The sequence below is a fragment of the Coregonus clupeaformis genome, unplaced genomic scaffold (assembly GCF_020615455.1).
Source record: "Coregonus clupeaformis isolate EN_2021a unplaced genomic scaffold, ASM2061545v1 scaf0153, whole genome shotgun sequence".
Classification (NCBI taxonomy): Eukaryota; Metazoa; Chordata; class Actinopteri; order Salmoniformes; family Salmonidae; genus Coregonus; species Coregonus clupeaformis.
In genome coordinates this window covers 579-72667 of record NW_025533608.1, presented here as the reverse complement: position 1 = coordinate 72667, position 72089 = coordinate 579, and the positions used below count along the sequence as shown (strand labels likewise).

General features: G+C 47.0%; 2 protein-coding genes and 1 long non-coding RNA gene across 4 annotated transcripts in view; 2 read left to right on the top strand and 1 right to left on the bottom strand.

Moving 5' to 3' along the window:
* Window positions 1-8319, bottom strand: part of LOC121559511 — a 10713-nt gene extending 2394 nt beyond the window's left edge. The window contains exons 1-2 of the long non-coding RNA XR_005998781.2: window positions 8244-8319; window positions 7816-7923 (exon numbers count right to left, since the gene is read on the bottom strand). This is a non-coding gene — a long non-coding RNA (uncharacterized LOC121559511). The remainder of the gene's footprint in view (window positions 1-7815; window positions 7924-8243) is intronic.
* Window positions 8320-20035: 11716 nt separating this feature from the next.
* On the top strand, window positions 20036-27432 carry LOC121559510 (ciliary neurotrophic factor). 2 transcript variants are annotated; one of them, XM_041872745.1, is made up of 3 exons: window positions 20036-20491; window positions 25798-26004; window positions 26209-27432. In XM_041872745.1, the coding sequence occupies exons 1-3, from the start codon at window positions 20360-20362 to the stop codon at window positions 26350-26352; spliced, it is 483 nt and encodes a 160-aa protein (XP_041728679.1). In that variant the 5' UTR covers window positions 20036-20359; the 3' UTR covers window positions 26353-27432. The 2 variants fall into 2 exon arrangements, with proteins under 2 accessions (XP_041728679.1, XP_041728678.1); XM_041872744.1 differs by having other exon boundaries at window positions 20040-20491; window positions 25702-26004.
* Window positions 27433-27661: 229 nt separating this feature from the next.
* Window positions 27662-69349, top strand: LOC121559505. The gene is made up of 8 exons (XM_041872741.2): window positions 27662-27769; window positions 44376-44512; window positions 51704-51788; window positions 52162-52357; window positions 52790-53787; window positions 54772-55586; window positions 66476-66658; window positions 67128-69349. The coding sequence occupies exons 1-8, from the start codon at window positions 27678-27680 to the stop codon at window positions 67373-67375; spliced, it is 2754 nt and encodes a 917-aa protein (XP_041728675.2). The 5' UTR covers window positions 27662-27677; the 3' UTR covers window positions 67376-69349.
* Window positions 69350-72089: the final 2740 nt, after the last annotated feature.

The following is a 72089-nucleotide window of genomic DNA, read 5'->3' as shown; positions in this document are numbered from 1 at the left end:
TACAGTACCAACCAATACTACTCACCTGACAGACCATACAGTACCAACCAATACTACTCACCTGACAGACAGACCATACAGTACCAACCAATACTACTCACCCGACAGACCATACAGTACCAACCAATACTACTCACCTGACAGACCATACAGTACCAACCAATACTACTCACCTGACAGACCATACAGTACCAACCAATACTACTCACCTGACACACCATACAGTACCAACCAATACTACTCACCTGACAGACCATACAGTACCAACCAATACTACTCACCTGACAGACAGACCATACAGTACCAACCAATACTACTCACCTGACAGACCATACAGTACCAACCAATACTACTCACCTGACAGACCATACAGTACCAACCAATACTACTCACCTGACAGACCATACAGTACCAACCAATACTACTCACCTGACAGACCATACAGTACCAACCAATACTACTCACCTGACAGACCATACAGTACCAACCAATACTACTCACCTGACAGACCATACAGTACCAACCAATACTACTCACCTGACAGACCATACAGTACCAACCAATACTACTCACCTGACAGACCATACAGTACCAACCAATACTACTCACCTGACAGACCATACAGTACCAACCAATACTACTCACCTGACAGACCATACAGTACCAACCAATAATACTCACCTGACAGACCATACAGGACCAACCAATACTACTCACCTGACAGACCATACAGTACCAACCAATACTACTCACCTGACAGACCATACAGTACCAACCAATACTACTCACCTGACAGACAGACCATACAGTACCAACCAATACTACTCACCCGACAGACCATACAGTACCAACCAATACTACTCACCTGACAGACCATACAGTACCAACCAATACTACTCACCTGACAGACCATACAGTACCAACCAATACTACTCACCTGACAGACCATACAGTACCAACAAATACTACTCACCTGACAGACCATACAGTACCAACCAATACTACTCACCTGACAGACAGCCCATACAGTACCAACCAATACTACTCACCTGACAGACCATACAGGACCAACCAATACTACTCACCTGACAGACCATACAGTACCAACCAATACTACTCACCTGACAGACCATACAGTACCAACCAATACTACTCACCTGACAGACCATACAGTACCAACCAATACTACTCACCCGACAGACCATACAGTACCAACCAATACTACTCACCTGACAGACCATACAGTACCAACCAATACTACTCACCCGACAGACCATACAGTACCAACCAATACTACTCACCTGACAGACCATACAGTACCAACCAATACTACTCACCCGACAGACCATACAGTACCAACCAATACTACTCACCTGACAGACCATACAGTACCAACCAATACTACTCACCTGACAGACCATACAGTACCAACCAATACTACTCACCTGACAGACCATACAGTACCAACCAATACTACTCACCTGACAGACCATACAGTACCAACCAATACTACTCACCTGACAGACCATACAGTACCAACCAATACTACTCACCTGACAGACCATACAGTACCAACCAATACTACTCACCTGACAGACAGACCATACAGTACCAACCAATACTACTCACCTGACAGACCATACAGTACCAACCAATACTACTCACCTGACAGACCATACAGTACCAACCAATACTACTCACCTGACAGACCATACAGTACCAACCAATACTACTCACCTGACAGACCATACAGTACCAACCAATACTACTCACCCGACAGACCATACAGTACCAACCAATACTACTCACCTGACAGACCATACAGTACCAACCAATACTACTCACCTGACAGACCATACAGTACCAACCAATACTACTCACCTGACAGACAGACCATATAGTACCAACCAATACTACTCACCTGACAGACCATACAGTACCAACCAATACTACTCACCTGACAGACCATACAGTACCAACCAATACTACTCACCTGACAGACCATACAGTACCAACCAATACTACTCACCTGACAGACCATATAGTACCAACCAATACTACTCACCTGACAGACCATACAGTACCAACCAATACTACTCACCTGACAGACCATACAGTACCAACCAATACTACTCACCTGACAAACCATACAGTACCAACCAATACTACTCAACTGACAGACCATACAGTACCAACCAATACTACTCACCCGACAGACCATACAGTACCAACCAATACTACTCACCTGACAGACCATACAGGACCAACCAATACTACTCACCTGACAGACCATACAGTACCAACCAATACTACTTACCTGACAGACAGACCATACAGTACCAACCAATACTACTCACCTGACAGACCATACAGTACCAACCAATACTACTCACCCGACTGACCATACAGTACCAACCAATACTACTCACCCGACAGACCATACAGTACCAACCAATACTACTCACCCGACAGACCATACAGTACCAACCAATACTACTCACCTGACAGACCATACAGTACCAACCAATACTACTCACCTGACAGACCATACAGTACCAACCAATACTACTCACCTGACAGACCATACAGTACCAACCAATACTACTCACCTGACAGACCATACAGTACCAACCAATACTACTCACCTGACAGACCATACAGTACCAACCAATACTACTCACCTGACAGACCATACAGTACCAACCAATACTACTCACCTGACAGACCATACAGTACCAACCAATACTACTCACCTGACAGACCATACAGTACCAACCAATACTACTCACCTGACAGACCATACAGTACCAACCAATACTACTCACCTGACAGACCATACAGTACCAACCAATACTACTCACCTGACAGACCATACAGTACCAACCAATACTACTCACCTGACAGACAGACCATACAGTACCAACCAATACTACTCACCTGACAGACAGACCATACAGTACCAACCAATACTACTCACCTGACAGCCCATACAGTACCAACCAATACTACTCACCTGACAGACAGACCATACAGTACCAACCAATACTACTCACCTGACAGACAGACCATACAGTACCAACCAATACTACTCACCTGACAGACCATACAGTACCAACCAATACTACTCACCTGACAGACCATACAGTACCAACCAATACTACTCACCTGACAGACCATACAGTACCAACCAATACTACTCACCTGACAGACCATACAGTACCAACCAATACTACTCACCTGACAGACCATACAGTACCAACCAATACTACTCACCTGACAGACCATACAGTACCAACCAATACTACTCACCTGACAGACCATACAGTACCAACCAATACTACTCACCTGACAGACCATATAGTACCAACCAATACTACTCACCCGACAGACCATAGAGTACCAACCAATACTACTCACCTGACAGACCATACAGTACCAACCAATACTACTCACCTGACAGATCATACAGTACCAACCAATACTACTCACCTGACAGACCATACAGTACCAACCAATACTACTCACCTGACAGACCATACAGTACCAACCAATACTACTCACCTGACAGACCATACAGTACCAACCAATACTACTCACCTGACAGACAGACCATACAGTACCAACCAATACTACTCACCTGACAGACCATACAGTACCAACCAATACTACTCACCTGACAGACCATACAGTACCAACCAATACTACTCACCTGACAGACCATACAGTACCAACCAATACTACTCACCTGACAGACCATACAGTACCAACCAATACTACTCACCCGACAGACCATACAGTACCAACCAATACTACTCACCCGACAGACCATACAGTACCAACCAATACTACTCACCTGACAGACCATACAGTACCAACCAATACTACTCACCTGACAGACAGACCATATAGTACCAACCAATACTACTCACCCGACAGACCATACAGTACCAACCAATACTACTCACCTGACAGACCATACAGTACCAACCAATACTACTCACCTGACAGACCATACAGGACCAACCAATACTACTCACCTGACAGACAGACCATATAGTACCAACCAATACTACTCACCTGACAGACCATATAGTACCAACCAATACTACTCACCTGACAGACCATACAGTACCAACCAATACTACTCACCTGACAAACCATACAGTACCAACCAATACTACTCAACTGACAGACCATACAGGACCAACCAATACTACTCACCTGACAGACCATACAGTACCAACCAATACTACTCACCCGACAGACCATACAGTACCAACCAATACTACTCACCTGACAGACCATATAGTACCAACCAATACTACTCACCTGACAGACCATACAGTACCAACCAATACTACTCACCTGACAAACCATACAGTACCAACCAATACTACTCAACTGACAGACCATACAGGACCAACCAATACTACTCACCTGACAGACCATACAGTACCAACCAATACTACTCACCCGACAGACCATACAGTACCAACCAATACTACTTACCTGACAGACAGACCATACAGTACCAACCAATACTACTCACCTGACAGACCATACAGTACCAACCAATACTACTCACCCGACAGACCATACAGTACCAACCAATACTACTCACCCGACAGACCATACAGTACCAACCAATACTACTCACCTGACAGACCATACAGTACCAACCAATACTACTCACCTGACAGACCATACAGTACCAACCAATACTACTCACCTGACAGACCATACAGTACCAACCAATACTACTCACCTGACAGACCATACAGTACCAACCAATACTACTCACCTGACAGACAGACATACAGTACCAACCAATACTACTCACCTGACAGACCATACAGTACCAACCAATACTACTCACCTGATAGACCATACAGTACCAACCAATACTACTCACCTGACAGACCATACAGTACCAACCAACACTACTCACCTGACAGACAGACCATACAGTACCAACCAATACTACTCACCTGACAGACCATACAGTACCAACCAATACTACTCACCTGACAGACCATACAGTACCAACCAATACTACTCACCTGACAGACCCATACAGTACCAACCAATACTACTCACCTGACAGACAGACCATACAGTACCAACCAATACTACTCACCTGACAGACAGACCATACAGTACCAACCAATACTACTCACCTGACAGACAGACCATACAGTACCAACCAATACTACTCACCTGACAGACAGACCATACAGTACCAACCAATACTACTCACCTGACAGACAGACCATACAGTACCAACCAATACTACTCACCTGACAGACCATACAGTACCAACCAATGCTACTCACCTGACAGACCATACAGTACCAACCAATACTACTCACCTGACAGACCATACAGTACCAACCAATACTACTCACCTGACAGACCATACAGTACCAACCAATACTACTCACCTGACAGACCATACAGTACCAACCAATACTACTCACCTGACAGACAGACCATACAGTACCAACCAATACTACTCACCTGACAGACCATACAGTACCAACCAATGCTACTCACCTGACAGACAGACCATACAGTACCAACCAATACTACTCACCTGACAGACCATACAGTACCAACCAATGCTACTCACCTGACAGACCATACAGTACCAACCAATACTACTCACCTGACAGACCATACAGTACCAACCAATACTACTCACCTGACAGACCATACAGTACCAACCAATACTACTCACCAGACAGACCATATAGTACCAACCAATACTACTCACCTGACAGACAGACCATACAGTACCAACCAATACTACTCACCTGACAGACCATACAGTACCAACCAATACTACTCACCTGACAGACACATACAGTACCAACCAATACTACTCACCTGACAGACCATACAGTACCAACCAATACTACTCACCTGACAGACCATACAGTACCAACCAATACTACTCACCTGACAGACACATACAGTACCAACCAATACTACTCACCCGACAGACCATACAGTACCAACCAATACTACTCACCTGACAGACCATACAGTACCAACCAATACTACTCACCTGACAGACCATACAGTACCAACCAATACTACTCACCCGACAGACCATACAGTACCAACCAATACTACTCACCTGACAGACCATACAGTACCAACCAATACTACTCACCCGACAGACCATACAGTACCAACCAATACTACTCACCTGACAGACCATACAGTACCAACCAATACTACTCACCTGACAGACCATACAGTACCAACCAATACTACTCACCTGACAGACCATACAGTACCAACCAATACTACTCACCTGACAGACCATACAGTACCAACCAATACTACTCACCTGACAGACCATACAGTACCAACCAATACTACTCACCTGACAGACCATACAGTACCAACCAATACTACTCACCCGACAGACCATACAGTACCAACCAATACTACTCACCTGACAGACAGACCATACAGTACCAACCAATACTACTCACCTGACAGACCATACAGTACCAACCAATACTACTCACCTGATAGACCATACAATACCAACCAATACTACTCACCTGACAGACCATACAGTACCAACCAATACTACTCACCTGACAGACAGACCATACAGTACCAACCAATACTACTCACCTGACAGACAGACCATACAGTATCAACCAATACTACTCACCTGACAGACCATACAGTACCAACCAATACTACTCACCTGACAGACCATACAGTACCAACCAATACTACTCACCTGACAGACAGACCATACAGTACCAACCAATACTACTCACCTGACAGACAGACCATACAGTACCAACCAATACTACTCACCTGACAGACAGACCATACAGTACCAACCAATACTACTCACCTGACAGACAGACCATACAGTACCAACCAATACTACTCACCTGACAGACAGACCATACAGTACCAACCAATACTACTCACCTGACAGACCATACAGTACCAACCAATGCTACTCACCTGACAGACCATACAGTACCAACCAATACTACTCACCTGACAGACCATACAGTACCAACCAATACTACTCACCTGACAGACCATACAGTACCAACCAATACTACTCACCTGACAGACCATACAGTACCAACCAATACTACTCACCTGACAGACAGACCATACAGTACCAACCAATACTACTCACCTGACAGACCATACAGTACCAACCAATGCTACTCACCTGACAGACAGACCATACAGTACCAACCAATACTACTCACCTGACAGACCATACAGTACCAACCAATGCTACTCACCTGACAGACCATACAGTACCAACCAATACTACTCACCTGACAGACCATACAGTACCAACCAATACTACTCACCTGACAGACCATACAGTACCAACCAATACTACTCACCTGACAGACCATACAGTACCAACCAATACTACTCACCTGACAGACAGACCATACAGTACCAACCAATACTACTCACCTGACAGACCATACAGTACCAACCAATACTACTCACCTGACAGACAGACCATACAGTACCAACCAATACTACTCACCTGACAGACCATACAGTACCAACCAATACTACTCACCTGACAGACCATACAGTACCAACCAATACTACTCACCTGACAGACAGACCATACAGTACCAACCAATACTACTCACCTGACAGACCATACAGTACCAACCAATACTACTCACCTGACAGACCATACAGTACCAGCCAATACTACTCACCTGACAGACCATACAGTACCAACCAATACTACTCACCTGACAGACAGACCATACAGTACCAACCAATACTACTCACCTGACAGACAGGGCAGGTGTGGACCAGTGCTGCCTTGGCTGCAGTCTTCTGGTCCCCAGCTGCTCCCTTCTTAGCAGCCGCCTCCTTGGCATCAGTCAACAAGTTCAACTTCAATTTGAGAGTGGAGCATGTATTATATATCAATACTATCGAAATGACCCCTAACCCCCACCCCGCCCCCAACCCATAGTACAGAATAATGACATATGGGTGGACAGCGCCAGATCTGAATGACAGGAGTGTGTATAAGCTTTTGTTCCAGCCCAGCTCATACCCGTTTACAAATAATAGCCTGTTGCTGTGATACGTTGAAACAGCTGACCTAGTTGAGAGGTGATGAGACTCAGAATAGTGTTCCAGGTTGAAACAGCTGACCTAGTTGAGAGGTGATGAGACTCAGAATAGTGTTCCAGGTTGAAACCGCTTACCTCGTTGAGAGGTGCGGAGACTCAGAATAGTGTTCCAGGTTGAAACAGCTGACCTAGTTGAGAGGTGATGAGACTCAGAATAGTGTTCCAGGTTGAAACGGCTGACCTAGTTGAGAGGTGATGAGACTCAGAATAGTGTTCCAGGTTGAAACGGCTGACCTAGTGGAGAGGTGATGAGACTCAGAATAGTGTTCCAGGTTGAAACGGCTGACCTAGTGGAGAGGTGATGAGACTCAGAATAGTGTTCCAGGTTGAAACAGCTGACCTAGTTGAGAGGTGATGAGACTCAGAATAGTGTTCCAGGTTGAAACCGCTTACCTCGTTGAGAGGTGAGAAGACTCAGGCACATCCACATTGGTTCTGGAATACAGAAGGTGAAAATAAGGTTAGCAGTTTGGAATCAATAACATGACAGTAAATCTACCTAGAAAACAAATGTGTGAATACCAATTAATTTCAAACCCACCATAGCAAGTAGACTAAATAAGGTTACATAACCTTGCCTACTATCTATACTAATGATCTGCTGTCCAGAGGGTAACAGCAAACAGATCAATGTCTTCCCGCAGTAAAGTAAGCGCTCTGAAACCTCTCAAAAAGCCAGACCAAAATAATACAGCTAGCTGATATCAGCTTGACCACGTAGCAGGAACGTAATACAGCTAGCTGATATCAGCTTGACCACGTAGCAGGAACGTAATACAGCTAGCTGATATCAGCTTGACCACGTAGCAGGAGCGTAATACAGCTAGCTGATATCAGCTTGACCACGTAGCAGGAACGTAATACAGCTAGCTGATATCAGCTTGACCACGTAGCAGGAACGTAATACAGCTAGCTGATATCAGCTTGACCACGTAGCAGGAACGTAATACAGCTAGCTGATATCAGCTAGACCACGTAGCAGGAACGTATTACAGCTAGCTGATATCAGCTGAACCACGTAGCAGGAACGTATTACAGCTAGCTGATATCAGCTAGACCACGTAGCAGGAACGTAATACAGCTAGCTGATATCAGCTAGACCACGTAGCAGGAACGTAATACAGCTAGCTGATATCAGCTAGACCACGTAGCGGGACGTAATACAGCCAGCTGATATCAGCTAGACCACGCGTAAGAACGTATACAGCTAGCTGATATCAGCTTGACCACGTGGCAGGACGTAATACAGCTAGCTGATATCAGCTAGAACCGCGTAGCAGGGAACGTAATACAGCTAGCTGATATCAGCTAGACCACGTAGCAGGAACGTAATACAGCTAGCTGATATCAGCTAGACCACGTAGCAGGAACGTAATACAGCTAGCTGATATCAGCTAGACCACGTAGCAGGAACGTAATACAGCTAGCTGATATCAGCTAGACCACGTAGCAGGACGTAATACAGCTGGCTGATATCAGCTAGACCACGTAGCAGGAACGTAATACAGCTAGCTGATATCAGCTAGACCACGTAGCAGGAACGTAATACAGCTAGCTGATATCAGCTAGACCACGTAGCAGGAACGTAATACAGCTAGCTGATATCAGCTTGACCACGTAGCAGGAACGTAATACAGCTAGCTGATATCAGCTAGACCACGTAGCAGGAACGTATACAGCTAGCTGATATCAGCTGAACCACGTAGCAGGAGCGTAATACAGCTAGCTGATATCAGCTAGACCCGCGTGGCAGGAACGTAATACAGCTAGCTGATATCAGCTAGACCACGTAGCAGGAACGTAATACAGCTAGCTGATATCAGCTAGACCACGTAGCAGGAACGTAATACAGCTAGCTGATATCAGCTAGACCACGTAGCAGGAACGTAATACAGCTAGCTGATATCAGCTTGACCACGTAGCAGGAACGTAATACAGCTAGCTGATATCAGCTGAACCACGTAGCAGGAACGTAATACAGCTAGCTGATATCAGCTAGACCACGTAGCAGGAACGTAATACAGCTAGCTGATATCAGCTTGACCACGTAGCAGGAACGTAATACAGCTAGCTGATATCAGCTTGACCACGTAGCAGGAACGTAATACAGCTAGCTGATATCAGCTTGACCCGCGTAGCAGGAACGTAATACAGCTAGCTGATATCAGCTTGACCACGTAGCAGGAACGTAATACAGCTAGCTGATATCAGCTTGACCCGCGTAGCAGGAACGTAATACAGCTAGCTGATATCAGCTTGACCACGTGGCAGGAACGTAATACAGCTAGCTGATATCAGCTTGACCACGTAGCAGGAACGTAATACAGCTAGCTGATATCAGCTTGACCACGTAGCAGGAACGTAATACAGCTAGCTGATATCAGCTTGACCACGTAGCAGGAACGTAATACAGCTAGCTGATATCAGCTAGACCACGTAGCAGGAACGTAATACAGCTAGCTGATATCAGCTTGACCACGTAGCAGGAACGTAATACAGCTAGCTGATATCAGCTTGACCACGTAGCAGGAACGTAATACAGCTAGCTGATATCAGCTAGACCACGTAGCAGGAACGTAATACAGATAGCTGATATCAGCTTGACCACGTAGCAGGAACGTAATACAGCTAGCTGATATCAGCTAGACCACGTAGCAGGAACGTAATACAGCTAGCTGATATCAGCTAGACCACGTAGCAGGAACGTAATACAGCTAGCTGATATCAGCTAGACCACGTAGCAGGAACGTAATACAGCTAGCTGATATCAGCTAGACCACGTAGCAGGAACGTAATACAGCTAGCTGGTATCAGCTAGACCACGTAGCAGGAACGTTCCCTTTTATCCTCCTCTTCCGGTAAGGACAATATTATCATGTTGTTTCATCTCATTCGGTTTTCTTGGCTTGTCCAATTCATCTTCTAAAGTTTGCAACTTTGTTTCCAGAAGGCTAATTTTGTTGTCTTGTTCGTTCATGTGCACGCCTTTCATGTGCACGTCTGACACGATACTCTACTTTCTATTAGAGCTAATCTACTTTTTTTAACAACAGATTGTAGCAGTTTGTTTGTTTTGGTGTGCATTGAGAGCATCTCTAAGTTTCCCCTTGACTTTTCCTCTGGGGGAAGCCATGGCTTGTTGGATTCGGGTCTCCGCGCCGCATTAACAAATGATTGGTTTGCTTTTGTACATAACTGACCACTCATTCTCTCCCAGTTGCTTGGGGGATATATTGATCTATCGATTTTAGAGGCTTAATTTCGACTTTGTGTATGGCTTCTACATATAACCACAGTTTTTGTCGGTACAAAATGGAGCTACTCACCCCCCATGCGTCCTATCGGTCCACGCATGCGCTAAGAAGTCCAACCTTACTGAAGCACTAATTGGTATCACTCTATATTGGCCTGCTACTCACCCTTGACCCATCATCCTCTACTCTCTTCACTGCCTCAGCATATGCCGCCACCTCTGACCCTGGAAACCTGACCTCTGACCTGTCTCTCTCGCATCAGGCACTTCTGAGCCCCAGCAACATGGGCACCCCCACAATTGACACGCCACTGTTTTTTTCCACCAATACTACACATTCCTTTGTCCCATGCCCTCCAGCAAACTTCTCACATCTCGGAATCTCCCACCTACAACACTGCTTGGCATCTAAAACACCTTACTGGGTTTGGCACAAAAGCTTTCCCGGGATAACTGACATATCCTAACATGACTTTGTCAGGCAAAGACTCTGCTTCAAAACTCAAAAGGATAGACAGTTTCTTCTCTGTTTCACCACGCTCGCCACCGGATCTGTGTCATACCAAACTGCGGGCGTCATATATACAGGGAATCTTCCATTTCAGTAGCTCCACCTCAACACTTAACGCCACCCCTGCTGCGGAGAGCAAACGCCACCCCAAAGGTGCCCTGCTGCGGAGAGCAAAGCATGTCACAGGTCTTGTCCCGAGGCGTGTGACGCGAAGCTTCCGCTCCCTCGGGCGGAAGAAACACAGAAAATCATCACAATTCCACTTCGAGCTACCTTCACCGATTTTTAACAACACATAATTTATTTTCTACCCAGCCTGAGACTACATATGGGTCAGCCAAAAGGCAGGGATCCACTTTCTCCAAAAAATGTGACTCCCACTGAGCCTTTGCATGACCCTCGGGGCAAGGCTCGGACTCGGGAGGTCTTCACCACACATGCCACTGAAGTTAATTCATTCTCACTCTAGTCAGGTTACATTTCTGAGCCATCAGAGACAGCTGAGTACGGTTTGTAGTACTTGGCGCCATTCTTCCTCAACACACATCTTCCCTCTGCACTCGGCTCTTCTCCTTCTTCCTCGCTGTCCATAACCACGACTCTCCATTCACCAAGCTCATGCCGAGCCTTCATCCGCTGTATCGTTTGCAGAACACACACTGATGGCCTTTTCTCCAATACCCAACTGCTGTTCCTTAGCCCAATTTATTTGTCACAATCATCAGCCAGGTCTCTTCACCATCATGCATTTTCCCCCCAGCGCTCGTGCTCAGTTGAGTCAGCTGTCATTCACCGGCATCATTGGCATATGGTTAGCTGGACCAAAGGCCATTTCTACCAGCATGTCAGCTGTGCAACTAGAGGGGAAAAAAACACTCTAGATCACCTTTACTCCACACACAGAGACGCATAAAAAAGCTCTCCCTTGCCCTCCATTTCGCAAAATCTGATCATAACTCTGTCCTCCTGATTCCTGCTTACAAGCAAAAAACTCAAACAGTAAGTAATAGGAAATTGGTCCGATACAGTACTGTTTCGCTAGCACAGACTGGAACATGTTCCAGGATTCACCCGACGGCATTGAGGAGTTTCCCACATCAGTCACCGGCTTCATTAATAAGTGCATTGACGATGTTGTCCCCACAGTGACCGTACGTACATATTACAACCAGAAGCCATGGATTTCAGGCAACATCCACACTGAGTTAAAGTCTCGAGCTGCAACTTTCAAGGAGCGGGACACTAATCCTGACGTTTATAAGAGATCCCGCTACGACCTCCGATGAACCATCAAACAGGCAAAGCTTCAATACAGGACTAAGATCGAATCACCGGCTCTGACGCTCGTCGGATGTGGCAGGGTTTGCAAACTATCATGGATTACAAAGGGAAACCTTGCCACGAGCTGCCCAGTGACGTGAGCATACCAGACAAGCAAAATACTTTCTATGCACGCTTCGAGGCTAGCAACATGGAACTATGCATGAGAGCACCAGCTGTTCCAGATGACCGTGTGGTCACACTATCTGTAGCCGATGTGAGTAAGACCTTTAAACAGGTTAACATTCACAAGGCCGCAGGGCCAGATGGATTACCAGGACGCGTACTCAGAGCATGCGCTGACCATGTTAAGTGGCGCCGGAGAAGATGGCTGCCGTTTTACAGCCCTCTAACCAATTGTACTATTATGTGTGTTTTTTCACGCTATTTGTAATTTATTCTGTACATAATGTTTCTGCCATCGTCTCTTATAACCAAAAAGAGCTTCTGGATATCAGGACAGCGATTACTCAACAATTTGTAAGTCGCTCTGGATAAGAGCATCTGCTAAATGACGTAAATGTAAATGTATTGGACAAAGATTTTTTCTTCAATGAGTCGGACGCGAAGAATATCCTACAGACACCCGACAAGGCCCAAATCCCAGTCATTCGCAGGAGAAAGAGACAGAGATATCGTGGACTTTTTCATAGCTGTCTATTTACCACCACAAACCAATGCTGGCATTAAGATTGCACTCAATGAGCTGTATAAGGCCATAACTAAACAGGAAAACGCTCATCCAGAGGCAGCGCTCCTAGTGGCCGGGGACTTTAATGCAGGGAAACTTAAATCCGTCCTACCTAATTTCTACCAGTATGTTAAATGTGCAAACAGAGGAAAAAAAACTCTAGACCACTTCCACACATAGAGACGCATACAAAGCTCTCCCTCGCCCTCCATTTGGCAAATCTGACCAGAACTCTATCCTCCTGATTCCTGCTTATAAGCAAAAACTAAAGCAGGAAGCACCAGTGACTCGGTTAATAAAAAAGTCATCAGATGACGCAGATGCTAAGCTACAGGACTGTTTTGCTAGCACAGACTGGAACATGTTCCGGGATTCTTCAGATAGCATTGAGGAGTACACCACATCAGTCACCGGCTTCATCAATAAGTGCATCGATGACATCGTCCCCACAGTGACCATACGTACATAACCCAACCAGAAGCCATGGATTACAGGCAACATCTGCACTGAGCTAAAGGGTAGAGTTGAATCGTACTACACCGGCTCTGACGCTCGTCGGATGTGGCAGGGCTTGAAAACTATTACAGACTACAAAGGGAAGCACAGCCGCGAGCTGCCCAGTAACACAAGCCTACCAGACGAGCTAAACCACTTCTATGCTCGCTTCGAGGCAAGCAACACTGAAGCATGCATGAGAGCACCAGCTGTTCCGGATGACTATGTGATCATGCTCTCCGTAGCCGATGTGAGTAAGACTTTTAAGCAGGTCAACATTCACAAGGCCGCAGGGCCAGATGGATTACCAGGACGTGTACTCCGAGCATGTGCTGACCAACTGGCAAGTGTCTTCTCCGACATATTCAACATGTCCCTGACTGAGTCTGTAATACCAACATGTTTCAAGCAGACCACCATAGTCCCCGTGCCAAAGGACACTAAGATAACCTGCCTAAATGACTACCGACCCGTAGCACTCAAGTCTGTAGCCATGAAGTGCTTTGAAAGGCTGGTCATGGCTCACATCAACACCATTATCCCAGAAACCCTAGACCCACTCCAATTTGCATACCGCCCCAACAGATCCACAGATGATGCAATCTCTATTGCACTCCACACTGCCCTTTCCCACCTGGACAAGAGGAACACCTACGTGAGAATGCTATACATTGACTACAGCTCAGCGTTCAACACCATAGTGCCCTCAAAGCTCATCACTAAGCTAAGGATCCTGGGACTAAACACCTCCCTCTGCAACTGGATCCTGGACTTCCTGACTGGCCGCCCCCAGGTGGTAAGGGTAGGTAACAACACATCTGCCATGCTGATCCTCAACACAGGGGCCCCTCAGGGGTGCGTGCTCAGTCCCCTCCTGTACTCCCTGTTCACCCATGACTGCATGGCCAGGCACGACTCCAACACCATCATTAAGTTTGCCGAAGACACAACAGTGGTAGGCCTGATCACTGACAACGATGAGACAGCCTATAGGGAGGAGGTCAGAGACCTGGCCGTGTGGTGCCAGGATAACAACCTCTCCCTCAACGTGACCAAGACAAAGGAGATGATTGTGGACTACAGGAAAAAAAAGAGGACTGAGCACGCCCCCATTGTCATCGATGGGGCTGTAGTGGAACAGGTTGAGAGCTTCAAGTTCCTTGGTGTCCACATCACCAATAAACTATCATGGTCCAAACACACGAAGACAGTCGTGAAGAGGGGACGACAAAGCCTATTCCTCCTCAGGAGACTGAAAAGATTTGGCATGGGTCCTCAGATCCTCAAAAGGTTCTACAGCTGCACCATCGAGAGCATCCTGACTGGTTGCATCACCGCCTAGTATGGCAGCTGCTCGGCCTCCTACCGCAAGGCACTACAGAGGGTAGTGCGTACGGCCCAGTACATCACTGGGGCCAAGCTTCCTGCCATCCAGGACCTCTATACCAGGCGGTGTCAGAGGAAGGCCCTCAAAATTGTCAAAGACTCCAGCCACCCTAGTCATAGACTGTTCTCTCTGCTACCGCACGGCAAGCGGTACCGGAGTGCCAAGTATAGGTCCAAAAGGCTTCTCAACAACTTCTACCCCCAAGCCATAAGACTCCTGAACAGCTAATCATGGCTACCCGGACTACTACCCGGATCTTTTTACGCTGCTGCTACTCTGTTAATTATTTATGCATAGTCACTTTAACTCTACCCACATGTACATATTACCTAAACTAGCCGGTGCCCCCGCACATTGACTCTGCACCGGTACCCCCCTGTATACAGTGGGGAAAAAAAGTATTTAGTCAGCCACCAATTGTGCAAGTTCTCCCACTTAAAAAGATGAGAGAGGCCTGTAATTTTCATCATAGGTACACGTCAACTATGACAGACAAATTGAGAGAAAAAAAATCCAGAAAATAACATTGTAGGATTTTTTTATGAATTTATTTACAAATTCTGGTGGAAAATAAGTATTTGGTCACCTACAAACAAGCAAAATTTCTGGCTCTCACAGACCTGTAACTTCTTCTTTAAGAGGCTTTTCTGTCCTCCACTCGTTACCTGTATTAATGGCACCTGTTTGAACTTGTTATCAGTATAAAAGACACCTGTCCACAACCTCAAACAGTCACACTCCAAACTCCACTATGGCCAAGACCAAAGAGCTGTCAAAGGACACCAGAAACAAAATTGTAGACCTGCACCAGGCTGGGAAGACTGAATCTGCAATAGGTAAGCAGCTTGGTTTGAAGAAATCAACTGTGGGAGCAATTATTAGGAAATGGAAGACATACAAGACCACTGATAATCTCCCTCGATCTGGGGCTCCACGCAAGATCTCACCCCGTGGGGTCAAAATTATCACAAGAACGGTGAGCAAAAATCCCAGAACCACACGGGGGGACCTAGAGAATGACCTGCAGAGAGCTGGGACCAAAGTAACAAAGCCTACCATCAGTAACACACTACGCCGCCAGGGACTCAAATCCTGCATTGCCAGACGTGTCCCCCTGCTTAAGCCAGTACATGTCCAGGCCCGTCTGAAGTTTGCTAGAGTGCATTTGGATGATCCAGAAGAGGATTGGGAGAATGTCATATGGTCAGATGAAACTAAAATATAACTTTTTGGTAAAAACTCAACTCGTCGTGTTTGGAGGACAAAGAATGTTGAGTTGCATCCAAAGAACACCATACCTACTGTGAAGCATGGGGGTGGAAACATCATGCTTTGGGGCTGTTTTTCTGCAAAGGGACCAGGACGACTGATCCGTGTAAAGGAAAGAATGAATGGGGCCATGTATCGTGAGATTTTGAGTGAAAACCTCCTTCCATCAGCAAGGGCATTGAAGATAAAACGTTGCTGGGTCTTTCAGCATGACAATGATCCCAAACACACCACCCGGGCAACGAAGGAGTGGCTTCGTAAGAAGCATTTCAAGGTCCTGGAGTGGCCTAGCCAGTCTCCAGATCTCAACCCCATAGAAAATCTTTGGAGGGAGTTGAAAGTCCGTGTTGCCCAGCGACAGCCCCAAAACATCACTGCTCTAGAGGAGATCTGCATGGAGGAATGGGCCAAAATACCAGCAACAGTGTGTGAAAACCTTGTGAAGACTTACAGAAAACGTTTGACCTGTGTCATTGCCAACAAAGGGTATATAACAAAGTATTGAGAAACTTTTGTTATTGACCAAATACTTATTTTCCACCATAATTTGCAAATAAATTCATAAAAAATCCTACAATGTGATTTTCTGGAAAAAAAATTCTCATTTTGTCTGTCATAGTTGACATGTACCTATGATGAAGATTACAGGCCTCTCTCGTCTTTTTAAGTGGGAGAACTTGCACAATTGGTGGCTGACTAAATACTTTTTTCCCCCACTGTATATAGCCTCCCTACTGTTATTTTATTTTACTTCTGCTCTTTTTTTCTCAACACTTTTTTGTTGTTGTTGTTTTATTGTACTTTTTTATTTAAAAATAAATGCGTTGTTGGTTAAGGGCTGTAAGTAACGGTAATGCCTACACCTGTTGTATTTGGCGCATGTGGCAAATAACATTTGATTTGATTTGATTTGAGTCTGATTTAATTTGTTGGGGCAGAGAGGAGGAAGTGCAACCCTTCAGATATTTGACAATTTTCCAGAATTTAGCCGGATTCCCCTTACAATCTTAAAGGGTGGTTACGTAATAATCAGATTTAGCCTTTCTGATTAGTCTTACACATTGATTCCTCAGTTGCCTAAAAGATTGCCTACATGTTTCAAGCAGACCACCATAGTCCCTGTGCCCCAAAACGCCACTTCTGTAGCCATGAAATGCTTTAAAGGATTCTCTGGTCTGATGAAACCAAGATTGAACTATTTGGGCCTGAATGCCAAGTGTCACATCTGGAGGAAACCTGGCACCATCCCTACGGTGCAGCATGGTGGAGGCAGCATCATGCTGTGGGGATGTTTTTCAGCTGCAGGGACTGGGAGACTAGTCGCTAAGCACACAGCCAAGACAATGCAGGAGTGGCTTCAGGAAAAGTCTCTGAATGTCCTTGAGTGGCCCAGCCAGAGCCCGGACTTGAACCCCATCGAACATCTCTGGAGAGACCTGAAAATAGCTGTGCACGCTGTGCAGCTCTCCTCCCCATCCAACCTGACAGAACTTGAGAGGATCTGCAGAGAAGAATGGGAGAAACTCCCCAAATACAGGTGTGCCAAGCTTGTAGCGTCATGCCCAAGAAGACTCTAGTCTGTAATTGCTGCCAAAGGTGCTTCAACAAAGTACTGAGTAAAGGGTCTGAATACTTATGTAAATGTAATATTACCGTTATTTTTTTGTTAATACATTTCTAAACATTTCTAAAAACCTGTTTTTGCTTTGTCATTATGGGGTATTGTGTGTAGATTGATGAGGGGGAAAAAAACAATTTAATCAATTTTAGAATAAGGCTGTAACGTAACAAAATTTAGAAAAGTCAAGGGGTCTGAATACTTTCCGAATGCACTGTATGTACACAGTCTTGTAACCTTAACCTTTTTAAAAACGGACTATCATACGTTTTGATTAAATCTGACTATTAATATAATGAGTAATCCAGGAATGTCACGAGTGAATTACACAAAAAAATATAGAGAAAATAGCAACTCTACAGAGCGCAATGACTATAATGAATGGTTAAATTACTCCAGGACACGAAGGGTCCGCGGAACTCCTTTTCCTCCTCATTCTCATCAGGGTGACTGACTGAACCTACACCTCAGTGGACTGAACCTACACCTCAGTGGACTGAACCAATGGCCGTGTTGGAGAGCACCAAAACCGTTATATATCATGGGTAAATTGTGAGTCACTGACTCATCTACAAATAATACAACTAATAATGGGTCGTTATTTATGATGCAAGGTGATTTGTCGATCAGTCAGTCGGGCAGTCGCCTGTCCTGTCGGCTGTCATCAACAATTTATATATACACTAGATGAATTTTAGGGGGCTCTGTGTTTAAGCGACCACGCCTCCATCTTGGCACTGCCTCACCGGTGTAATTTTTTTTTTGGAAGCTATAGAAATGCATGTATTAATGTCTACATCCGTTTCTGCCACGTTTATTATATTACAGACATCTTAATGCATTTTTATTATTATTATTATTATTATTATTATTATTTGTGAGCTAGACAAAAATGAAAAAAATATATAAAAACATTTTTCCTAAAGTATCATTTTTAGAGGCTGCTCATACTGGGGAGTGCCAATATTGCCGACTGTGGCTTCAAAGCCTCTCAATGGCCAATCCAGGGTTTATATACATGATTGTCTGTACCAATTTGTAAGTCGCTCTGGATAAGAGCGTCTGCTAAATGACGTAAATGTAACGTCTGCAATGTCGAACAAGCCTACAGACTGTGGGGCGCAGACTTAATATGTTGTGAAATCTGTTATGAATGTATTGTAATGTTTTTAAAATGTATAACAGCCTTAATTTTGCTAGACCCCAGGAAGAGGCGGCAGCAGCTACTGGGGATCCATAATAAATACAAAAATACAAATACTGTGGACTGAGCTGAACCGAATCAGTTCGTCTGCGCGAACGTCAACAATTTGGACACCAAGCGTGTCCGTACCTCTCCCGGTTTGGGTGGAAACCTCTGTGCGTCCCTGAAAAAAACGCCCCTCTTGCTTACGGAAGCAATTACATTCCATTACCCCCGTGCGTCGCGTTCATGTGAACAACTAAATAAAACAAATTATCAAATGACGACGACGAAATGGACCTCTAGCTCAATCTGTACGTTTTAAAAAAATATCGAGGTTGGTAGCTTTAGCTAACTTATTTATCTACGTCTCCATTTCTGTAGTAGGAGAAAAACACTCCGGCTGCTCTCTGCCCGTTACCACCATTGGTTACCACCGACTCACCGCAAACCGCCTCGAGTAAATGGCTGATCAGGAACAGATTGACATAGACACGCTACTGGACATGCCTGCGCCGGAGCGATCGAGAACCGGGAGAGCATCGGCTCTGGCTCGGCTACTGCACCAGGATTGCACTCATCTTCTGGAGCTATATGTGAGTAGTTGCTGAGTGAAATTGAGCGAATTTGTAGCTATTTGTGTTATTCTATTAGGGCAGCTTGCTAGGTATAAACAGCGCCACATAGCTAACCTATCACGTCATCCACGTCCCGTTAGAACTCAGGCCTATTTCGCTGCACCTGTACGGCACCATTTTAAGATAATTGTAACTTTATTATTCTCGTTTCCCTAGATTAGACTCATTAGATAAAATATATTTTTAAGAGTTGGTTTTCTAGAGAGATCTGTAGCCAGGTGGTAAATTACAACGTTGGTATTTAGCGATAATTAACTGTCTCCTGTACTGTAACTGTGCACTTACCTTTCACAATATGTAATGCCGCTCCAGTTCCTAATTGAATCATCCTTTAAAAACCAGCTCTCCCTCTCCTCCATGTTCCCCTACCCAATCCATTAAACTGTGACCCAGGGGAACCCACCCTAATGGATTAGGCACTCGAATTTGGCAGCTGGCTCCCGTAGAAGGAAAAAAAAAAACACATCTACGAAAATGACTAATATACAGTGGCGGCTGGTGAAAAATATTCTCGGTGGGGCTGTGCCATACTTTTTTTTTCCTGTAACCATCGCGATATATTTTAACACAAACTGCAGGACAGCAGTGCTCAGTGAAACATTCAGTAATTATTTAATGCCAATATTAAAAAGTTGAGGCATTCTTACACAAAAACATATTACACAAACCCAAGCCTTTCATTTCCATTTAAAGTGAACTTTTTACCATTGGTAGTAAACAGGCAACGCAACAGGCATGCTGTCAGAACAGAGTGGAAAGTGGACAATAACATGAAATTATTATAAAGTTTATAGGAAATCTTACACTGTATAAAAAGGATGTATAATATAGAAATGGATATCAAGTGGATGAACTCAAACCTTTGACTGGAAGAATAGCATACAGTATTTTATGATCATACTAAATGTGACTAATTGTTAATGTGCTCCAGAACTGCAACAATTAATTGATACAAAACAACATATATACAGTAATATTAGCAAAGACACTATTAAGACTTTCTAGAGTACCATATATAACTGGATTTTTTATGCTAAGGTCAACTATATACAAAGAAACATGCGGCCAGAGCTGCTCTGTGTGTGTGTGTCTGTCATCTTATTTGTACAGGAATTTTGCCCGTCTGTCCTTCTGGTGGCAAAACCTCTCAATGACCCTTTGATTAAAGTCAGGAATGTCCCTGACAAGTTTCTTCTCCATGGAGAGCATGGCCAGAGCGTTCAGGCGATCCTGTGTCATGCTGTTTCTCAGGAAGGTCTTGATCCTTTTCAGTGTAGAGAAGCACCTTTCTGACTCAGCAGTTGTCATGGGTGTGGTGATGAGGATCTTGAGGAGGCTGGCAGTCTCTGTGAAAGTGCTCTGAAGGTTGTTCTCCATGAAGAACTGGTACAGGGGCACTGCACCACTACAAGCCTTGAACTCACTGTTCTCATAGATGAGGGACAGTTCGGTTTTGAGCTTGGCCTTGTTCAACATGGGGTACGCCTCCACGGTTGTTTCCAAGCGCTGTATCGGGGAACTTCACACTGTGTTGTGGGAACAACTCTCCGTGCAATAGTGTTGCGCTGATGAGGTGCTGGGTGAAGGAGAACCTCTCTTTGGCATGACTCAGGATGGTATCACATACCTGTAAAAGATACATCATCAGCTTTAATTTGCAATTAAGCTATTTTGATGCAAGTGATCCTGACTGACACATGCCTATGTCCAACTCAAGTATATGATTACCAAGGTGCTGATTGTTCAGGGTTTTGGCTACATACTACCAGGCCTGAAAAAACTTCTATGGGGGAAACACTGACAATTACATCACAACTTACCTCTATAGCCAACCTCTGTTGTTCTCCTGGTCCCAGCATCCTCCGTCGCTTGATGGGCTGTTGCTGCTCGTCAGATGCGCTGTCCCCACACAAAGAGGGAATTGAGGCCCTGGGTCCAAAAATAAAGTTTAATTTGATAACTTGCAATCAGACTTCTTAGCTCACTGTAATTCCCCCTCAACACACAACCAGTGACTTTTATATATATATATATATATATATATATATATAGACAGACAGACAGACAGACAGACAGATAGTGTGTATATACACACAAACTATGTCTAGTAACTGCTTTTAACCTGTGATGTACATAATTAACTGATGTTATTACGTTTTAAAAGCCTTTTTCTATTACATTTGTGAGAGGGATGCAACATAATTTTGTTCTGCTGTGCACTTAGCAATAAAGTTAATCTTCAATAACAACTAGGCCTCTTCTAGAAATTGACCTGGTGGACACCTGAATAATTATTACAAACTGTGTAGTACTTTCCTGCATTATTATCAACGTCTGATTGTGTCTTTTGGACAAACACTTGTTCTCGTGGTCGAGTAACAACAACTGCGCTCCTTGAGTGACGGGGTGGTACTTGGTGAGAGAGGGAGAGAGACGACCCAAATTGCGGAGTAAACTAGAAAAACGGACGTTACACATGGCGGAGTGGCATTACCACATTTAACAAACCAAACATTGAAATACCGTTATAGAAGGTAAAGTAAAAACCCAAACTGGTCTGTGCATCAATACCGGTATATAGTAATATATAGGCAACATACCGTAAATCTGTATCAATTATGTATCAGTTTTACATGTGACCCATATCAAATTTGCGCATTCACACTGAAGGAGCACACAAATGCAATGCTCATTTGGCGTGATTGTCGTGGTAACACAGGTGAAAAAAAATCCTGAATGGTATCCTAATGGCAGCCATTTTGGTTAGGGAGAAATACAAACAACTCTACTGCCATACATTCCAATTAGACTGAAGGCATACAGTTGTGTCCAAATATATTGGCACCCTTGGGCTTTTCTTAAATAATTCCCTATTTCTTCTAAAATCAGTTGAAATTTGAGAGGAAAAAATGGGTCTCCACACCTTTAATTATATTTCTGTAAACTTAAGTTTACAATTGTAATTTAGAAAATATAGACAAATGTCATGGACTAAATTATTGGCACCCTGGAGCTAGTACTTGGTTGCACAGCTTTTGGCCAAGATAGCTGCCAACATATGCTTATTGTAGACATCAATGAGCTTGCTGCACCTTTTCTGCTGGCAATTTGGCCCATTCTTCAGCAGCAAACTGCTGTAATTCTTCAATGTTTGAGGGTTGCACTCCACCAACTTCTTTTTCAGATCTTGCCAAAACTAATGTGGTCCCGTGTAGCTCAGTTGGTAGAGCATGGCGCTTGCAACGCCAGGGTTGTGGGTTCGTTTCCCCACGGGGGCCAGTATGAAAAAAATGTATGCACTCTTAACTGTAAGTCGCTCTGGATAAGAGCGTCTGCTAAATGACTAAAATGTAATGTAAATGTCTTCTCTTTCCTTTTAAAATACTAAAACAAATATAATTGTGACGGCTCTATGATAATCACTCACTTTGATGACCAGACACATTTAGGCTTTTAAACTGTTGTAAGTGAACTATTCATCTTTCTAACAGCATCTTTATCAGCCAATAGTAAATATAGTTATTTACCTGATTGTTAGCATGCTTTCTGTGAACCTCTGGACAAGTGCTTTAATGAAGACAGGGTCGATGTTCCTCTTCTGCAGCTGGCTGAAAAGCATGTCCACATTTGGCATGATCTTGTGGAACAGTGCCAGGAAAAAACAGAAAGCCTCGTCTTCGAGCATCCTCACAAAGCCCCCCGCCTCTCTGACAGTCGGGCATCAAAGTTCCCAGAGTCTCTGATGGTCTGGAAACACGTTAGGAGGTCATCCCTGTACTCGTACACAGTGTTTACAGCGCGACTGTGGAAGTTCCACCGTGTTGTAGAGGCTCTGGGGAGTCTCCTCGTGCCCACGCAAGGCCAACTCAAAAGCCCCACAGAACTTCACACAATCGATAATTTTGGATAGAATGTGCCTGTTTTTATCCACCTCCTCATTGTGTTTCCTCACCGCAATCCTGTGGCCGTCATCCAGCTGCGTAGCAATGTTCACCCTTCCTAATACAGCTAGCTTTACAGAGTTGTCCATGTGTGCCCTGGTGTTCTCATGTTTCTTTACCTTCTCTGACAGGTGCTTCATATCCCCTCACTCCGGTACCTGTCCATGCTGAATCTGACCCCGTCGTTTTAAAAAGCAAGCACGGAAAGCAAAATAAAGCATTAGCATCAGTGCACCCAGCTAGCCAAGCCTTCCTGGTGTACCAGCTACGGGGAGAAGCCGCGCATATACTGCTTCCCTTTCTCGCTAGCCTGCTGTCTGATTGAGAGGTCAGGTTGATCTGGGCCCAGCTCTTTCACCCGAACTTTCTCTGACAAAGTTCTCCTCTCAAACGGATCTTGGAGGAGAGATTTCACCCGAGTTAGGGTTGGGTCTTGGAGGAGTAACGTTTGCGTTTCGCCATTGTCGTCTAGTAAAAATGGCGCCACTGGAGCCCGGTCCTTATTTTATCAGGGGCGAGCTTGGGCGATAAAATAATCGCCCTCCTTGGATTCGAATTAAAATCGCTGATTAGCTACATTTTATGTCATACATTCATATCTTAAATTAGCAATTGGCTTAACTGCTCGTAGACCCGCCTCCTCGGGGCACTTTCTGTCATCGCCCAGAGCTGACGAGGCGTTTGACAGGCAGAGGAAAGGTTGCGAATATGATTTTCTATCATATCTTACACATATTACTGTGTGCATTCCATATTTCAAACACACAAATATTGACATACTGATGTTTTTATTATTATTATTATTATTTTATTTTTTTATTTTTTTTAAAAAATAATTTTATTTAAGGGCCCTAGCGCCCCTCTATCGGCCAGCCGCCACTGCTAATATATGCTATTGGAGTAACATTAATTAAAGTGGAAAAAAATTGTATAGATATTAGAAATAGATAATTGTTTTGATTTGTTTAAATATGATAATTTATTGGGTATGAATAAAGCCAATGCTTTTCACAGACAACGTTTTTATTTTTCTGTTTTCTCAAAAATCAGGTGGTTTACTGTTGGTGCACACCTTTGTTTTGTAGCAGCGTATTTTACTCATTAGTAGTACTGTTACTCATTAGTACTTTTCATTTTTTTCCATTCAGAGTTTTCATGCTTATATTATCTAGCTTTCATTTCCCCCCCACCCCCCTGGCTCTCCTCTTCCTCCTCTTATCCTCCCAGAGGGAGAGGGAGAGTCTCTTGTCAGACCACACCCCAGCGGGGGACCGCATCGTGCCCCTCTCTCTGTCCTCGCCTGACCTCAGCTCTGACGAGCAGGTTCGGCTCCTACACTCAGCCCTGCGCAAATGCTCGGGCCTACTGGAGTGTCTCATCCTACGAGAGGAAGAGGAGATGGGCGAGCTAGAGGGCGAGTACGAGACGGCGAGAAAGAGCGTCCGGGATCGACTGGGACATCTGCTTCACAGCACCAAGGTCCTACTGGAGACCGACGAGGACGTCACCCCAGACCACCAGTGCGATGAGGTAAAAAAATGTCAATTCTTAATTACTATTATCATGGGCTATCTTACATCTTCCATTTAGTGAGGTCATAATAAATAAATAAAACAATGGCCTAATCAGTCTAAAGCACCAACTGATATGTTACTTGTTCTTCTTCTTGTGTTGAGGGCTTGTGAGAAAGCCATGATGTTTTTTGTAACCACCGACTTTTTCTTTCTCTTTTAGGAGGTTGATGGAGTTGTGGGTACTTTTGGGGCGAAAATGTGGACCTATCGGGTACTGCTAGAGCTGACCCATTGGGCCGACTCTGCCTCGCAGACCCTTCATGTCCTCCACTCCGAGAGGGAAGGGAAAGAAGAAGAAATCTAGTTCCAACAGCTCTGAACTGTCTCAAAATCTAACATCAGTCAGGTTTCAATAGCAGACAATATTACCAATGACATCCTAAGGTATTATGATATATACTCCCCAATGCTGGGAAGCTTTACTAAAATCACAACTAAACTCCTTTTTATGAAATGCTAAAAATGACTTTCACCAAATTATTCTATATACACTGTGTTGAGGTGCACCAGCAAGACTTGTTGCAGTAGCATTCCTTTGTCAGAAAGGATGGTTCGTGCCATGGATGACGCGTTCAGTTCCGGGACAGTTTTGTTGCTGTTGTTGTTGTATAGTCTATTTATTGAAGCTGAACAACTTACTGATGAGAAATTCAATTATTATTCCTACTATTGTTCGAGGTAGAATTGAAGGGGCTTTAGTTGAAACATTCTAACACTGTTAGAAATCGTGCCGTGACTAACACTTCAGACTAACATTAACTATTAGAATGTAGGTAAAACATTTTACTGAGAAACTGTTACTGTGAAAATGCAGCTTGCTGACCAATGAAGATAGCTTGTGGTTCACACGCACCACATGATGCCAACATATCTCCAGATTCTATTCGTTTACCATAGGAGAAAAGCAATTCCAACAAACATCAGGATATGATCATGTAACTGACATACCGATGTTGCGCTCATCTTTTTTTTTTTTTTTTGGGTCAGGCAAGTTTAGAAAATAAACTGTGATGGATCACGTAGCTGCATGTTGTTATTGTACTGTCAAGGTGGCTATAGTCACTCACAGTAGGCTAATTGTATATTCTACATACTTGAAAATGCTGCTAAATCGTTTTAACTTGTTGACGTTTACCTTTTAGCTAATATTGCTCAGTAGCAAACTGAATGTGTGTGTGTAGCCAAAACTATCACACCCTCTTCACCCTCCTTCACAGTTGAATGTCTGACACAGACTCCAAACACTGACTGAATATTAAGATAATGGAAATAACCTCTGTGCTGACATTTTTGGATTTTGTTATTGTGAGCTTTTCTATTTAGTCAAACATTATCTGTAAATTATTTGGATTTGCACTGAATATTAAACTGAAGTGTATCTAGAGTGTTTTGTTGTCGTTATTCCATGAATAGTATTCAGTGCATTTTATATAAATGTAATAAAACATGTTATAGACTACTTCATTCTAATTCCAAGGCAATAATAATGAAAAGGAAGGTGTGTAAGAGCCAGATATATCTCTTTATGGCCTCCTTGTCCTGCTAGTCTACCCCCCATTTTACCATAGAAATCTCTGCATACTCGCACATGCGCAATCTACCGGAGCGCGGGGTAGGGGAGCTGTACTAATGGCGGAGAACGTACGGTCGCCTTTTGAGTACCGGGAACCACCGACCCTCGACAGCGACGGGGATGGGAGCAAGCCGCCGCCGCCCCGGGGGTGAGATAAATAGCTTATTGGGGTTATATCGGATCACTTGCCAGCTACTTTGTTTAAAAGTGAAGTCGGATTGCGAGCCCTGTCTGAGCGGGTGTGTTTAGTTCCAGGTGTCCATCCCTGCGATGATTCTGCTGAGAAAAAATGAAACGCTTCGGGATCACTAGCTACCTAGTTTCGTAATTGTCCAAGCTTGCACAGCCTGCCTGTTGATTATCCGTATACTTTTGAGCTTTCGTTTGGGAGTTAGCCAGCTGTAATGTCCTGTCCTGTTATTTAATTAGCCAGCTAGATAACTACTAGCCATCTCTTTAGTTAGCTAGCTGGCCAGTTACATCTGCACACAGTAGTCATAGCTAGCTAGCTAAACAGATTAAATTGAATTTAGGCTAGACTTGCTTGATCTGATAGCTAGCTAGAAAGCGATATACATTATTCCTAAAATGGCTCGTTATTTGGGCATTTAATCATTAAAACCACATGTTTGCCGGATTTTTTTGGTACTGTAGTTAGCTGTGTGCGAGTATCATCTTCATTCAAACTGATGTTGTTGGGGAAATCACATTAGGCATCACTCTCACTGTGTAGATAGATCTGACTTACTTGTGGTCTACTGTATAACATAGCGAATGAGGGATGCAAAGGTGTACTGTATCTCAGGTGTGTGGGGGCATTTTATATAGGCCTGGGTATTGGGGTTTGTCAAATAGCTACAATTATTGAACATTAAATTATTTCACGAGCTATTATAAGTCATAATTTCCCCCCAATATATTATTTGATTGTCTTTGATACTTTATGGATTTGAGTCAATTTGTTTTTACAACTGTATTCAATAAATATAAGGGCCCAGTTTCCCAAGAGTATATTCATTGTTAGAATCATCATTAAATCTCCAAGCTGTTTCCAAAAAAAAAACATCATTATTAAAGTTGCACTTGAAAACAAATAATCTAATCAAATGTTATTTGTCACATGCGCTAAATACAACAGGTGTAGACTTGACCATAAAATGCTTAGTTACGAACCCTTTCCCAACAATGCAGAGTTAAAAAGTAAGAACATTTAGCAAAAAAAATGAAATAAGTAACACAATAAAATAAAAATACTATATATACAAGGAGGAGCAGCGTATGTGAAGAGTGTGTCTGTGTGTGGCGTCTGTGTGTGTGTGTGTGTGTGTGTGTGTGTGTGTGAGAACATAAATTATGTAGTGTGTGTGTCTGTGTAGTATGTGTGTGTGGGTAGAATCCAGTGAGTGTGCATGGAGCCAGAGCAACAACAACAAAAAAAGGGGGTCAATGCAAATTGTCCAGGTAGCCATTTTATTAACTGTTCAGCGGTATTATGGCTTGGGGGTAGAAGCTGTTCAGGAGCCTTTTGGTCCCAGACTTGGCGCTCCGGTACCGCTTGCCGTGCGGTAGCAGATAGAACAGTCTATGACTTGGGCGGCTGGAGTCTTTTGACAATGTTTAGGGCCTTCCTCTAAAAACTACCTGGTGTAGAGGTCCTGGATGGCAGGGAGCTCGGCCCCAGTGATGTACTGGGCCATACGGTCTACCCTCTGTAGTGCCTTGTGGTCGGATGCCAAGCATTTGTCATACCAGGCAGTGATGCAACCAGTCAGGATGCCCTCGATGGTGCAGCTGTAGAACCTTTTGAGGATCTGAGGACCCCATGCCAAATATTTCCAGCCTCCTGAAGGGGGAAGAGGCGTTGCCGTGCCGACTGTGTTGGTGTGTTTTGACCATGATAGGTCCTTAGTGATGTGGACACCGAGGAACTTGAAGCTCTCAATCTGCCCCCATTACAGGCCCATCTATATGAATGGGGGTGTGCTCGGCCATCCGTTTCCTTTTAGTCCACAATTAGCTCCTTTGTCTTGCTGATGTTGAGGGAGAGATTGTTCGCCTGGCACCACACTTCCAGATCTTCGTCGGTGATCAGGCCTACCACCGTCGTGTCTTCGGCAAACGTAATGATGGTGTTGGAGTCGTGCGCGGCCACACAATTGTGGGTAAACACAGAGTACAGGAGGGGTCTAAGCACGCGCCCCTGAGGGGGGCCCCCCGTGTTGAGGATCAGCGTGGTGGATGTGTTTTTACCTAACCTTTCCACCTGGGGGGCAGCCAGTCAGGAAGTCCAGGATCCAGTTGCAGAGGGAGCTGTTCAGTACCAGGGTCCTTAGCTTAGTGGTGAGCTTGGAGGGCACTATGGTGTTGAACGCTGAGCTGTAATCAATGAACAGCATTCTCACGTAGGAGTTCCTTTTGTCCAGGTTGGGAAAGAGCTTGTATCGTCTGTGGATCTGTTGGGTATGCGAATTGAATGTTAATCTGCAGTACATTTCATGTTCAATCAATTTTCTATTTTGCTACTTGTAGGTCATTTGTCTCAACATATTTCATGATGTGTAGCCTAACGTGCTCAATGATGTGCCAAATCGGTGATTTAGTGCATTTTTATAGGGTGAGCATTAGAAAAAGCCGTCTCAATATTTGCAGCCTTAGCTGGTAATGTTTCTTTAGGAGCTGATCCGTCCTCAGCATTGTGAAATAATTCGAATGTTAAAGGTGTGATATGCAGAAATTGCTCTGCCGTTACCTGGTTGCAAAAATTCTAATAGTTCGCCTAATTTCAGTTTGTGACAAAACAAGCAAGTATAGTGTAGAGAATCATTGTACCATCTACACCGCTGTGAAATATATTTTTCATAACCAAAAATATTGTATTTTCAGCTGTTTTGAAGCAGGTGTACAAACCCAAAAAGTAAAAGACAAAACGAAGCGCATGTTACGTCTTCGGCCGTTGTAAGAAAGATGCATGTTAAAACACCCATAAGCCTAAATTCCATTGGGGAGGTGGGGCACAACATTATCAATTATCGCATTTAGGCCGAACTGTCTATGCAAACTGTCTTGCTCATATAAAGCATTCCATGCATCACATTTGCAGACTTATGTAAGACAACCAACTATTCCTAATGTGATGAGTAAATTTGATATTCATAATTTAGGCTAATATAACTAAAACAAGACGGTTCAATGCAGCGCCTGGTGGAGGTTCTTCTCCTTTCTTTGCACGGGAAAAATTTGGCCTTTTTTTATGAAAAGATTTCAGGCAATTCTACTACACTTTATATGACTGGAGACAGTGGAGAGATTAGCAGAATCTTAAAAAATATATATATATACATTCGTCTTTTCATTGTCATCTCTTTACAGCGATCGCCAATCGCTTTCCAAACTATGTTTTCACGCAATTGTATTTTTCAATATTGCGATATGCCTGGCTGGGCATCTCTTTCACTGGGTCTCTCATCTGTTCGGTAGCCTAGTTACCGCACCCGCTGCCTTCCGACAGGCAATGCAAATGTTGTTGTTTTTATGAAGAAGCTAATGATCCTCCTATCATATTTTTTTTTGTTGCACATTTTAGTCATTTAGCAGACGCTCTTATCCAGAGCAACTTACAGTTAGTGCATTCATCTTAAGATAGCTAGGTGGGACAACCACATATCACAGGCATAGAAACTGCATTTTTCCTCAATAACGTAGCTATCAGTATTTCAGGTTTGATTTCATACAACACAATGCTGCAAACAGTTGAACAAGGATTATTGTACTAGTTGGACAGACATCTGTCACTACAAATACAGTGTTCTGCACTGACTGTAGCCATGTAGCCAATCACTGAAGGCTTGTTATTGTTGGAGCCGCCTGCAAAAGTCAAAATCGTTAATAGGCCTTATTCCTCTACATGTATTCGGTAGGTAAAATGGACCATGGTAGACACTGTACTTCCTGCCTACTTAGATAGACGTTACTTTTGAGAGAGAGAGAGAGAGAGAGAGAGAGAGAGAGAGAGAGAGAGAGAGAGAGAGAGAGAGAGAGAGAGAGAGAGAGAGAGAGAGAGAGAGAGAGAGAGAGAGAGAGAGAGAGAGAGAGGGGGGGGGGGGGGGGGGGGGGGGGGGGGGGGGGGGGGGGGGGGGGGGGGGGAGAGAGAGAGAGAGAGAGAGAGAGAGAGAGAGGAGGGGGAGAGAGAGAGAGAGAGAGAGAGGAGAGAGAGAGAGAGAGAGAGAGAGAGAGAGAGAGAGAGAGAGAGCTCTCATTAGGTTTGAGTGATAGAGGAAGCGAAGCACAAGCAGGATTCAGAGTTACACCCTTTCAGAACCAATTATCATATTCTGGTCCTGGTGTTGAAATGGATATCCTTAGAGGATGATTTGAGAAATATCAGAGTGCTGAGGTCATCTGGATAGTCGGGGAGGTGTGTGTGTGTGTACATGCCTGTATCCCTTAAGTTTTGGCCTTTGATCTATCCAGACATAGCAGAGAGATAGAGAGGTTTGAAACCACAAGGCCTTCAAGGGGTCTGGAAGATATCAGTGATTCTGCACTGAACTCCATAGGTTAAAACCAACTTTGTAACAATCTGTGATTAAACACATATTTAGCTTGTCTAGTCATACCACTGGTGTGTGTGTGTGTGGTAGTAGCTCATTGTCTGTCTGGATTATGTTTCAGAATAGTTACCAGTGTAGTTAGTGTGTAATTACATACAACTAAACCAAAACATTTCAATCCCATGTAGCGGGTGACAGAGATAAAGGACTGGAACTGGACAGTGGCAGATGATATCAAAGGGTTTTATCTACCAGCCAGACTCTCAGTTGGAGATACAGAGAGATAGGAAGAAGACAGAACGGAAACTGCAGACCATTATTTTCTGTCTGGAAGATAATCAAGTGAACTCAGACAACTGTGACATGGAAGAATGAATGCTATATGATATAATTTATCCGCCTTTCCGACCTGAATATCACTGACGTCATGATCCTCTTCACCACGAGTGTTGTTGCATGCTGTATGCGTAGCAGACAACTTTCACGCTTTCCGTAAACAAACGATAAGGTAGTTTCATGCAATAACACGCCAACATATTTAGAATTTTTTTTAAGAGTAGCCTGTCTAGTCACTTCTTTTACTTTCCCTAGTCGAACCTACATTGATTGGCTGGTTGCCATGATTACATACTGTAGCCACCACCACGCGACGGAGGATACAATTTACATTATTTGCGGTTAACACATTGTTGCACCACGTTGCATAGGCATCTTCAAATGCATGCCATGGATTGCGAGATAATAGGCTGCTACTGTCTGACGTGCGGATAACGTTAATCAAAATCACACCCACAGGTTAACATTCTTACTAGATGTAAACGAATATGCTACGACTATGAATATACATAACTGAGTTAACATTTCAAAGTGCATTTACCTGATAAACTCGTGCAAGCTGGATAAAATCATGCTTTCTGTTGTAGTATACAGTGCATTCACTTTGTTATTCTGGGGTATTGTGTGTAGATTGATACAAAAATTATAATATTTAATCAATTTTAGAATAAGGTAACATAACAAAATGTGGAAAAGTAAAGGGGTCTGAATACTTTCCGAATGCACTGAACACAACATAGGATTCCCGGAATTTGTTCTATATGATCATTATAATGAAATTATTATCATTGGTTTAACTACAGTATTATTGGCAAAATAAAACCTACCAAACAGGCTAATTTCATTGTGAAAATACAATGGGCCTATGGTAATGCAACATTGAATGATTCAAGGAAATTAGCCTATTTTTGTTTGTTTTTATTTGCTAGGGCATCTGAATAACAACATTATATTACACATGAACAATACTTTTTGCATTGCTTTGTCTTTTAACATCGAATAGGCTATAAATATATTATTATTATTATTATTATTATTATTATTATAGCTGATCAAACTTAATTTCTCACCAGAATGAGGCTGTGATTTGGGAGGTTCAGCTCCGTATGGACATTTCACTAGGTCCATAGTCCTAGACCCCGGCCTGTGCGTGTGCTCTCGCTGTTCACGCCGTTGGTGACGGCGAGATAGAGACTGTGGCCAAAGCAGTTTAGCCAAGGCCAGTTGGGTTGCCTCGCTGCAGCCACAACGTTGGCCCCGTTGGCGTGTGGCGAATACGGGACACTTTATTTACGTCAAGGGGCCCGGTCAAGCAATCCCCCAACGCAGGGCTTCGGCCAGGTTGTCAGCTGTGTGGGATTATGGCATGTAGGTTGTTTCCAAACAGCGGGATTTCAGTGTCCAGTCTTTCCAGAGAGTCCACTGTCAGGCTCATGTAAGGAGTTCATATTTACACTTTAGTGCAAATAAATAATAAAACGTTACTTTTTTTTTGTTGCTACGAGAGCCATCTTTTTCACCTCACTCCTCCGATCTACTGTAACAGTGAAAAAGGCCAGAGGTGGAAGGGCAGAGGCTACCAACCCACGCCCAGCCTGTAGGCTATAGGATCTATAGTTACCCCCAGCCTGTAGGCTATAGGATCTATAGTTACCCCCAGCCTGTAGGCTATAGGACCTCTAGTTACCCCCAGCCTGTAGGCTATAGGATCTATAGTTACCCCCGGCCTGTAGGCTATAGGATCTATAGTTACCCCCAGCCTGTAGGCTATAGGATCTATAGTTACCCCCAGCCTGTAGGCTATAGGATCTATAGTTACCCCCAGCCAGCCTGTAGGCTATAGGATCTATAGTTTTTTTTTTTATTTTTTTTATTTCACCTTTATTTAACCAGGTAAACCAGTTGAGAACAAGTTCTCATTTACAACTGCGACCTGGCCAAGATAAAGCATAGCAGTGCGATAAAAACAACAACACAGAGTTACATATGGTTACATTCTATAGTTACCCCCAGCCTGTAGACTATAGGATCTATAGTTACCCCCAGCCTGTAGGCTATAGGATCTATAGTTACCCCCAGCCTGTAGGCTATAGGATCTATAGTTACCCCCAGCCTGTAGGCTATAGGATCTATAGTTACCCCCAGCCTGTAGGCTATAGGATCTATAGTTACCCCCAGCCTGTAGGCTATAGGATCTATAGTTACCCCCCAGCCTGTAGGCTATAGGATCTATAGTTACCCCCAGCCAGCCTGTAGGCTATAGGATCTATAGTTACCCCCAGCCTGTAGGCTATAGGATCTATAGTTACCCCCAGCCTGTAGGCTATAGGATCTATAGTTACCCCCCAGCCAGCCTGTAGGCTATAGGATCTATAGTTTTTTTTTTTTATTTCACCTATTTAACCAGTAAACCAGGAGACAAGTTCTCATTTACAATGCCCTGGCCAGATGCATAGCAGTGCACTATGGTTCATTCTATAGTTACCCCCAGCCTGTAGACTATAGGATCTATAGTTACCCCAGCCTGTAGGCTATAGGATCTATAGTTACCCCCAGCCTGTAGGCTATAGGATCTATAGTTACCCCCAGCCTGTAGGCTATAGGATCTATAGTTACCCCCAGCCTGTAGGCTATAGGATCTATAGATTACCCCCAGCCTGTAGGCTATAGGATCTATAGTTACCCCCAGCCTGTAGGCTATAGGATCTATAGTTACCCCCAGCCAGCCTGTAGGCTATAGGATCTATAGTTACCCCCAGCCTGTAGGCTATAGGATCTATAGTTACCCCCAGCCTGTAGGCTATAGGATCTATAGTTACCCCCCAGCCTGTAGGCTATAGGATCTATAGTTACCCCCCAGCCTGTAGGCTATAGGATCTATAGTTACCCCCCAGCCAGCCTGTAGGCTATAGGATCTATAGTTACCCCCAGCCAGCCTGTAGGCTATAGGATCTATAGTTACCCCCAGCCTGTAGGCTATAGGATCTATAGTTACCCCCAGCCTGTAGACTATAGGATCTATAGTTACCCCCAGCCTGTAGGCTATAGGATCTATAGTTACCCCCAGCCTGTAGGCTATAGGATCTATAGTTACCCCAGCCAGCCTGTAGGCTATAGGATCTATAGTTACCCCCAGCCTGTAGGCTATAGGATCTATAGTTACCCCCAGCCTGTAGGCTATAGGATCTATAGTTACCCCCAGCCTGTAGGCTATAGGATCTATAGTTACCCCCAGCCTGTAGGCTATAGGATCTATAGTTACCCCCCAGCCTGTAGGCTATAGGATCTATAGTTACCCCCCAGCCAGCCTGTAGGCTATAGGATCTATAGTTACCCCCAGCAGCCTGTAGGCTATAGGATCTATAGTTACCCCCAGCCTGTAGGCTATAGGATCTATAGTTACCCCCAGCCTGTAGGCTATAGGATCTATAGTTACCCCCAGCCTGTAGGCTATAGGATCTATAGTTACCCCCAGCCTGTAGGCTATAGGATCTATAGTTACCCCCAGCCTGTAGGCTATAGGATCTATAGTTACCCCCGGCCTGTAGGCTATAGGATCTATAGTTACCCCACAGCCTGTAGGCTATAGGATCTATAGTTACCCCCAGCCTGTAGGCTATAGGATCTATAGTTACCCCCAGCCTGTAGGCTATAGGATCTATAGTTACCCCCCAGCCTGTAGGCTATAGGATCTATAGTTACCCCCAGCCGCCTGTAGGCTATAGGATCTATAGTTACCCCCAGCCGATCCAGCCTGTAGGCTATAGGATCTATAGTTACCCCCAGCCTGTAGGCTATAGGATCTATAGTTACCCCCAGCCTGTAGGCTATAGGATCTATAGTTACCCCCAGCCTGTAGGCTATAGGATCTATAGTTACCCCCAGCCTGTAGGCTATAGGATCTATAGTTACCCCCCAGCCTGTAGGCTATAGGATCTATAGTTACCCCCAGCCTGTAGGCTATAGGATCTATAGTTACCCCCACAGCCTGTAGGCTATAGGATCTATAGTTACCCCCCAGCCTGTAGGCTATAGGATCTATAGTTACCCCCAGCCTGTAGGCTATAGGATCTATAGTTACCCCCAGCCTGTAGGCTATAGGATCTATAGTTACCCCCAGCCTGTAGGCTATAGGATCTATAGTTACCCCCAGCCTGTAGGCTATAGGATCTATAGTTACCCCCAGCCTGTAGGCTATAGGATCTATAGTTACCCCCAGCCTGTAGGCTATAGGATCTATAGTTACCCCCAGCCTGTAGGCTATAGGATCTATAGTTACCCCCAGCCTGTAGGCTATAGGATCTATAGTTACCCCCAGCCTGTAGGCTATAGGATCTATAGTTACCCCCAGCCAGCCTGTAGGCTATAGGATCTATAGTTACCCCCAGCCTGTAGGCTATAGGATCTATAGTTACCCCCAGCCTGTAGGCTATAGGATCTATAGTTACCCCCCAGCCTGTAGGCTATAGGATCTATAGTTACCCCCAGCCTGTAGGCTATAGGATCTATAGTTACCCCCCCAGCCTGTAGGCTATAGGATCTATAGTTACCCCCAGCCTGTAGGCTATAGGATCTATAGTTACCCCCAGCCTGTAGGCTATAGGATCTATAGTTACCCCCAGCCTGTAGGCTATAGGATCTATAGTTACCCCCAGCCTGTAGGCTATAGGATCTATAGTTACCCCCAGCCTGTAGGCTATAGGATCTATAGTTACCCCCAGCCTGTAGGCTATAGGATCTATAGTTACCCCCCAGCCTGTAGGCTATAGGATCTATAGTTACCCCCCAGCCTGTAGGCTATAGGATCTATAGTTACCCCCAGCCTGTAGGCTATAGGATCTATAGTTACCCCCAGCCTGTAGGCTATAGGATCTATAGTTACCCCACAGCCTGTAGGCTATAGGATCTATAGTTACCCCCCAGCCTGTAGGCTATAGGATCTATAGTTACCCCCAGCCTGTAGGCTATAGGATCTATAGTTACCCCCCGCCAGCCTGTAGGCTATAGGATCTATAGTTACCCCCCAGCCTGTAGGCTATAGGATCTATAGTTACCCCCAGCCTGTAGGCTATAGGATCTATAGTTACCCCCAGCCTGTAGGCTATAGGATCTATAGTTACCCCCAGCCTGTAGGCTATAGGATCTATAGTTACCCCAGCCAGCCTGTAGGCTATAGGATCTATAGTTACCCCCAGCCTGTAGGCTATAGGATCTATAGTTACCCCCCAGCCTGTAGGCTATAGGATCTATAGTTACCCCCAGCCTGTAGGCTATAGGATCTATAGTTACCCCCAGCCTGTAGGCTATAGGATCTAACCCCGATCTATAGTTACCCCCAGCCTGTAGGCTATAGGATCTATAGTTACCCCCCAGCCTGTAGGCTATAGGATCTATAGTTACCCCCAGCCTGTAGGCTATAGGATCTATAGTTACCCCCAGCCTGTAGGCTATAGGATCTATAGTTACCCCAGCCTGTAGGCTATAGGATCTATAGTTACCCCCGCAGCCTGTAGGCTATAGGATCTATAGTTACCCCCGCCAGCCTGTAGGCTATAGGATCTATAGTTACCCCCCAGCCTGTAGGCTATAGGATCTATAGTTACCCCCAGCCTGTAGGCTATAGGATCTATAGTTACCCCCCAGCCTGTAGGCTATAGGATCTATAGTTACCCCCAGCCTGTAGGCTATAGGATCTATAGTTACCCCCAGCCTGTAGGCTATAGGATCTATAGTTACCCCCAGAGCCTGTAGGCTATAGGATCTATAGTTACCCCCAGCCTGTAGGCTATAGGATCTATAGTTACCCCCAGCCTGTAGGCTATAGGATCTATAGTTACCCCACAGCCTGTAGGCTATAGGATCTATAGTTACCCCCAGCCTGTAGGCTATAGGATCTATAGTTACCCCCCATCCTGTAGGCTATAGGATCTATAGTTACCCCCAGCCTGTAGGCTATAGGATCTATAGTTACCCCCCAGCCTGTAGGCTATAGGATCTATAGTTACCCCCAGCCTGTAGGCTATAGGATCTATAGTTACCCCCAGCCAGCCTGTAGGCTATAGGATCTATAGTTACCCCCAGCCTGTAGGCTATAGGATCTATAGTTACCCCCAGCCTGTAGGCTATAGGATCTATAGTTACCCCCAGCCTGTAGGCTATAGGATCTATAGTTACCCCCAGCCTGTAGGCTATAGGATCTATAGTTACCCCCAGCCTGTAGGCTATAGGATCTATAGTTACCCCCCAGCCTGTAGGCTATAGGATCTATAGTTACCCCAGCCAGCCTGTAGGCTATAGGATCTATAGTTACCCCCGCCAGCCTGTAGGCTATAGGATCTATAGTTACCCCCAGCCTGTAGGCTATAGGATCTATAGTTACCCCCCAGCCTGTAGGCTATAGGATCTATAGTTACCCCAGCCTGTAGGCTATAGGATCTATAGTTACCCCACCCAGCCTGTAGGCTATAGGATCTATAGTTACCCCTAGCCTGTAGGCTATAGGATCTATAGTTACCCCCAGCCTGTAGGCTATAGGATCTATAGTTACCCCCGCCAGCCTGTAGGCTATAGGATCTATAGTTACCCCCCAGCCTGTAGGCTATAGGATCTATAGTTACCCCCAGCCTGTAGGCTATAGGATCTATAGTTACCCCCAGCCTGTAGGCTATAGGATCTATAGTTACCCCCAGCCTGTAGGCTATAGGATCTATAGTTACCCCCCAGCCTGTAGGCTATAGGATCTATAGTTACCCCCAGCCTGTAGGCTATAGGATCTATAGTTACCCCACCAGCCTGTAGGCTATAGGATCTATAGTTACCCCCAGCCTGTAGGCTATAGGATCTATAGTTACCCCCCAGCCTGTAGGCTATAGGATCTATAGTTACCCCCAGCCTGTAGGCTATAGGATCTATAGTTACCCCCAGCCTGTAGGCTATAGGATCTATAGTTACCCCCCAGCCTGTAGGCTATAGGATCTATAGTTACCCCCAGCCTGTAGGCTATAGGATCTATAGTTACCCCCCAGCCTGTAGGCTATAGGATCTATAGTTACCCCCCAGCCTGTAGGCTATAGGATCTATAGTTACCCCCAGCCTGTAGGCTATAGGATCTATAGTTACCCCCAGCCTGTAGGCTATAGGATCTATAGTTACCCCCCAGCCTGTAGGCTATAGGATCTATAGTTACCCCCAGCCTGTAGGCTATAGGATCTATAGTTACCCCCAGCCTGTAGGCTATAGGATCTATAGTTACCCCCAGCCTGTAGGCTATAGGATCTATAGTTACCCCAGCAGCCTGTAGGCTATAGGATCTATAGTTACCCCCAGCCAGCCTGTAGGCTATAGGATCTATAGTTACCCCCCAGCCTGTAGGCTATAGGATCTATAGTTACCCCCAGCCTGTAGGCTATAGGATCTATAGTTACCCCCAGCCTGTAGGCTATAGGATCTATAGTTACCCCCCAGCCTGTAGGCTATAGGATCTATAGTTACCCCCAGCCTGTAGGCTATAGGATCTATAGTTACCCCCAGCCAGCCTGTAGGCTATAGGATCTATAGTTACCCCCAGCCTGTAGGCTATAGGATCTATAGTTACCCCACAGCCTGTAGGCTATAGGATCTATAGTTACCCCCAGCCTGTAGGCTATAGGATCTATAGTTACCCCCAGCCTGTAGGCTATAGGATCTATAGTTACCCCCAGCCTGTAGGCTATAGGATCTATAGTTACCCCCAGCCTGTAGGCTATAGGATCTATAGTTACCCCCAGCCCCTGTAGGCTATAGGATCTATAGTTACCCCCAGCCTGTAGGCTATAGGATCTATAGTTACCCCCAGCCTGTAGGCTATAGGATCTATAGTTACCCCCAGCCTGTAGGCTATAGGATCTATAGTTACCCCCCAGCCTGTAGGCTATAGGATCTATAGTTACCCCCAGCCTGTAGGCTATAGGATCTATAGTTACCCCCAGCCTGTAGGCTATAGGATCTATAGTTACCCCCGGCCTGTAGGCTATAGGATCTATAGTTACCCCCAGCCAGCCTGTAGGCTATAGGATCTATAGTTACCCCCAGCCTGTAGGCTATAGGATCTATAGTTACCCCCAGCCTGTAGGCTATAGGATCTATAGTTACCCCCAGCCTGTAGGCTATAGGATCTATAGTTACCCCCAGCCTGTAGGCTATAGGATCTATAGTTACCCCCGGCCTGTAGGCTATAGGATCTATAGTTACCCCCAGCCTGTAGGCTATAGGATCTATAGTTACCCCCCAGCCTGTAGGCTATAGGATCTATAGTTACCCCCAGCCTGTAGGCTATAGGATCTATAGTTACCCCCAGCCTGTAGGCTATAGGATCTATAGTTACCCCCCAGCCTGTAGGCTATAGGATCTATAGTTACCCCCCAGCCTGTAGGCTATAGGATCTATAGTTACCCCAGCCAGCCTGTAGGCTATAGGATCTATAGTTACCCCCAGCCTGTAGGCTATAGGATCTATAGTTACCCCCAGCCTGTAGGCTATAGGATCTATAGTTACCCCCCAGCCTGTAGGCTATAGGATCTATAGTTACCCCCAGCCACTGTAGGCTATAGGATCTATAGTTACCCCCAGCCCTGTAGGCTATAGGATCTATAGTTACCCCCCAGCCTGTAGGCTATAGGATCTATAGTTACCCCCCAGCCTGTAGGCTATAGGATCTATAGTTACCCCCCAGCCTGTAGGCTATAGGATCTATAGTTACCCCCAGCCTGTAGGCTATAGGATCTATAGTTACCCCCAGCCAGCCTGTAGGCTATAGGATCTATAGTTACCCCCAGCCTGTAGGCTATAGGATCTATAGTTACCCCCAGCCTGTAGGCTATAGGATCTATAGTTACCCCCAGCCTGTAGGCTATAGGATCTATAGTTACCCCACAGCCTGTAGGCTATAGGATCTATAGTTACCCCCAGCCTGTAGGCTATAGGATCTATAGTTACCCCCAGCCTGTAGGCTATAGGATCTATAGTTACCCCCAGCCGCTGTAGGCTATAGGATCTATAGTTACCCCAGCCAGCCTGTAGGCTATAGGATCTATAGTTACCCCCAGCCTGTAGGCTATAGGATCTATAGTTACCCCCAGCCTGTAGGCTATAGGATCTATAGTTACCCCCAGCCAGCCTGTAGGCTATAGGATCTATAGTTACCCCCAGCCTGTAGGCTATAGGATCTATAGTTACCCCCAGCCTGTAGGCTATAGGATCTATAGTTACCCCCAGCCAGCCTGTAGGCTATAGGGATCTATAGTTACCCCAGCCAGCCTGTAGGCTATAGGATCTATAGTTACCCCGCCAGCATGTAGGCTATAGGATCTATAGTTACCCCCAGCCTGTAGGCTATAGGATCTATAGTTACCCCCCAGCCTGTAGGCTATAGGATCTATAGTTACCCCCAGCCTGTAGGCTATAGGATCTATAGTTACCCCCCAGCCTGTAGGCTATAGGATCTATAGTTACCCCCAGCCTGTAGGCTATAGGATCTATAGTTACCCCAGCCAGCCTGTAGGCTATAGGATCTATAGTTACCCCCCCCAGCCTGTAGGCTATAGGATCTATAGTTACCCCCAGCCTGTAGGCTATAGGATCTATAGTTACCCCCAGCCTGTAGGCTATAGGATCTATAGTTACCCCCAGCCTGTAGGCTATAGGATCTATAGTTACCCCCAGCCTGTAGGCTATAGGATCTATAGTTACCCCCAGCCTGTAGGCTATAGGATCTATAGTTACCCCGAGCCTGTAGGCTATAGGATCTATAGTTACCCCAGCCTGTAGGCTATAGGATCTATAGTTACCCCCAGCCTGTAGGCTATAGGATCTATAGTTACCCCCCCAGCCTGTAGGCTATAGGATCTATAGTTACCCCCAGCCTGTAGGCTATAGGATCTATAGTTACCCCCAGCCTGTAGGCTATAGGATCTATAGTTACCCCCAGCCTGTAGGCTATAGGATCTATAGTATACCCCCCAGCCTGTAGGCTATAGGATCTATAGTTACCCCCAGCCTGTAGGCTATAGGATCTATAGTTACCCCCAGCCTGTAGGCTATAGGATCTATAGTTACCCCCAGCCTGTAGGCTATAGGATCTATAGTTACCCCCAGCCTGTAGGCTATAGGATCTATAGTTACCCCCCAGCCTGTAGGCTATAGGATCTATAGTTACCCCCAGCCTGTAGGCTATAGGATCTATAGTTACCCCCCCAGCCTGTAGGCTATAGGATCTATAGTTACCCCCAGCCTGTAGGCTATAGGATCTATAGTTACCCCCCAGCCTGTAGGCTATAGGATCTATAGTTACCCCCAGCCTGTAGGCTATAGGATCTATAGTTACCCCCAGCCTGTAGGCTATAGGATCTATAGTTACCCCCAGCCTGTAGGCTATAGGATCTATAGTTACCCCCCAGCCTGTACTAGCTATAGATCTATAGTTACCCCAGCCTGTAGGCTATAGGATCTATAGTTACCCCCAGCCTGTAGGCTATAGGATCTATAGTTACCCCCCAGCCTGTAGGCTATAGGATCTATAGTTACCCCCAGCCTGTAGGCTAAGGATCTATAGTTACCCCCCAGCCTGTAGGCTATAGGATCTATAGTTACCCCGGCAGCCTGTAGGCTATAGGATCTATAGTTACCCCCAGCCTGTAGGCTATAGGATCTATAGTTACCCCCAGCCTGTAGGCTATAGGATCTATAGTTACCCCCAGCCTGTAGGCTATAGGATCTATAGTTACCCCCAGCCTGTAGGCTATAGGATCTATAGTTTACCCCCAGCCTGTAGGCTATAGGATCTATAGTTACCCCCAGCCTGTAGGCTATAGGATCTATAGTTACCCCCCAGCCTGTAGGCTATAGGATCTATAGTTACCCCAGCCTGTAGGCTATAGGATCTATAGTTACCCCCAGCCTGTAGGCTATAGGATCTATAGTTACCCCCAGCCTGTAGGCTATAGGATCTATAGTTACCCCCAGCCAGCCTGTAGGCTATAGGATCTATAGTTACCCCCAGCCTGTAGGCTATAGGATCTATAGTTACCCCCAGCCTGTAGGCTATAGGATCTATAGTTACCCCCCAGCCTGTAGGCTATAGGATCTATAGTTACCCCCAGCCAGCCTGTAGGCTATAGGATCTATAGTTACCCCCAGCCAGCCTGTAGGCTATAGGATCTATAGTTACCCCCAGCCTGTAGGCTATAGGATCTATAGTTACCCCCAGCCTGTAGGCTATAGGATCTATAGTTACCCCCAGCCTGTAGGCTATAGGATCTATAGTTACCCCCAGCCTGTAGACTATAGGATCTATAGTTACCCCCAGCCTGTAGGCTATAGGATCTATAGTTACCCCCAGCCTGTAGGCTATAGGATCTATAGTTACCTCCGGTCCCCTCTTGAATTGACTGAATTGACCTTCAAAGATTCTCTCCTATCCGTGATATTTGCGGATTTGCTGATTGCGGCACATCAAAAGGCTGAGGAGGAGACATATACAGTTTAATAGACGGGCTAAGTCAGCATATAATCAATAGTTAAGACGCCCGCTGTGGGGAAAGTAGATCTACATTAAAATAAAGTTGATGAAACCATTTTATGAAAAAGATGGTTGACGGCTATTTTATTTTCATATTGGTCTTCATCCAAAACCATCAGTGTCATGCCCCCAAGCTATAGGTCTACTTGTTTTGATGGTGAGAAATGTCCTATTCATAATGTGGTAGATGTAAATGCAATTTATGTAGAAATGTCGTGCACAAAATAAATCTGTCGGCTCTATGCAGTAAAACATTATTTTTTTAAATCCTGAAATGTTCTAAATCTGAAAGAACCCCTGGTGTGTTTTTGTAGGAGGGTGTGCACAAGGAAAAGGAAAGGTACCCCTGTGAAGGTGTGTGACCGGGCCTACGTGACGGAGGAGGAGGAAGAGGAGGAGGAAGAGGAGGAAGAGGAAGAGGAGAGTCTGTCTGGACACAGCTACAGTCCGGGTAAACACACACACACACTAGTGTTGCCTGGTATACCGGTACCACGATAATATAATGGTACCATGGTACTAATTTTTTTTTTTTAAACTGTAGTACCGATCTAAAGAACCAGCTGACGCCTAATTTAATACATTTATAAAATTACATTTCTGTTAAAAAAATTTCAGCAACAGCAGCTAGTCTCTTGTATGCGCCGGTACAATTATGTCCACTTTCATGTGCACACCCTGGTGATTATTCTGCTATTACATTTGCGTTTCACCATTGAGCTATAAAAGGTGAGCGGGGACAGATCTTGTCCCTGTGTGATCACTACCTTTTACATTTTCAGTCATTTAGCAGACGCTCTTATCCAGAGCGACTTACAGTTAAGTGAGTGCATTAATTTTTCATACTGGTCCCCCGTGGGAATCGAACCCACAACCCTGGCGTTGCAAGCGCCGTGCTCTACCAACTGAGTTACCTTCTTTCTTGAAATGAATGACTGAGGACAGAACGCATCCTACAAATATATCTTTGTATTTTTTTTGTATCATACAGTGGGGGAAAACAAGTATTTAGTCAGCCACCAATTGTGTAAGTTCTCCCACTTAAAAAGATGAGAGAGGCCTGTCATTTTCATCATAGGTACACGTCAACTATGACAGACAAAATGAGAATTTTCTGGATCCTAGTTTTTTGTACTTTGTTATATACCCTTTGTTGGCAATGACACAGGTCAAACGTTTTCTGTAAGTCTTCACAAGGTTTTCACACACTGTTGCTGGTATTTTGGCCCATTCCTCCATGCAGATCTCCTCTAGAGCAGTGATGTTTTGGGGCTGTCGCTGGGCAACACGGACTTTCAACTCCCTCCAAAGATTTTCTATGGGGTTGAGATCTGGAGACTGGCTAGGCCACTCCAGGACCTTGAAATGCTTCTTACAAAGCCACTCCTTCGTTGCCCGGGGCGGTGTGTTTGGGATCATTGTCATGCTGAAAGACCCAGCCACGTTTCATCTTCAATGCCCTTGCTGATGGAAGGAGGTTTTCACTCAAAATCTCACGATACATTGCCCCATTCATTCTTTCCTTTACACGGATCAGTCGTCCTGGTCCTTTGCAGAAAAACAGCCCCAAAGCATGATGTTTCCACCCCCATGCTTCACAGTAGGTATGGTGTTCTTTGGATGCAACTCAGCATTCTTTGTCCTCCAAACACGACGAGTTGAGTTTTTACCAAAAAGTTATATTTTGGTTTCATCTGACCATATGACATTCTCCCAATCCTCTTCTGGATCATCCAAATGCACTCTAGCAAACTTCAGACGGGCCTGGACATGTACTGGCTTAACCAGGGGGACACGTCTTGCACTGCAGGATTTGAGTCCCTGGCGGCGTAGTGTGTTACTGATGGTAGGCTTTGTTACTTTGGTCCCAGCTCTCTGCAGGTCATTCACTAGGTCCCCCCGTGTGGTTCTGGGATTTTTGCTCACCGTTCTTGTGATCATTTTGACCCCACGGGGTGAGATCTTGCGTGGAGCCCCAGATCGAGAGAGATTATCAGTTGTCTTGTATGTCTTCCATTTCCTAATAATTGCTCCCACAGTTGATTTCTTCAAACCAAGCTGCTTACCTATTGCATATTCAGTCTTCCCAGCCTGGTGCAGGTCTACAATTTTGTTTCTGGTGTCCTTTGACAGCTCTTTGGTCTTGGCCATAGTGGAGTTTGGAGTGTGACTGTTTGAGGTTGTGGACAGGTGTCTTTTATACTGATAACAAGTTCAAACAGGTGCCATTAATACAGGTAACGAGTGGAGGACAGAGGAGCCTCTTAAAGAAGAAGTTACAGGTCTGTGAGAGCCAGAAATCTTGCTTGTTTGTAGGTGACCATATACTTATTTTCCACCATAATTTGCAAATAAATTCATAAAAAATCCTACAATGTGATTTTCTGGATTTTTTTTCTTCTCAATTTGTCTGTCATAGTTGACGTGTACCTATGATGAAAATTACAGGCCTCTCTCATCTTTTTAAGTGGGAGAACTTGCACAATTGGTGGCTGACTAAATACTTTTTTTCCCCTCTGTATATATATCGTGGATTAGCACACATTTTATAGAATTTCATAAATCTTATCGCAGGCCATTTTAAATGAATCCCGGGCTGCTAATTATTGGTTTGAAAGCTAACAACTGTGTTCAGTCATGTTACCTAGCAAGCTAACAACCTGGTTACTTGACCACTAGGTCTAGCCTATTGAGTACCACAGTATGAGTCATAATACCCATAAAACCTAGCGGTAAAACCCGGAAATGGTTCCAATCGTTTTTCCACCAGTCATTTTTTCATAGGGGATTTTAGAACTACTTCATAAAAGGTCTGTGTTTTGTGTAGGTTTACTCTGGCATAAGTTTTGATAACTGTGTAAATCTCTCTAGGACAAGGTGACTTTTTTAAATCAATATATTCGCCTGTAATTACCCCCCAAAAAAAAGTAAATGCTAATTAGCTGCCAATGTGGCTATCATACAGAACTACACATCCTGTCACAAGCTTTGATGTAATCACTCAAGGTGCAGGGTGGGAAAAACCTCCAAATTTCTCCAAACTCTCATCGACAAGTAATCTAGCAAGTAGATATTGTGTATTTCTCGTGTGTATTCTTGTTTATAATTTTTCAAGTTACCTAGCTAGCTACCTTTTTTTTAGCATTTTTTTATTACTAGAATTTGTTAATTTACCATGGCTTTTGTAGATAACTAGCTAACCTTAGGTCTCTCCGTCGAGCAGAAGCAAGGACGGTTCTGTGCTATGTACCGGATTGTAACCACAACTCCGACAGGCACACATGCATTTAATCTTTTTCCAACCTCTGTAAGCGAGAGGCATCGCTGGAGCTGTGTTGCAAGGTAAGCCCTGTTTGCTAGATGCTATCAAGCTATTTTGGTTAGGTGAAAGGTCTGTGGTTAGCTAGACACTTTTTTGAAAATTAGCTAGATAACCACTGACTGTAGTTACGTGTGCAACGCACATTACCTTCCTTACAAGTAAAAAGGAAACCAGCATAGGCTAGTATAATGATATAGCCAGCTAAATATCGCCTGGTGGGCTAGCTAGTTAGGCACCTTGCTTGGCTAGTTGGCTACATTATCTAACGTTAGCTAGCTAACGTTGCACAGGATCTCACCATGGTGTAGTCAGACGTTCCCGACAGGCGGTGACATGCTAGCGAATGTGCCTAACGTTAAATATCCCTGCCCTGGTGGACTAGCTAGTATGTCACCACCCGTGGGGTCTGGGGAGAAAGTCTGACTACACAAATGATGAGCTAACGTAACCAGCTAGCTAAATGTTAGCAAAAGATCACTGTCCTGGTGTGCTAACATTAGCTAGCGTGTCACCACGTGGAAAAGTGTGACTACACGAACAGTGAGCTAACGTTAACTAGCTGGCTAGCTAGCTCACAAAGGACTTGTGGGTTCAATGTTTTTCCTATATAAAACACAAAAACGTTTTTGTTCCACGAGTGCATCTGTTGTACGTGACTAATCAAATGACCTGTGAAGTCAGTTAAACATGTACTTTTCGGACTGGGCAATGTGCCAAACTAGCCTGACACAGCAGTGAAATTCTGCCCTTTACAAACATTGTACGCGACAGATTTAGGACCTGAATGTTACCCGGGCTAGTAGATATCGTGGTCTGCTGGCCAGTGCCAGAAATCCTCATGTTCCATCCCTGCATGTCAGTCCCTTTCAGACGATCCCCCTTATCACTGTTGGTGCTCCTCAGTGACCTCACGGCTGAGGGGTTTTAACTTTTCTCTTGAGAATTAGAATCAGAAGTACAGTCCTATAACTCATCGCAATACTTCACCTCTTCGGGCAAATAGTACGCTAGACTGTCCTGATCATCTAGTTGAGCGTTCCAGATAATTCCTCCATCCCAGCAGAAATGTCCCCTCCACATAGTAGGACTTTACATTTGCAGATAGACTAAAGGCCAATCTATTTTACTGTTACTATAGTAAGTCTGTGGGTTATGGGATTTTAATATATATATATATATACCATTTTACTAATCAACTTAGCTAGATAATAAAATGTAACTTTAATTTTTTGTCTTTCAGACTGGGCGGTCCAGAAACCCAGTGACTGCACTCGGGACTGCAGCTGCCATTTTCCGGTGGGAAAGAGAAACGGCCCTGTATTTACCACAAAAGGGTAGCTCATCCACCATGGCAGGAGAGGAAGATCCAGACTGTTGATTGGGGAACCAGAACAAACAGTGAGGCATGAGGATTGGCTGTTGAGGGACCACTTTGTCACATTGTCCAAAGTGGGTTTGTGTCCAGATAAAGATGGCGATACAGCATTGAAAAAGACCCACCAGTCACCACGCCTCTTTGTTTTTTCCAGTCCAACAGGAGTGCATCCTTCAGAGCGTCCGGTGCGTGGACATCCTGTGCCAGTGTGATCCGAGCGCGAGTGTCCCATTTGGGGAGGCTGCATCACATAGAGCCTGTGGACGGACAGGTCAGTAACTCATCAAATATGATACGTTATTGTGTAAAACATTTGAGTTTGTAGATGCATCAACATGTAGAGTCACTCACCACCTTCCGGAGACATTTGAAACCCCACCTCTTTAAGGAATACCTGGGATAGGATAAAGTAATCGTTTGTATTTTCGGACCATTTGGCTTCCCTGAAAACAGGTACTGACAGGAGGAGCAATATGAGTCGGTCAGAGGTCAGAGGTCGTCACGCTGGATGGTGATGGAAGCTTTGGTGGTCCATGACAACGAAGAAGCAGGTGTCCCTTCCAGTGATGTGCAGCTGACCTTTGACCTGGTGCCAGTAAGGATGGTCTTCACGGAAGGTGGTAAGACCCTCCCTCCTTGATATAGAAATCCTTTGACTTCACTGCCTCTTCAAATGGTAAGGTCCCTTGCACCATAGGGACACTTTGACCTCCACCACTGCTGTGGTGCCCAATTCCTTGATGGTCCTCCTCTTCATTATCTGTGGCCCCACTTTACAGACAACACCCCATCCAATGACTGATCTGAGGACCCTTTATAGCGCTTGGCCCTAACCACTGCTCCCTAACGGCTGGCGCCGTCAACCTCCCTCTCCTCATGGCCCAGTTGGGGTTGGTACGCTGTCCCAACTGTTTTATAGCCCCCTGCTGCTCCACCGACAGCGCCATGCCAACCAGGATGCCTGCTTGCCCCAGGTATCCTTGTTTTTTTTAAACAATGTCCGGTACTGACAGGGAGGGTAGCGGTTGTTTTGGATCAGGTTCAAGGAGACATGCCATTCCACTGAACCTGCCCTGGAGACGGTTCCTTAGCTACTGAAGATCCTCCTCTGTGTGCTCTCTGGACAGAGGGTTGTAGTCTTCAGCCGGGTACAGCTTGCTTCCTCCACTCGCATTCCACGTCCGTACGGACGATATTGTGATCCGCCAAAACAGGCTGAATGGCTACACTTATGAGCGCCACGGAGGCGTTCGCATGTGGTAAAGAGAATCCCCTGGTCACCTATAGAGACCTGCCAAGAGGAAGGATGTTAAGTGCCACATGCCTTTTCAATGAATGACTTTGAACACCTTGAAATGCATTTTGTTGTAAGAAATGTGCTGTATAAATAAAGTTTGATTTGGTGATGACATTACAGCTTCAGAATATGCAGTTTTTCCATAAACCTTTTTTAAAATTGATAACTTGGGATTTTATCACTTGACATATCAATCATACTGTGTGAAGGATTCTATAAATCCAGACTGTGAATGCATGTACCACTGAATAAATAAATACTGTGCCTTTTTGAAGACGTGGTCTCTGGTCATGAAACTACAATCCGGACTGGATGTCTGAACAAAGTCAATTGTGAAAGTCAATAGATTTTAGATTCATTCTCATCAATGACAACATTCTAGAACTTGAGTTATCACTCCTCTAAGTCTGGTATCCCGGGGTGATCTGGTGAATGATTGATTAAGTGGCTCTTTCCTTGTAGAATGCTGACAGCTGCCAAGATGCTCAAACTTAACCTAATAGCTACACTCACCGACACAGGATGAACTTTATCGCCTCACGCTGGCCCTGACCAAACCGGTAAGTTGCCCCTCACTGTAGCTGCACTTCTCCACATGGCCAGACTTATAGTGGGCGTCTCCCCTTTTTAATGCTCTGATGCTTCTCCTTGAAAAATGCCATAAAGTCTGAAATAGACAGCAAAGTCGACATACTGTACAAACAGTTATCTAGGCTAAGTAATACAGAAATATTTGTTGATATACTGCTCTGTTAACTAGCTAGCTAAAGTTTTGTCAATGGCTAAGAAATGGGACAGAAGAAGTTCAACACTTCATTCAATTCATTTCAATACATCACATGGATTCATCATGGATTGGGCACAGGTCTCTGATGGCGCAGGTGAAGGGTGCAGAAGCTTCCTGCAGGAATTTGCAGTCTTGCTGAGGTCTTGTCTGTTGCTAATTAGCATTTAAAATATGAGCACAAATGGAGGGGAATAAATGGATCTTAGCTTATCGGAGAGAATTACCCGGTAATGAAAACGTCACGCCAAGGTAAGCCTACACCGAACACATACTAATTTGAAGTGTTGTAAAATTCACTGTGAAAAAATGAACGGTAGAAAAACGATTGGAACCATTTCCGTGTTTGACCGCAAGGTTTTATGGGTATTATGAAGCGTCCACTGTGGCGGACTATATAGGCACACGTCTGATTGGCCCAGGAAGACAGGGAAATGGTCTGCTACTCAAGAGATGGGATTCATATAGGCCTGATGGAAGACTAAGCTTTATTCAAAATCTATCTCTTTTTCTGGTGCTCCTTTAAATGCTGTTTGGTGCTGAACTTTGTTTTTTAAAGTTGGGAGCAGTGTGTGTGTGTGTGTGTGTGGGGGGGAGAGAGATACTGGTGTGTGTGTGGGAGAGAGAGTGGTGTGTGTGTGTGTGTGTGTGGGAGAGAGAGTGGTGTGTGTGTGTGTGTGTGTGGGAGAGAGAGTGGTGTGTGTGTGTGTGTGTGTGTGGGAGAGAGAGTGGTGTGTGTGTGAGTAAAGATGACATGCAGATCATTATGCATTTCTCTATTCCTTCCTCCAGCCCTATCATGTGTAGAGTATTCATTTGTGTTGAATGTGTGCTGATGTTCTTACTTGTTTCTAACTCTCCCAGGGGATGGGCAGTACCCAGCAGGAGCGGAGGACAGACTGCCTCCGCCCGGAAGCCCGTACTACCTCGCTGACCCCTCCCAGATCTGGTGAGCGAAACAGTAGGATCATTGAATTAAATCTTTATTTTAAAAATTTTTTATTATGTACTTCTAAAATAGACAACCAATGACAGACGTGTCTGTTCTGGTTATGACAGCTAGATGAGATCAATCAAATGTCGCTCATTTTTATTATATTTTGTACCGAAGTTGCATTGAGACTGCACTGTATGGGTCAACCTTACCTATTGCAGTGGTCACCAAGTCTCGGAAGGGTGTGCAGTGCTTTTGTTCAAGCCCAGTACTAACATACCTCACCAAGACCTCGGTCAGTGAAATCAGGTGTCGTTGCTAGGCGGCTGGAGCAAAAGGCTGGTGACCAGTGGATGGTGGTGTAACGTTGCTGTGTGTCTCCATCCAGTGTGTCGGAGCTGGGCGAGGATGGGGCGGGTGGGGTCCGGGGGCCGGTGCTCTTCCACCCACCGCCCAACTGCAGGATCCGAGAGGTGCACTGCGGGAGTCAGGTGCGGCTGGTCGTCATAGCGATTCGCGACATCGCCAAAGGGGAGGAGATCACGGTGGACTACAGCCTGACGGACTGGGGAGAGAACGCCATGGTGACTATGACTCGCTGATAACATTGCCAGCTTGCCTCGTTGCGAACCCATTTCGGCTATTTTTAAATGTACTCAGTGAAGAATGAGTGTTGTCAGAGGTCATGACCTTTTTATACACATCACAATTACCATTGTTCAGCTGTAGGCATTACTAGTTGCATGTTGTGTTGTTTCCTTGTTCTGTCCAAGTAAAGAACATCGCCTAGTGTGATTGTCTGGGCTCCATATTGAAGCCTTTTGGTTGTGTTACGAATATCCTAGGGATTCCATAGCTCTGTGTCTCTGCGAGGGTTTGACTGCAGCTTTAACCCTGACAATAACATTAAGAAGGTCATCAGAAGGTCGTGACCTCTAGTACATTTCTTCAATTGGTTACTGAGGGTATTTATAAAGTTGCTGTTTTGTCATGTTTTTGGATTTGTCTCCGGACAGGAGGAAGAGCCTGGCCCCCACCCACTGTCTCTCTCCATCTCTGACTACCTCACCCCATCCTGGTCCCTCTCCCCCTCCTCCTCCCCGCTCACCCACTCTGAGCCCAGCGACTCGGACCGAGAGGAGGAGGAGGAGGATGATGAGGATGAAGAAGAAGAGATGGAGGAGCTGAGGGGCCGCATGCTCCGCCGCCGAAAGAAGCGCAAACTAGCTGCCCCCGTCACCACCAAGAAGAAGAGTACCGCCAACCCCAGGGCCGGACCCGGGCGCCCCGTCTCCTCCTCCTCCTCCACCCCGGCCCAGACCCAGTCTCAGCCTGCCACCCCACTGGCGCCCCCCACCACCAACATCAACAACAACATCAACATAAACATCGGCAGCTCCAGCGGGGCCACGGTCAGCCGGCAGCAGCACTGCCCCTACTGCAGCCGTCACTACCGCTCTCTGGCTCGCCACCTGGAGAAACACCATGCCAACCAGCCGGAGGTCAGGGCAGCCATGGAGCTAGCTGCACTCCACACACACTCCTCCTCGCATCCTCACCCTTCCTCCTCTACTAGCTCCTCGCACGCCCACATCTTCACCTCCCCCCAGCTGCCCTCCTCCTCCTCGACTCCCGCCCCTCCCCCTCTTTTCTCCAGGGAGAGAGAGAGGGATGCGCTGGCCGCTCGGAGTTCCTCGGGGGCGGTCTCCTTTTCGCTCTCACTCTCCCCGCCCTCGGCTGCTCAGCCGGCCGCGGCCAAAAAAGGCTCCAGCTTGTCGGTGCAGAAGGCCAAGACGGGCTCCGCCCCGGCAGTGGTGCCGGTGAAAAGTCTGCCGACACCCAGGAGGGGCCGCAGGCCGAAGAGAGAGGAAGAGGAGGAGCAGAAAGCGGGGGAGTGCATCAGGAGCAAAGAGGAAGAGATTCCTCCACCTCCTACCCCCAAGCCGGAGGAAGAAGAGCTGGATGAGGACAGGACAGTAGAGAGTCCTGGGGACAGGAGTGCACAGGTGGCTAGGTATGATGGATAATATGGTTCTGCTGCATTGGCCTAAATGAAATGTGACATACGAAGTTCTGAATTGAAACTGCTTGAGAAATGCATATTTTGCCATTCTATCATTGTTATAATGGAGATGTGTGATAAAGAAGTTAAAGTCCTCCAGTCTGCTTTTCAGCTCCTTTATCATCTGATTTACTTAACAAAAAGCACATCTCAATAGCTGGTCCAGGTGTCCTCTTGACACGGCGTGGGGGGGGGGGGGCTCCTCTTCTGTACTCTATTGTTCTCAAGCAAGGGTGAAGGCCGATGACATCAGAGGCCATCATCACACCAACTCCTTGAATGGCCTACTCCATGAAGTTTGGAGTTGTCAAAAAAAATTACTATTTTGCTCAAAACATATATTTTTATCCCTAAGCGTATACGTGGGATATTGTTTTTCAACTGAGAAAAAATTGTTTTGCTTTCAAATATTATATATGTTTTGACATGTATTTTAAAACTCTCTCTGTCTCTCTCTCTTTTTGTCTCTGTCTCTGTCTCTCTCTCTCTCTGTCTCTCTCTCTTTTTGTCTCTCTCTCTCTCTCTCTGTCTCTCTCTCTCTCTCTGTCTCTCTCTCTCTCTGTCTCTCTCTCTTTTTGTCTCTCTCTCTCTGTCTCTCTCTCTCTCTCTCTCTGTCTCTCTCTCTCTCTCTCTCTGTCTCTCTCTCTCTCTCTCTCTCTCTCTTTTTGTCTCTCTCTCTCGCTCTCTCTCTCTCTCTGTCTCTCTCTCTCTCTGTCTCTCTGTCTCTCTCTCTCTCTCTCTCTCTCTTTTTGTCTCTGTCTCTCTCTCTCTCTCTCTTTTTGTCTCCATCTGTCTCTCTCTCTCTCTCTCTCTCTCTCTCTCTCTCTCTCTCTCTCTCTCTCTCTCTCTCTCTCTCTCTCTCTCTCTCTCTCTCTCTCTCTCTGTCTCTCTCTGTCTCTGTCTCTGTCTCTCTGTCTCTCTCTCTCTTTTCTCTAGCTCCCACAGACACCACATGCCCCCTCTCCTCTCCTCTCTCTCCTGCCTGGTGCTCTACCTCCGCCGGCAGCAGCACTCCTCCTTCTTATCTCTGTCTCGCTCCTCCAGTTCGCCTGAGGCCTGGCGCCTGCTCTGCCATTCCAGCCTAGCGCTGATCATCCTCTATAACCGCCACCGCGAGTGTGAGGTGGCGCAGCTCACCACCCAGGACTACCACAACCGCGTCACCCCGACCCAGGCTAACTCGGCCAACAACCCCCCCACCGGCATGGAGGCCATCCTCTCCCCCTTCGAGCATCAGGTCCTCTGCCACCTCCCCCGGGCAGGTGTGCTGGGGAAGCGTGGGCGTATCCAGCCCCTCGTCCTGCCCCCGCACTGTGAGCCCTGCCTGGAGCTGCTCCTTCAGACCTCCGCCAACGTGGGCGTCGACCCCGACAGCCCCTACGTCTTCTCCCGGCCCTTCCACTCGCCCGCCACGCCGCTCCGGGGCACCGACGTGCTGCGCAACCTGGCACGGACCAGCGGCGCCAAGAACCCCAGGGCGCTGACCCAGACGCGGGCGCGCCGGCAGGTGGCCATTCTCACCCAGCTACTGCTCCTGGAGGAAGGGGAGGGGCAGGGCCGGCCGGGCGGGGCGGCCGCCAAGCGCCTGGAAGACTTCCTGCAGAGGGAGTACCACGTGACCCAGAACTGTGCCACGATAGGCCGAGACCCGGCGCTGATGGGCCGAGTGGGCAGGGTGGTGCTCTATGGGGAGCGGGAGGGGGTGCTCTTCAGAGGGATGAGCCTGCAGCACATCTGTCTAGAGCTGGATGGTAAGGGGGTACTACAGGGAACTGGGTGGTAAGGGGGCACTACAGGGATGGTAAGGGGGCACTACAGGGAACTGGGTGGTAAGGGGGCACTACAGGGATGGTAAGGGGGCACTACAGGGAACTGGGTGGTAAGGGGGGCACTACAGGGATGGTAAGGGGGCACTACAGGGAACTGGGTGGTAAGGGGGCACTACAGGGATGGTAAGGGGGCACTACAGGGAACTGGGTGGTAAGGGGGCACTACAGGGATGGTAAGGGGGTACTACAGGGATGGTAAGGGGGCACTACAGGGAACTGGGTGGTAAGGGGGCACTACAGGGATGGTAAGGGGGGTACTACAGGGAACTGGATGGTAGGGGGTACTACAGGGATGGTAAGGGGGCACTACAGGGAACTGGGTGGTAAGGGGGGCACTACAGGGATGGTAAGGGGCACTACAGGGATGGTAAGGGGGCACTACAGGGAACTGGGTGGTAAGGGGGCACTACAGGGATGGTAAGGGGGTACTACAGGGATGGTAAGGGGGCACTACAGGGAACTGGGTGGTAAGGGGGCACTACAGGGATGGTAAGGGGGTACTACAGGGATGGTAAGGGGGTCACTACAGGGAACTGGGTGGTAAGGGGGCACTACAGGGATGGTAAGGGGGCACTACAGGGAACTGGGTGGTAAGGGGGTACTACAGGGATGGTAAGGGGGTACTACAGGGAACTGGGTGGTAAGGGGGCACTACAGGGATGGTAAGGGGGCACTACAGGGAACTGGGTGGTAAGGGGGCACTACAGGGAACTGGGTGGTAAGGGGGCACTACAGGGATGGTAAGGGGGTACTACAGGGATGGTAAGGGGGCACTACAGGGATGGTAAGGGGGCACTACAGGGATGGTAAGGGGGCACTACAGGGAACTGGGTGGTAAGGGGGCACTACAGGGATGGTAAGGGGGCACTACAGGGATGGTAAGGGGGCACTACAGGGATGGTAAGGGGGCACTACAGGGATGGTAAGGGGGTACTACAGGGAACTGGGTGGTAAGGGGGCACTACAGGGATGGTAAGGGGGCACTACAGGGAACTGGGTGGTAAGGGGGCACTACAGGGAACTGGGTGGTAAGGGGGCACTACAGGGAACTGGGTGGTAAGGGGGCACTACAGGGATGGTAAGGGGGTACTACAGGGATGGTAAGGGGGTACTACAGGGATGGTAAGGGGGCACTACAGGGATGGTAAGGGGCACTACAGGGATGGTAAGGGGGCACTACAGGGATGGTAAGGGGGCACTACAGGGAACTGGGTGGTAAGGGGGCACTACAGGGATGGTAAGGGGGCACTACAGGGATGGTAAGGGGGCACTACAGGGATGGTAAGGGGGCACTACAGGGATGGTAAGGGGGCACTACAGGGAACTGGGTGGTAAGGGGGTACTACAGGGATGGTAAGGGGGCACTACAGGGAACTGGGTGGTAAGGGGGTACTACAGGGATGGTAAGGGGGCACTACAGGGATGGTAAGGGGGCACTACAGGGATGGTAAGGGGGCACTACAGGGATGGTAAGGGGGCACTACAGGGATGGTAAGGGGGCACTACAGGGATGGCAAGGGGGGCACTACAGGGATGGTAAGGGGGGCACTACAGGGATGGTAAGGGGGCACTACAGGGAACTGGATGGTAAGGGGGTACTACAGGGATGGTAAGGGGGCACTACAGGGAACTGGGTGGTAAGGGGGCACTACAGGGATGGTAAGGGGGCACTACAGGGATGGTAAGGGGGCACTACAGGGAACTGGGTGGTAAGGGGGCACTACAGGGATGGTAAGGGGGCACTACAGGGAACTGGGTGGTAAGGGGGCACTACAGGGATGGTAAGGGGGCACTACAGGGAACTGGGTGGTAAGGGGGCACTACAGGGATGGTAAGGGGGCACTACAGGGATGGTAAGGGGCACTACAGGGAACTGGGTGGTAAGGGGGCACTACAGGGATGGTAAGGGGGTACTACAGGGAACTGGGTGGTAAGGGGGCACTACAGGGATGGTAAGGGGGCACTACAGGGATGGTAAGGGGGCACTACAGGGATGGTAAGGGGGCACTACAGGGAACTGGGTGGTAAGGGGGCACTACAGGGATGGTAAGGGGGGCACTACAGGGATGGTAAGGGGGCACTACAGGGATGGTAAGGGGGCACTACAGGGATGGTAAGGGGGGCACTACAGGGAACTGGGTGGTAAGGGGGTACTACAGGGATGGTAAGGGGGCACTACAGGGAACTGGGTGGTAAGGGGGTACTACAGGGATGGTAAGGGGGCACTACAGGGATGGTAAGGGGGCACTACAGGGATGGTAAGGGGGCACTACAGGGAACTGGATGGTAAGGGGGGTACTACAGGAACTGGGTGGTAAGGGGGCACTACAGGGATGGTAAGGGGGCACTACAGGGATGGTAAGGGGGCACTACAGGGATGGTAAGGGGGCACTACAGGGATGGTAAGGGGGCACTACAGGGATGGTAAGGGGGCACTACAGGGATGGTAAGGGGGCACTACAGGGAACTGGATGGTAAGGGGTACTACAGGGATGGTAAGGGGCACTACAGGGAACTGGGTGGTAAGGGGGCACTACAGGGATGGTAAGGGGGGCACTACAGGGATGGTAAGGGGGCACTACAGGGAACTGGGTGGTAAGGGGGCACTACAGGGATGGTAAGGGGGCACTACAGGGAACTGGGTGGTAAGGGGGGCACTACAGGGATGGTAAGGGGGTACTACAGGGAACTGGGTGGTAAGGGGGCACTACAGGGATGGTAAGGGGGCACTACAGGGATGGTAAGGGGGCACTACAGGGAACTGGGTGGTAAGGGGGCACTACAGGGATGGTAAGGGGTACTACAGGGAACTGGGTGGTAAGGGGGGCACTACAGGGATGGTAAGGGGGCACTACAGGGATGGTAAGGGGGCACTACAGGGAACTGGGTGGTAAGGGGGCACTACGGGGATGGTAAGCGGGTACTACAGGGATGGTAAGGGGGCACTACAGGGAACTGGGTGGTAAGGGGGCACTACAGGGATGGTAAGGGGGTACTACAGGGATGGTAAGGGGGCACTACAGGGATGGTAAGGGGGCACTACAGGGAACTGGATGGTAAGGGGCACTACAGGGATGGTAAGGGGGTACTACAGGGATGGTAAGGGGCACTACAGGGATGGTAAGGGGCACTACAGGGATGGTAAGGGGGCACTACAGGGAACTGGATGGTAAGGGGGCACTACAGGGATGGTAAGGGGGTACTACAGGGATGGTAAGGGGGCACTACAGGGATGGTAAGGGGGCACTACAGGGATGGTAAGGGGCACTACAGGGATGGTAAGGGGGGCACTACAGGGAACTGGGTGGTAAGGGGGGTACTACAGGGATGGTAAGGGGGGTACTACAGGGATGGTAAGGGGGCACTACAGGGATGGTAAGGGGGCACTACAGGGATGGTAAGGGGGCACTACAGGGATGGTAAGGGGGCACTACAGGGAACTGGGTGGTAAGGGGGTAATACAGGGATGGTAAGGGGGGCACTACAGGGATGGTAAGGGGTACTCACAGGGATGGTAAGGGGGCACTACAGGGATGGTAAGGGGGCACTACAGGGATGGTAAGGGGGTACTACAGGGATGGTAAGGGGGCACTACAGGGATGGTAAGGGGGTACTACAGGGAACTGGGTGGTAAGGGGGCACTACAGGGAACTGGGTGGTAAGGGGGGCACTACAGGGATGGTAAGGGGGCACTACAGGGATGGTAAGGGGGGCACTACAGGGATGGTAAGGGGGTACTACAGGGAACTGGGTGGTAAGGGGGCACTACAGGGATGGTAAGGGGGGCACTACAGGGATGGTAAGGGGGCACTACAGGGAACTGGGTGGTAAGGGGGCACTACAGGGATGGTAAGGGGGCACTACAGGGAACTGGGTGGTAAGGGGGTACTACAGGGATGGTAAGGGGGTACTACAGGGATGGTAAGGGGGCACTACAGGGAACTGGGTGGTAAGGGGGTACTACAGGGAACTGGGTGGTAAGGGGGCACTACAGGGAACTGGGTGGTAAGGGGGCACTACAGGGATGGTAAGGGGGCACTACAGGGAACTGGGTGGTAAGGGGGTACTACAGGGATGGTAAGGGGGTACTACAGGGAACTGGGTGGTAAGGGGGCACTACAGGGAACTGGGTGGTAAGGGGGCACTACAGGGATGGTAAGGGGGCACTACAGGGAACTGGGTGGTAAGGGGGTACTACAGGGATGGTAAGGGGGTACTACAGGGAACTGGGTGGTAAGGGGGCACTACAGGGAACTGGGTGGTAAGGGGGCACTACAGGGATGGTAAGGGTACTACAGGGATGGTAAGGGGGTACTACAGGGAACTGGGTGGTAAGGGGCACTACAGGGATGGTAAGGGGGGCACTACAGGGAACTGGGTGGTAAGGGGGCACTACAGGGATGGTAAGGGGCACTACAGGGAACTGGGTGGTAAGGGGGTACTACAGGGATGGTAAGGGGGCACTACAGGGATGGTAAGGGGGCACTACAGGGATGGTAAGGGGGCACTACAGGGATGGTAAGGGGGTACTACAGGGAACTGGGTGGTAAGGGGGCACTACAGGGATGGTAAGGGGGCACTACAGGGATGGTAAGGGGGTACTACAGGGAACTGGGCTCTGGCGTGACCAAGCTAATCCATCGCAGAACTCCATCCCTAATCAGAGAGTTGGCGGGGTTTCTGTTCATGAAGGAGAATAGTTGCATTTTAGATGTGAATTAGGCATCTCCCCATCTCATTGGGATGGAGGAGAGGTGGAAACGGCAGTAGAGTAATGATAGCTTTGTTAACAAGGGTGGCATGGCAAGTATGCTGATCATGTTTACTAGCAAGTATGCTGGTCATGTTTACTAGCAAGTATGCTATTCATGTTTACTAGCAAGTATGCTGGTCATGTTTACTAGCAAGTATGCTGGTCATGTTTACTAACAAGTATGCTGGTCATGTTTACTAACAAGTATGCTGGTCATGTTTACTAACAAGTATGCTGGTCATATTTACTAACAAGTATGCTGGTCATGCTCACTAACGGTATGTTTACTAACAAGTATGCTTGTCATGCTCACTAGCGGTATGTTTACTAACAAGTATGCAGTCCCCTGTAGCTCAGCTGGTAGAGTATGGCGCTTGCAACGCCAGGGTTGTGGGTTCATTTCCCACGGGGGGCCAGTATGAAAATGTATGCACTCACTAAATGTAAGTCGCTCTGGATAAGAGCGTCTGCTAAATGACTAAAATGTAATTGTAATGCTCACTAGCGGAATGTTTACTAACAAGTATGCTGGTCATGCTCACTAGCGGTACGTTTACTATTTGTAAGTTGGTAATGAAGCAGTAGTAAGTGATTGCTAGTTTAGAGCTTTACACCGAGGTGACATGAAGGGGGATTCTCCTCCCGCTCTGACACAGATGGGAGCAAACTTACCGGAACATTCTAAATAGATGGGAACTCTGAACAGGGCACCTTGTAATTGCATTGCCTGCCGTACAACCATCTGTCCTTCACAGATATAGTTAACGGACATCTCGTCTGTGTGATTATGTTCTGGTTTGCTCATTACGTAAATGCCAGAGGAAAACCTTGCCCTGAGTCTCCAAGCCTTTTACATTGTAATGGCAGGTGATAGTGAATGAACAAAGCATGTTGTATATGTGTTATATTCCTGTTGTTGTGCTCTCTCTGTCTTCTACCCCTACCCAACGTGCTCTCTGTCTTCTGCCCCTACCCAACGTGCTCTCTCTGTCTTCTACTCCTACCCAACATGCTCTCTGTCTTCTACCCATACCCAACGTGCTCTCTCTGTCTTCTACCCCTACCCAACGTGCTCTCTCTGTCTTCTGCCCATACCCAACGTGCTCTCTCTGTCTTCTACCCCTACCCAACGTGCTCTCTCTGTCTTCTACCCCTACCCAACGTGCTCTCTGTCTTCTGCCCCTACCCAACGTGCTCTCTCTGTCTTCTACTCCTACCCAACGTGCTCTCTGTCTTCTACCCCTACCCAACGTGCTCTCTGTCTTCTGCCCCTACCCAACGTGCTCTCTCTGTCTTCTACCCCTACCCAACGTGCTCTCTGTCTTCTGCCCCTACCCAACGTGCTCTCTCTGTCTTCTACCCCTACCCAACGTGCTCTCTCTGTCTTCTACCCTACCCAACGTGCTCTCTGTCTTCTGCCCCTACCCAACGTGCTCTCTCTGTCTTCTACTCCTACCCAACGTGCTCTCTGTCTTCTACCCCTACCCAACGTGCTCTCTCTGTCTTCTACCCCTACCCAACGTGCTCTCTCTGTCTTCTACCCCTACCCAACGTGCTCTCTCTGTCTTCTACCCCTACCCAACGTGCTCTCTGTCTTCTATCACTACCCAACGTGCTCTCTCTGTCTTCTACCCCTACCCAACGTGCTCTCTCTGTCTTCTACCCTACCCAACATGCTCTCTCTGTCTTCTACCCCTACCCAACGTGCTCTCTCTGTCTTCTACCCCTACCCAACGTGCTCTCTCTGTCTTCTACCCCTACCCAACGTGCTCTCTGTCTTCTACCCCTACCCAACGTGTGCTCTCTGTCTTCTACCCCTACCCAACGTGCTCTCTCTGTCTTCTACCCCTACCCAACGTGCTCTCTGTCTTCTATCACTACCCAACGTGCTCTCTCTGTCTTCTACCCCTACCCAACGTGCTCTCTGTCTTCTACCCCTACCCAACGTGCTCTCTCTGTCTTCTACCCCTACCCAACGTGCTCTCTCTGTCTTCTACCCCTACCCAACGTGCTCTCTCTGTCTTCTACCCCTACCCAACGTGCTCTCTGTCTTCTATCACTACCCAACGTGCTCTCTCTGTCTTCTACCCCTACCCAACGTGCTCTCTCTGTCTTCTACCCCTACCCAACGTGCTCTCTCTGTCTTCTACCCCTACCCAACGTGCTCTCTCTGTCTTCTACCCCTACCCAACGTGCTCTCTGTCTTCTACCCCTACCCAACGTGTGCTCTCTGTCTTCTACCCCTACCCAACGTGCTCTCTCTGTCTTCTACCCCTACCCAACGTGCTCTCTCTGTCTTCTGCCCCTACCCAACGTGCTCTCTGTCTTCTACCCCTACCCAACGTGCTCTCTGTCTTCTACCCCTACCCAACGTGCTCTCTCTGTCTTCTGCCCCTACCCAACGTGCTCTCTGTCTTCTACCCCTACCCAACGTGCTCTCTGTCTTCTACCCCTACCCAACGTGTGCTCTCTGTCTTCTACCCCTACCCAACGTGCTCTCTCTGTCTTCTACCCCTACCCAACGTGCTCTGTCTTCTACCCTACCCAACGTGCTCTCTATGTCTTCTACCCCTACCCAACGTGCTCTCTCTGTCTTCTACCCCTACCCAACGTGCTCTCTCTGTCTTCTACCCTACCCAACATGCTCTCTCTGTCTTCTACCCCCTACCCAACGTGGCTCTCTCTGTCTTCTACCCCCTACCCAACGTGCTCTCTCTGTCTTCTACCCCTACCCAACGTGCTCTCTGTCTTCTACCCCTACCCAACGTGTGCTCTCTGTCTTCTACCCCTACCCAACGTGCTCTCTCTGTCTTCTACCCCTACCCAACGTGCTCTCTGTCTTCTACCCTACCCAACGTGCTCTCTATGTCTTCTACCCCTACCCAACGTGCTCTCTGTCTTCTACCCCTACCCAACGTGCTCTCTGTCTTCTACCCCTACCCAACATGCTCTCTCTGTCTTCTACCCCTACCCAACGTGCTCTCTCTGTCTTCTACCCCTACCCAACGTGCTCTCTGTCTTCTACCCCTACCCAACGTGCTCTCTCTGTCTTCTACCCCTACCCAACGTGCTCTCTCTGTCTTCTACTCCTACCCAACGTGCTCTCTGTCTTCTACCCCTACCCAACGTGCTCTCTCTGTCTTCTACCCCTACCCAACGTGCTCTCTGTCTTCTACCCCTACCCAACGTGCTCTCTCTGTCTTCTACCCCTACCCAACGTGCTCTCTCTGTCTTCTACCCCTACCCAACGTGCTCTCTGTCTTCTATCACTACCCAACGTGCTCTCTCTGTCTTCTACCCCTACCCAACGTGCTCTCTCTGTCTTCTACCCTACCCAACGTGCTCTCTATGTCTTCTACCCCTACCCAACGTGCTCTCTCTGTCTTCTACCCCTACCCAACGTGCTCTCTCTGTCTTCTACCCCTACCCAACGTGCTCTCTGTCTTCTACCCCTACCCAACGTGCGCTCTCTGTCTTCTACCCCTACCCAACGTGCTCTCTCTGTCTTCTACCCTACCCAACGTGCTCTCTCTGTCTTCTACCCCTACCCAACGTGCTCTCTCTGTCTTCTACCCCTACCCAACGTGCTCTCTCTGTCTTCTACCCTACCCAACGTGCTCTCTGTCTTCTACCCCTACCCAACGTGTGCTCTCTGTCTTCTACCCCTACCCAACGTGCTCTCTGTCTTCTACCCCTACCCAACGTGCTCTCTCTGTCTTCTACCCCTACCCAACGTGCTCTCTCTGTCTTCTGCCCCTACCCAACGTGCTCTCTATGTCTTCTACCCCTACCCAACGTGCTCTCTGTCTTCTACCCCTACCCAACGTGCTCTCTCTGTCTTCTACCCCTACCCAACGTGCTCTCTCTGTCTTCTACCCTACCCAACGTGCTCTCTCTGTCTTCTACCCCTACCCAACGTGCTCTCTCTGTCTTCTACCCCTACCCAACGTGCTCTCTCTGTCTTCTACCCCTACCCAACGTGCTCTCTGTCTTCTACCCCTACCCAACGTGTGCTCTCTGTCTTCTACCCCTACCCAACGTGCTCTCTCTGTCTTCTACCCTACCCAACGTGCTCTCTCTGTCTTCTACCCCTACCCAACGTGCTCTCTCTGTCTTCTACCCCTACCCAACGTGCTCTCTCTGTCTTCTACCCCTACCCAACGTGCTCTCTGTCTTCTACCCCTACCCAACGTGTGCTCTCTGTCTTCTACCCCTACCCAACGTGCTCTCTGTCTTCTACCCCCTACCCCACGTGCTCTCTCTGTCTTCTACCCCTACCCAACGTGCTCTCTCTGTCTTCTGCCCCTACCCAACGTGCTCTCTATGTCTTCTACCCCTACCCAACGTGCTCTCTGTCTTCTACCCCTACCCAACGTGCTCTCTCTGTCTTCTACCCCTACCCAACATGCTCTCTGTCTTCTCTCCTACCCAACGTGCTCTCTCTGTCTTCTACCCTACCCAACGTGCTCTCTCTGTCTTCTCCCCCTACCCAACGTGCTCTCTGTCTTCTGCCCCTACCCAACGTGCTCTCTGTCTTCTACCCCTACCCAACGTGCTCTCTCTGTCTTCTACCACTACCCAACGTGCTCTCTCTGTCTTCTACCCTACCCAACGTTCTCTCTCTGTCTTCTACCCCTACCCAACGTGCTCTCTCTGTCTTCTATCACTACCCAACGTGCTCTCTGTCTTCTACCCCTACCCAATGTGCTCTCTCTGTCTTCTACCCCTACCCAACGTGCTCTCTCTGTCTTCTACCCTACCCAACGTGCTCTCTCTGTCTTCTACCCCCTACCCAACGTGCTCTCTCTGTCTTCTCACCCTACCCAACGTGCTCTCTCTGTCTTCTACCCTACCCAACGTGCTCTCTGTCTTCTATCACTACCCAACGTGCTCTCTGTCTTCTACCCCTACCCAACGTGCTCTCTGTCTTCTACCCTACCCAACGTGCTCTCTGTCTTCTGCCCCTACCCAACGTGCTCTCTGTCTTCTACCCCTACCCAACGTGCTCTCTCTGTCTTCTACCCCTACCCAACGTGCTCTCTCTGTCTTCTACCCCTACCCAACGTGCTCTCTGTCTTCTACCCCTACCCAACGTGCTCTCTCTGTCTTCTACCCCTACCCAACGTGCTCTCTGTCTTCTACCCCTACCCAACGTGCTCTCTCTGTCTTCTACCCCTACCCAACGTGCTCTCTATGTCTTCTACCCCTACCCAACGTGCTCTCTGTCTTCTACCCCTACCCAACGTGCTCTCTCTGTCTTCTACCCCTACCCAACATGCTCTCTGTCTTCTCTCCTACCCAACGTGCTCTCTCTGTCTTCTACCCTACCCAACGTGCTCTCTCTGTCTTCTCCCCCTACCCAACGTGCTCTCTGTCTTCTGCCCCTACCCAACGTGCTCTCTGTCTTCTACCCCCTACCCAACGTGCTCTCTCTGTCTTCTACCACTACCCAACGTGCTCTCTCTGTCTTCTACCCTACCCAACGTTCTCTCTCTGTCTTCTACCCCTACCCAACGTGCTCTCTCTGTCTTCTATCACTACCCAACGTGCTCTCTGTCTTCTACCCCTACCCAATGTGCTCTCTCTGTCTTCTACCCCTACCCAACGTGCTCTCTCTGTCTTCTACCCTACCCAACGTGCTCTCTCTGTCTTCTACCCCTACCCAACGTGCTCTCTCTGTCTTCTACCCTACCCAACGTGCTCTCTCTGTCTTCTACCCTACCCAACGTGCTCTCTGTCTTCTATCACTACCCAACGTGCTCTCTGTCTTCTACCCCTACCCAACGTGCTCTCTGTCTTCTACCCTACCCAACGTGCTCTCTGTCTTCTGCCCCTACCCAACGTGCTCTCTGTCTTCTACCCCTACCCAACGTGCTCTCTCTGTCTTCTACCCCTACCCAACGTGCTCTCTCTGTCTTCTACCCCTACCCAACGTGCTCTCTCTGTCTTCTACCCCTACCCAACGTTCTCTCTCTGTCTTCTACCCCTACCCAATGTGCTCTCTCTGTCTTCTACCCCTACCCAACGTGCTCTCTCTGTCTTCTACCCTACCCAACAGTGATGTCCGGGAACTCTGCTGAGTCCTTCTCAGACGACTCGGACGGGGAGGCAGAGAAGTTTAAGGAGAAGGTGGTGAAGAAGCGACCAGGTCGACCCCCCCGCAAGAAGGCACCCCCTCCCTCCTCTGTCAACCCTTCGCTCCCTGGTGCCCACAATAGGAGAATCATTCAGCCCAAGTCAGGCATGTACCATGGAATGTTTCCTACCCGATAGCTTTACCTATTCATGCCTATTTGGGTGAATGTGTCTGAACAATAGCCGCTTCGAAAACCCATTATTGCGCTACATCCATGCAAGCCGACGTGTGCTAGCATCAGAAATGTTGAAAAAATTGAGGGACTCGACAAGCCAATCGGTAACTTCCTCACACCTATCGAGCCCTTTCAAATCTACTCAAGTGTGCCAGACCATACATGCCCCCTCGAGCCCTTGGTCAGGTGACTGGCTACTTTTTGTATTCCTCTCTCTATATCCCAACCTGTACTTATATATATATATACTTTTTAAACTATACAAAAATATGTAAGGAGATCAAAACTATGATGTATCATGAATATATACAGTATACACAAGTGTTTAGGGGTTAGGTGCTCGGTGGGGATGGATTTGGAATTGGGAAATTGATGTTCATGACTGTCCTGTGTTCCCAGGGAAGCGTGGGGTGCTGAAGCGGCCCTGGTCGGAGGCGGAGCGCGTCGCCGTGGAGACGCACCTGAAGAGGAACATCATGGAGCTCCGCGTGCCAGCCAAGGCGGACTGCGAGCGCTGCCTGCAGCTGTGTCCCCTGCTGGTCAGCAACCAGCGCGACTGGAGGGCCATCAAGTTCTACTGCCACAACCGCATTCAGCTACTGAAGAAGCAAGGCAGGAGGGAGAGAGCAGGGTACTCTGTTAGATAGTTATCTCGCTTTCAAACTGTCTTCTACGATCTGGAGTGACCCTATTCTCACCCTGGAGAAGTGCAGTCTGCTGGTTCTTCGACCGAGTTTACCTGACCTCTGACCTGACCTTAGAGATGTACCAGGTGTGCAGCACCAGTCCAAGCCCTGTCGCCCAGTAATGCAGTGTTGTCTTCATCAAAGAGTCAAGAAGAGAATTAACTGGGATTAGTTTAAATGTCTTCTCTGACCAGGGGACATATCCACATAGCGTCTCAGAAATGGTCTTAGGAATACTGTTAACCTGTTTTTAAGACCCAAAAATACTCCCAGCTACCAGAGTAGCTTTTAGGATGATGTTAAGACACTGCCCAGACAAACTCTGAGCCAGGAGTAAAATCAACTCGTGAAAGTTTATCTCAGCTGGTAATCACGACAGTTGGAGGTACCGCAAAGGAAGGATGGTGATGACGCTCATTGACATTGTTGCAAATGATGGGGAATAACCAATCACGATGAGGCATTGCCAGCTGTGATCTCTACAGCACGATTCAGACCAACCAAGGTGAATGTGACTGTACATCAAATGTTGCAATGGTAAAAGTTTGATATCATTTGTCTGACCTGATCACTTTGCCTACTCCTAATTATTGCCTAATATGTTGGCATACATAACCTTTTTTTTTAACCAATTCTGATGTTTGTTAAAAGTGGAATTTTTATAATATTGCCGCTATGTCAACACTCTTAACTCCCGGATAACTACTCTAAATAGCTTTGGTACAGTACTGTAGGCATCAAGTCGCTTGCCGATAGTGTTGCATAACATTTTTGAAAGTTTTATCATTTTCCCAATTTATTACTTAGACATATTTTTTTGAACAATGTTGCAGGCCTTTTTTAAATTACCAAGACACCTGCTGGTAACTCTGAACTGGTCAGGTCAGCTCATGAGGTCTCCTAAATATCTGTCCACTAGGTTGGACTCTTATGACTAAAGAGGTTTAATGCCTAGCTTGTATTTTTACCCATCAGAGGAGGAGTAAAATATTTATATTCTCAGCACTTACCACCAACTTTCTACTCTGAGACGCTTTGTGGATACGGGCCCTGGATTAGGAAACAACGGGCCTAGAAGGAGTTCAGATATACGGGCCCTGGATTAGGAAACAATGGGCCTAGAAGGAGTTCAGATACGGGCCCTGGATTAGGAAACAACGGGCCTAGAAGGAGTTCAGATACAGGCCCTGGATTAGGAAACAATGGGCCTAGAAGGAGTTCAGATACGGGCCCTGGATTAGGAAACAACGGGCCTAGAAGGAGTTCAGATACAGGCCCTGGATTAGGAAACAATGGGCCTAGAAGTGCTGGAGAATCCGAGTTTTTAAACACTTTATTTCAATCTGTTGGGAAATGACTGAGAAAGACCTGAGAAAGTGAGGGAGTTGAGAGTCGTCGAGCCGCCTCCACTGAAAGCTGAAGACCAAATGTGAATATTAGGTTGTCTTTACAAAGATGGAGGAAGACACGTATGGTTTGAACCCGTAAGATCCCCCCCCCCCTAGAATTAGCATACATACAGTCATACAGTCATATGGACTGGGATACCTTTGAACTGTTTTGATATGGATAACTGACTGGGTGTACCCGAGCAATGAGCTATCACGGCCAGCTGTGTTTTTAACGGTATTGATCAAAGTATTGGGACCATGATGCACCAGTGAACTTGTTCACACAACGCTGGACCACGGTCTCAGTCAAACTAATATGAAACCAGGCACGCATACTTTAAAATGTTAATCATGTCTGTTTTTTAATATTTTTTTTGTCATTTTACAATATAATATGGTCTTATTAGTAACAAATGTAAATATGTACTAATCGACAATGAAATTGGACATAGTAGTGGTAATAAAGTTGGTGTTATTGTGCTAAAGTGTACATATTGTAAATACTACTTATTAAAGTGGATCACATTTTGAAGTGTTTTCTGAACCACAATTGTAAAGTGATGTTTCGCACTATGGCAACAGATGCAATAGAAAATATCTACAGTACTAGATCCTATAGCCTACAGGCTGGGGGTATACAGTATACAGTCACTACTACAGATAGATTGGATACAGTATACAGTCACTACTACAGATAGATTGGATACAGTATACAGTCACTACTACAGATAGATTGGATACAGTATACAGTCACTACTACAGATAGATTGGATACAGTATACAGTCACTACTACAGATAGATTGGATACAGTATACAGTCACTACTACAGATAGATTGGATACAGTATACAGTCTCTACTACTGTTAGATTGGATATAGTATACAGTCTCTACTAGAGATAGATTGGATACAGTATACAGTCTCTACTACTGTTAGATTGGATATAGTATACAGTCGCTACTACTGTTATATTGGATATAGTATACAGTCACTACTACAGATAGATTGGATACAGTATACAGTCACTACTACAGATAGATTGGATACAGTATACAGTCACTACTACAGATAGATTGGATACAGTATACAGTCTCTACTACAGATAGATTGGATACAGTATACAGTCTCTACTACAGATAGATTAGATTGGATACAGTATACAGTCACTACGACAGATACAGCATGAAAATGCCCTCTCGCTAGAAACTCGTTGCAGGTTTTGAAAAGCGCTTTAAAAAAAAAAACGTAATCCCCCACTTATTCTTTAACGATGTCATCAGGTAGGACTTTGTTAGGAGCTTTTTCTTAACTTTTTAACCGCTGAACATAGAATCGCACCGTTTTCGCATATGTAGTTACTGGTATGGAATTGCCCTTTAAAGCGATGCATGCCCATTTTAGATATTTGAAGAATTGAACTTGATAAGCTTTAAACATACCATATCACAACCTAAAACATAAGGTTGTATTACTCAACTGTAATTGCTGAACATATAACGTATAGCTTCAAAATATGAACTATCATCTCATCAGCTGTAGGTCCCAGCATCCATATCTCCATTTATGAATTTGAAAATTGACGTTTTTCGCCACGCACATCCCTTGGGGGCAAGCTGAAACACATTGTTCATTTAAGCGTTTCAGAGTAGGAGTGCATGTCTAGGATCAGGTCCCCCCTGTCCATGTAATCATCTGAAGGGCACTCATGCTCTGAAACACCCAATTCTGATAATTTGCCGCTAACTGGTCTTTTGACCAATCAGATCAGATCTTTTGCCAATAATGGGGCAAAAGATCAGAATTGGGCTGCTTGTGTAAATTCAGCCATTGTGATACAGGCACTGATTGTCGAGTCTGGGGCAGTGATGGGCAACTTTGATGGGGGTGGTGGCCACAAAAAAACCTGAACTCATGAGTGGCTCGCGGGTCTGCGTACCCACGTTTCATTACGCAGACAAGTTTAGACAGAGCCGGCCTTAGCCTTTTGGAGGTCCTAAGTGAAACGGAAGTTTTAAGAGTTAATTTCCTGCGATTCTACACTTTACCATAGGGGCGGAGATAAATGTTAGCAGTAATTAATATGATATCTGAGTGAGAGTGACTTACAAAATCGATGGGAGCCCCCCCGGTCGCTAATTCGACCATGATTACTATGCTGGCTAGACTAACTTACCAATAAAACATTTTTTTAGCTGACATAGGCTAATTGAGTGACTGACACAACAAGAGAAAAACTTCTGATGCACAACCGAATTTCGAAATTGCACCTGGTGTATTGTACTATTCTAACTGTCAACAGTAAGTTGAGACTCCAACTGAAATTGATCCGCGGGCCTAAAAAATGGGACGCCAGTTGCCCATCCCTGGTCTGGAGGGTTACCAGCATCCCACAGTTACACACACTGTAGTTACTGACTTTGACCACTTGAGGGAGACAAACCAGATACTGAGTCTGGTCTAATAACGCAGTAATAATCCCCGCCCCCAATAAAGGCACATAGCCTAAACCTACAACAACACATATCTGAGACACCAGGTGGGGGACAGGTGGACAGGTGGACAGGTGGACAGGTGGACAGGTGGACAGGTAGTGGAGGGGAGACAGGTGTTGGAGGGGGGCCAGGTGTTGGAGGGGGGCCAGGTGGTGGAGGGGGGCCAGGTGGCAGCCAGGTGTTGGAGGGGGGCCAGGTGGTGGAGGGGGCCAGGTGGTGGAGGGGGGACAGGTGGTGGAGGGGGGCCAGGTGGTGGAGGGGGGCCAGGTGGCAGCCAGGTGTGGAGGGGGGACAGGTGTTGGAGGGGGGCCAGGTGGTGGAGGGGGGCCAGGTGGTGGAGGGGGGCCAGGTGGTGGAGGGGGGCCAGGTGGTGGAGGGGGGCCAGGTGGTGGAGGGGGGCCAGGTGGTGGAGGGGGGCCAGGTGGTGGAGGGGAGACAGGTAGTGGAGGGGGGACAGGTGGTGGAGGGGGGGCAGGTGGTGGAGGGGGGACAGGTGTTGGAGGGGGGCCAGGTGGTGGAGGGGGGGCAGGTGGTGGAGGGGGGACAGGTGTTGGAGGGGGGCCAGGTGGCAGCCAGGTGTGGAGGGGGGACAGGTGGTGGAGGGGGGCCAGGTGGTGGAGGGGGGCCAGGTGGCAGCCAGGTGTGGAGGGGGGACAGGTGTAGGAGGGGGGCCAGGTGGTGGAGGGGGGCCAAGTGGCAGCCAGGTGGTGGAACGGGGGACAGGTAAGAGTATTGGTGTCCTTAGTTGTGTGTATGTAGGACTATATGTTTATTGAAATTGAACAAAATACA

Excerpts from the sequence above, each read along its gene's own strand:
- LOC121559505 (XM_041872741.2), top strand. The coding sequence starts at position 27,678 with ATGGCGGAGAACGTACGGTCGCCTTTTGAGTACCGGGAACCACCGACC. Across the intron at positions 53,788-54,771 it reads AGGAGTGCACAGGTGGCTAG|CTCCCACAGACACCACATGC; the intron begins GTATGATGGATA and ends TCTTTTCTCTAG. Across the intron at positions 66,659-67,127 it reads AATCATTCAGCCCAAGTCAG|GGAAGCGTGGGGTGCTGAAG; the intron begins GCATGTACCATG and ends CTGTGTTCCCAG.
- LOC121559510 (XM_041872744.1), top strand. The coding sequence starts at position 20,360 with ATGGCTGATCAGGAACAGATTGACATAGACACGCTACTGGACATGCCT. Across the intron at positions 20,492-25,701 it reads CTCATCTTCTGGAGCTATAT|AGGGAGAGGGAGAGTCTCTT; the intron begins GTGAGTAGTTGC and ends TTATCCTCCCAG. Across the intron at positions 26,005-26,208 it reads CAGACCACCAGTGCGATGAG|GAGGTTGATGGAGTTGTGGG; the intron begins GTAAAAAAATGT and ends TTTCTCTTTTAG.